This window comes from Ascaphus truei, chromosome 3, assembly GCF_040206685.1.
Source record: "Ascaphus truei isolate aAscTru1 chromosome 3, aAscTru1.hap1, whole genome shotgun sequence".
Taxonomy (NCBI): domain Eukaryota; kingdom Metazoa; phylum Chordata; class Amphibia; order Anura; family Ascaphidae; genus Ascaphus; species Ascaphus truei.
In genome coordinates this window covers 375,305,392-375,377,480 of record NC_134485.1, presented here as the reverse complement: position 1 = coordinate 375,377,480, position 72,089 = coordinate 375,305,392, and positions in this window count along the sequence as shown.

Below are 72,089 nucleotides of genomic sequence, written 5' to 3'. Positions count from 1 at the left end.
AAATCATCCAGGAAGTCACAAAGAACCCCTGAGAGGATTCGCCATCCTGATAGTTGAAACTCACCTCTTCAGTCTTCTACATCTGGCACTCAAGTATTGCGATTCCACTACACGAGGGTGACACACGATCAGTCTGCCCGTCCAGATCCGTTCCCAGTCTCCGTCCCCGATATGAAGACGGGCATGCGCGGTGTGTGAGTGGCGCACGATCGGATCGCCACCCCGACATCGGTGACGTGTGCAGGATGTAGCTCCACCCCTAGACCTAATCAGGCTGCACAATAGGGCACACCTGCGTGACCAAGCAGCCTATCAGCATGTCCTCTCTTGTTCCGCCCCACTTCCCATTGGAGGGAAGTTCCTTAAATACCTGCTCAGCCCAGACTCTCATTGCTGAGCATAACCTTGTGTGTGCCTTTCTGCATCCTGACCTTGTTCCTGCCTTGTGCCTTGCCTGCCTTGTTCCTGATCTCCCTGCTGCCTGACCTGCTTCGTTCATTGGACTCCGCACCTCTCCAACTCTGACCTGGCTACTTACGACCATCCTGATCTCTACAACCCTGATCTTGGCAAAGTACCCCAACGACACTAAATAAAGAACAAAAGGCCAAGGCTGCACTACAGAAGTATCTATCCACAGCAATTGCTAAATGTGGATGTAGCCAGGTCCCTTGTTGGTAGCGGGGCCATGTGCGAGCAGCGTGCGTCTCCCTCTTTCATGCGGCCGGTTGCCAGGGACGCGAGCGAGCCGGTTGCCGGGGACGCGAGCGGGCCAGTTGCCGGGGACGCGATCGGGCTGTTGCCAGGGCCGCGGTCGCGTCGCGAATATCCCGGCGGCTTGCGGAGCAGGGCGCCGCCATTACTAAGTGCGTTGCGCATGCGCAAGGGCACAGAAGCGCCGGGAGGAATGTAGGAAGGTCGCGCATATGCAGAGCAGGGCAGTCCACCCCCAGGGTGCACAGGGGCAGAGCCACATGACCCCAGGGAGCCAATAGGGCTGCAGCATCTCCCTGCAAGGAGATTGATACATTTTCGCGCGCTGAGCCACGCTAGTCAGTGCAGGACCGGGAGAGCTAGGGGAAGGAGGTGAGCGCAGGGGTCTGTGACCCACTGCAATAGGCCAGAAAACCCCTAGGCCCCAGATAGGTCCTGACCTCTCCCAGCTTGTGGTGCATAGGGACTGGCCCTAAGTTAGGGACTATCCCCTTATTGTCAGTGATAGATAAGGACACAGCGGACGGAGGCTTGGGCTCAGGCCTACACCCCAGAGACAGAGACTATCTCCAGGGTGGGATCGCCCCTGGGGACCCCGTGCAAGGAGACCCGGGATCAGAAAGCATCACCAAGCGACTGATCCTTTGCGAAGTTGGTTGCTGGCCCGAGTGCAGGAGCGCTCGGCAGGTACCTCATAAGTGCACCAACCTATACCATTCTAACATTATCTATTCACATAGTGGCAGCGCTGACCATGGGGAAACAAGGGGTAGGCTGTGGACACGGTGTGGGGATACACGGTTGTGGGCAGGTATACTCCTAGTGGAGTAAGAGACATTGAGAGGACTGAGTTACCTGGGGTGTTATTAGTGTATGTTATAAGAGTGTGTTATTGCCTGCATATATATTCTGCGTTACAGTAAACTGGTTATATATATATTCCTGAGTACGTGGTTATTGTATATGTGGGTCCTGTGTAGCCAAACTTCTATATATCTCTAGAACCCTACACAGGTGGAGGCGCTGAAACCAAGAACGATCCAGAGGATTCACCCCAGGCTCTCACTGGCGGAGGCTCAGACCTCCTGTGAGCCTGACAGGTATAACGCACCACACCTGGTAACATATAGGTTCCCCCTTACATTTATATATACAGTATATATACGATTGGGTGGGGTGGAACAACCGTTACATGTATTACAGGAGAAACAGAACCATCAGTTGAAGAGTGACCTGGTGATCATATTAAGTAAGCTGGAGAAGGCATACACTGATGCTGCCCAGAATCAGCACTTTCTTGCTAAAAGTAACGCAGCACTGGAATTCTCTTTGAAGGAAATTGACAGGCTTAATAGGATTAACAGGCTTGAAGCCTTTCAAAAGGAATTTCACAGGCTTAGTACAGAGCTGGAAGCCTCTCAGGAGAAGATTTGCTATAAACACAGAGATGTTCTGTGAGGGAGACCTTCGAACGGCTTAATAGTGGGTTTGAAACTGTAAACCAAGTGTGCAAGACCCTCTCTATCCGAGTCAGTGAAGGAGATAAGAGACTCCATGAATTAGAAGAGGAGAAGAGACTACTGGTTGAAGAAAAGACAAGGATGCAGTTGGCACTGGAAGAAGCAGAGGGCGCCTTGGAAAAGGAAAGAGGTAACTCCCTATGTTTCCAGTTAGAACTTTCTAAAATCAGTGCAGACTCTGATAGAAAGAATAGAAGCATCCTAACTTTTCATAGATACTACAGAGCCCTCATCCAAAGAAGACTAGAGAGACAGCGTTATCTGCGCAAATGCTCAGCAGCTGTCATCATACAGGCGCCTATAACGGGATGAAAATTCGTCAACTTTGTCGCCGGAATAAATCAGCCTGCATTCTTCAGTCTTTTTGGAAAATGCAACGACAAAGGAGGAAATGTGAATATCTGAAACAATGTGTGATTGTACTGCAGTCAAATGTTAGAAGGGTTCAGCAACAAAGACGCTACAGGAATATAAAGAAAGCTGCTTGTGAGATTCAGTCCAGATACAGTTCCTGCGTCCTAACCATGCAAGCTGTGAGTTCCTATAAGCGTATTCGCTATGCTTTCTCAGTGCTACAGTCTGCTTTCCACAAGATGCTTGAAAGAAAAAGCAGATTACGACAAAGAAGTGCAATTCTGATCCAGTCAGTCTACCGTGCCCACGTGGTCCTAACCAGATTTCTTGCTTTGAAATCCGCCGCCATCAAGATTCAGTCTGTGACTAGAATGAAGCAGAGATATAACCGCTATTGCACAATGAAAAAAGAATCACTGGTTATTCAGCGGTGTTTCCGTCTGAATAAATTACTGCAACGTAAAAGAAAGATATCACGGGATTCAGTGGCAGCTGGTGATAACTCCGCCATGGCTGAGCTGCTGGAGATCTTTAATGCTGAGCTAGTCACAAATGGTTACACCAGCAACAAAGAAGAGATAACCGCACGATGCCTAGAACAATTCGCTGTCAAACCAGTGGAAGATGCTTTTGAGCGAGAAGTCTTCTGCGGGGTTAAGGACAATAATTGCCCCACTGACTCATGTGAAGAGCCTGATGTATCCGTTCCTGATGCCCATGCTGTGACGTTAAGCGCACCCCTCATGAAGATCACTGCAACGCCTAATGCACCTGATTCTGACGCTTATGTTGATTCGTGTGAAAAGCCTGATGCACCCATTCCTGATGCCCATGCCCCTGCTAAGAAGTAAAACGCAACCCTCTTGAAGTTCCCTGCAATGTCTGATGTACTTGTTCCTGATGCCCATGTCCCTGCGATAACGTTAGACGGACCCCTCGTGAAGTTCCCTGCAATGCCTGAGGTACCTGATGCTGATGCCTACGCTACAGTGAAGAGGATAAATTCACCTTTTGCAGATTTCCCATCAGCACCTGACGTACACATTGAGTCAGCCTTCCATCAAGGTCTCCCTGGAGGGTTGCCCAACTTCCTGGCAGCACCTGATGAACCTGTTGCTGATGCCTACGTTCTTGTGAGGAGGATTTCAAATCAGCACCTGATGCACACATTAAGTTGGCCTTCTATCAAAGTTTCCCAGAAGAGCCTGGAAGGACGTCCGGAGGACCTCCCTGGAGAGGGGGGAGAAATGTCTGGAATAGTCCGGACAGTTTCCTTGATCTCTATCTCTCCAGTTCCTTTGTCTGTCCACTAGGTGTGCTGCTTCCTCTGCCTGCTCTGGGTTTTCCTCTGTTTGTCTCCTCATGGGTTCTTTCTGTCTCTGCCTGCTTTATAGTTTCCTGCACCTCCTTGCATTTGTTTTGCGATCCTGACTACTTCTGTTTCTTCTCTGGTCTGATCTGACCAGTTCCCTGTAGTCCTGATTACTTATTAAAAGCCCTTGCCTATGATCTGGCTTGTCCTCATTTGTCTCCTGCTTCCTGCTCCCTGGTCTCAGTTCCTGCTCCCTGGTTTCAGTTCCTGCTTTCCTGCTGTTGGCCCCTGCCTGGACCCCGACGATCCTTGCCTGCCTCCTGCCACCGAACCCGACCTGTGACCCTGACGATCCTTGCCTACCTCTGACCTCTGCCTGTGACCTTGACCACGCCATTTGTCACCTGACTTTGAGCTCTGCCTGTGACCCCTGACCACGCTATCTGCTGTCTGCCTGCGACCCTGACGAGTCTTGCCTGCTCCCCGCTGTTCCGGCCACCGAGATCCTGCCTGCTCCTGGAGTCTCCCCCATGACAATATGCTAGTTTGGAATAATAAAACAAAATAGCATATAAATAAACAAATTAAATAACCTACTCGAATGATAAAGAGCAAAGAATAAGCGAATGGAACACTCTATATACAATATAAGGATTTAATATTTCAAGTACATATTAATGGCAACAGGTGGATAAGGTTTCTGCGCTCGTGCTGTCAATCAATGTAGTAGATATATATAATCCATTTGCAGCTACACGTGAGGGGTCACTCCTATATAATCCATTTGCAGCTACACGTGAGGGGTCACTCCTCAAATCGCCCGTATTTGATGGGAACTCCCCCAAAGGGGAACTCCCAAAGAAACAAAAACAAAATGCACGCAAAGCACACCACAGATTAGTTATAAAATAATATTTAATACAATAAATACAGTCCATTAGACCACAGAACAGTGTCAAAAAATAATATATACAATCTTAATGAAAAGACCATAAATAAACAAAGTCAACAAAATAACAAAAAAACAAAATAAAATACAGTCCCACACACCTGGGGAAAAAAACCCACATAGATGGGGAAAACCCTCAGAAGGTTCTAATTAAAAACAAAACAAAGGGGCACACAACTGCCAGAAAGTACATCCAAAACAATCACAGTGAGAGTTCTAAAAGCACCCTGGTAAAGAAGCACAGTGAGGGGAATGAATACTAACCACAAGTGGTAGCGGATGGCAAGAGTGATCACGAACAAGTCTGGACAGGGTGACCGCACCGCAGGTCTCTCCTTCGCTCACACTTCCTGATAGTTCCCTTCCAGCCAGTGTGCACATGCGCAGAACAACCTCCCATGACCTCTACGCGTTTCGCACCACGTGCTTCGTCAGGAAGTCCTGCAATAACCTTCAGGGGCATTCAAATAGGCAGTGGTTCCGTGTGATACCCACTGGTGGTGTGTTGATGGGAAAAGGCATCGGCCCTCCCATGTTAACTACCTGGTCGGTATGAGATCATCCAACTAGTGTGTCTAATACTAAGGAACCTAGCTGACTTTAGGAAAGTCAAGTTTTTATGATCCATGATCATTTCAATGGGATGGCAACCAGGCATTGGCAAATACTGGAACTCCTTGATTGCCAAATTTTCTTTGTCATAGTTCCGGACCCGTTCATTTTTGTGAACGATATGCCACGGAATCAAGCATATTTTCTCTGTCGAATCGTGACAGAATAGCCCATAACGCAATCTTAGACACATCTGTTTCGAGAACAAACGTTTTACAGGTGTCAGGCTGTGACAACGCAAGTGCTCCACAAAACGTCACCTTAACTGTTTAAGCACAAACTCAATTTTGGAGGTCCATTTAAAGGGTATATCCTTGCAAGTGAGGCATGTTAGAGGTGTTCAACAGAAGACAGAGAAGCACAATGCTACATCCAACATGACAGAAATACACAGTAAAATACTAATATATTCTCTTGAAATAGAGTCATTTAGTTTAACCCTTTGGCCAAAGCGTTGTAAGCTTGCGATCCACGTCAAGGCAGACACATGTTCGCAAGGCCTAACACTACCAGATAAAATACTAATATACCTCTATTAGGATTAAAATTCTCATTTACCTCTATTAGGAGCGAGAGAGACCACAGTGGGTCTATATCCAGCAGAATGAGGCACTTGCAAACTAGGGAAGTGGGGAGGGGCGGGCTTAAAACCTGGGAAGGATTTCTCCACCAGCTGGAACAGCTGAGAATGGGTTAACAAAACACAGAACCCCAGCAAGCTCTTTTTGGGAACCGCTGAGCCCCCACAATATATATATATGTATATGTGTCAAAATGGAGTGCTATTGAGCGTGGCAAATGTATACAACAGACGACAGAGAAGCCCAATGCTACATCCAATATGACAGAAATACACAGTAAAATACTTATATATTCTCTTGAAATAGGGTCATTTAGTTTAACCCTTTGGCCAAAGCGTTGTAAGCTTGCGAGCCACGTCAAGGCAGACACCTGTTCGCAATGCCTAACACTACCAGATAAAATACTAATATAACTCTATTAGGATTTTTGTGAACGATATGCCACGGGATCAAGCATATTTTCTCTGTCGAATCGTGACAGAATAGCCCATAACGCAATCTTAGACACATCTGTTTCGAGAACAAACGTTTTACAGGTGTCCGGCTGTGACAACGCAAGTGCTCCACAAAACGTCACCTTAACTGTTTAAGCACAGACTCAATTTTGGAGGTCCATTTAAAGGGTATATCCTTGCAAGTGAGGCATGTTAGAGGTGTTACCAATAAAGAGTAGAGTATTCTGGTACAAAGCGACAATAAAAATGAGCAAAACCGAGGAATCGTTGTTCCTCTGTGATGTTGCCTGGCATAGGCCAGTCTTGCATGGTGTGAATCTTCTGTTTGTTCATGAACACGATGTTTGGGGTCAGACATACCCAAAGAATTCCACCTCTCTAACGTGAAAAAAACATTTGTCAAGTCTGACATACAATCGGTGTACGTGTAGTATTTTCAAAACCTTGCGTACATGTTTCATGTGTTCCATCTTCTGTCGTGAATAAATTAGAATGTCATCCAGGTCAACAGCAAGAAAAAACACCAAGTAGATCCCTAAAATGTAATTTACAAGTAACTGAAAGGCCGCAGGAGTGTTACAGAGTCCAAATGACATCACACAATGTTCAAAATGTCCATAGTTAGTCTTAAACGTAGTGTTCCACTCATCCCCTGTGCGGATCTTCACCAGATTGAATGTCCCTCTTAAGTCGAACTTTGAAAACCAGGATGGACCCTGCACTTGATCAATAAGATCCAAAATAAGAGGGAGAGGCTATCAGTTTTTCATGGTAATGTTGTTCAGTTCACGATAGCTGATACAGGGACTGAGATCCCTTGCTTTCTTCTGTACAAAAAACAGTGGTGCCCCTGTCAGGAATGTGGAATGTCCAATAAAGCCTTTCCTCAGGCTTTCATCAGTATATTCTCTGAGTACCTGATCCTCTTGATAGGACAAGGAATAGATCTTACCAGGAGGTATGTCTTTTTCAGAAATTAGGTTGATGGAACAATCATAGGACCGATGCAGGGTCAAAACTTCTGCATCCACTGAATTGAAAACATTCCTGAAGCCCTGATACTCTTCAGACAGCTTCTGCTTAGAATTTGCGACAAACTGTTCCAAAAGTGTACTTGAAGTATCCCTGTTTGACATCAAACTGAATGTCCTTGAGGGCATTGTTCTTGACAATAGCGTGACGGAAAGAATATCCTCAGTTTGCCAATCAATAACTGGATTATGTTTAGTTAGCCATGGCATGCCCAGGATCCCTTTGAAATGTGGTGCGTTAATAAAATCAAAGCGAATTTATACCAAATGATCCATAGTCTTCATATGTAACATGGTGGTTTCTTGGGTGATGGACAACAGGCTCCGGATTTTATCTTTAAAAACATGATTGATCTTGGCATACTGAAAATCCATAAAATATCGTGAGGTTTCTGAATTTACCATAACCTCCAAAACCAACTAATCGTGTGATCTCACAAAATCAGGAGTTCTGTTGATGGGGCTTTCAAAGAGTTGTCAAAGGTAACCGTAGTACTAAAAACATGTGGGTGGCGAGCATCCATTCTCCGATGTTCCCGTCATCGTTCACTCAGTCGCTGGTCCAGTTTAAATGTCAAACCGACCAGAGAGGCCAGTTTGGTGGGAGCGGGCAACACCTGAGCAAGACTTAAGTTCCTCACTTAACCATGTTGGAAAACTGCCACCAGTGATTCCTCCAACCAATCTACTTCATCCGTAAACTGCTTAAACTGGGTTACATACATGAGCAAATTCTGATTCCCTTCATGCAAGGTTAGCATTTCTATACCCTGGGTTTACACGGCGTCTTTCAAACATTTGTCTAAATTTGTGCATGAACTAAGCATAGTCTCAAATCGCTGGGTTATCTCTATCCAGTAGTGGAATCACCCAGCCCAATGCATTACCTCCCAGATTTGAAATAACAAAAATCACGTGAGCCTGATTCGTTGGGAAATTTGTTTGGCTTCATCAAAAAATTCAATCGAAAATTTCATGTGGAAGGCAGTGGATAGTTTGAAGTCTGGGAGAGGTAGGTTATACGCCACGTTCTGGCCTGGTAGAAAATTGTCAAGTGTGCCTCTTTTAGCATTACCCTTGGGTGGTGAGGGCTGGATAGTGGGTTGGGCCAGAGAAAAATCTAATTGGCCCTATAAGGTACTGATGTGGGCTAAAAGCACAATATTCTCTTGTCGAAGAGCCGCCACTTCAGCTTTTAAATCATTTACGGTTTAGAAATTGTCAAAAAATGTTTTCTAAATCCATTTGGTTGAGTGTGAAAAATGGCTGCTGCAAACTGTGACAACACAGAAAGCAGAGGACACAGGAGTAGATAGATGACCAACAAAGCTGCTGGAGCAGCCCTCCACCCCCTCCGATAACTCTCAAGGGGGTAGCGAGCTGCACACATGGACCACCATTGAAGCTTGCGGAGAGAACTGTACCATAAAGAGGTAATTCAGGAGCAAGGTCCAGTAGTGAAGAGCTGTCTGGAATAGAAGAGGCAGAGAGTTAGGGAAAGTTCCAGGCAGTCGACAGGCAAATGGAAAATCAGACAGGCATGGGTCATACATAGCAGATCCAGCAGACAGAGAAGGTTTAAAATATGTTACGACTCGCGGTCCCTTGCGCGCTCCCGCGCGGACTTCGCGCACCCGCACTTACCTCCGCTCTAGCACGACACCTGCTGGCAACCTTCCACGCTGTCCTCCTCCGTCACGCGCCTCTCCCCGCACGCGCAGTGCGCTCCCCTCAGGAGCGCCAGTCCCCGCTGATGCGTTGCGCAGGTGCAGATCCCGCACCGCAACACCCCCGAGTGACGAGTCAAGAGGAACTCATTAGTTCCAGTACTGCCAGCTGTCTCTTCCCTTCCAGCCTATCCTGGCTCCTCGTGAGGGTTACGCTCCCGCTCCCTGGTGTGATTGGTCCTTGTCTGCTACTTATGCTCAGCTGTGCCACTAGCACTTCGGCTGAGCATAGACTCTGTTACCTGGTGTTTGCCTCTGTCTCCCTTGTCTTGTTACTTTGTCTTAGTTCTGCTTACCCGTGTACCGACTCTGCCTGCCTTTGGACTTCTCGCTCTCTGGAACCCCGACCTTGGCTTGACTTCGACCATCCGTATCTCTCCTGCCCTGACCCTTGGCTCTGGACTCCGACCATCCGCTCTTCTCCAGTTCTGACCTTGGCAATAGTACCTCACTCGCTCTGGACATCTCCCGCATCGGACTTGGCAAGTATACGTTTACTCTCATTTCTCCTGCCCTCGGCCAGCAAGACTACTCTACATTCCGGACGGGGTCCCCGTGTCTGTGGCTGGTGGCTACTATCCCATCTCAGCACAGGGGTCTTGTCAAGTTTGTGGCGAACACAGCCCCACAAATATAGACCCCGCTGAGGTGGGTGATACGGTGGCATCTCATGCCGCTATGTTCTCCAAGCTGGAGAAGTACTTAGAACAATCCGACCTACGCATGGACACCTTTCAGAAGGACCTACAGACCCTCTCTGTCCAAGTACAACAGGCTAACCCTCCCACCCTTCCTCCACCTCCGCTGGCTTCCCCGGTTAACCCTTGCTCTTCTGACCCGGGACTTCCTGCTCCCCATCGGTATTCCGGAGATCCCTTACAATGTCGTGGGTTCCTCAATCAGTGTTTCATACAATTTGAACTGACTCCCTCTCAGTTTCCTTCTTCCAGAACCAAGGTAGCCTACATTGTCTCGCTGCTTACAGGTGACGCGTTGGCCTGGGCCTCTCCCATATGGGAGCAGAGAACCGATCTTACACAGGACATTGGGCATTTCACAAAGGAGTTCCGGCGCTTCTTCGATACCCCGGGCCGGAAAATCACTGCAGCTTCGTCTCTTCTCCACATTTCCCAAGGGGATCGTCCAGTGGCTAGGTATGCCTTGGAATTTTGGACAGTTGCTGCTGAGACGGCTTGAAACGACGAGGCCTTCTCTTCTGTTTTCTGGCAGGGCCTTTCTGAACAGCTGAAGGATGAACTCGCTGCACATGAACGCCAAAGTAACCTAGAGGGACTCATTGCGATCTGCATTCGAGTGGACCAACGACTACAATAGAGGAGGTCCGAGCGTTCCCATCACCGTCAGGTAAAGCCCAGGACTTCTCTTATCCATTCCTCCTTTCCAGAGGTTCCTGCGACTAACGCTCCGGAGCCTATGCAACTTGGGGGTAACAAGCTGTCCACTTCCGAGAAACAGCGTCGCCGATCTGCTGGCCTCTGCTTATACTGCGGTAATTCTGGTCATTTCATTCCTCAATGTCCCCACAAGCTGGTACACAAGGTGGGAAACGCCAGCTCCCATTGAGATCCAGAGGAGTCTCCATGGGAAAGCTAGCCATATCCTCTACCATCAAGGAACAACTACCTAGCAGAATTTTGATTCCTGTCTCTCTATCTGTCCCTGGCCTCTCGGTCACTGCATCCGCCTTCATCAATACCGGTTCCGGAGGGAACTTTATTGATCATGAGTTTGCTAGGAAGAATAATATTCCACTTGAAAGAAAGAGGATCCCGGTAGGACTCGAGGCCATTGACGGTCGCCCCCTGCAGCCGGCATTTGTCATCCTACAGACCATCGAACTGTCCCTTCTGGTCGAGCAAAACCACAGAGAGAAGATTTGTTTTGATGTCATCCACTTGCCGACGGCCGAGATCATTTTGGGCCTAACATGGCTCCAGCGCCATAATCCACACATCGACTGGATTAAAGCCAGACCCATATCCTGGAATCAACAGTGCTCCATGACCTGCAGCACCTCCCGGCAAACCATCTGCAGTGTGAAGAACTACGAGGAGGTACAGTGTTCCCTACCCGACTGTTATTCTTCCTTCGGAGATGTCTTTGACAAAGTCAAATCCGGAGTCCTTCCCCCACACCGACCTTTTTACTGTCCTATTGACCTCTTACCTGGGTCTGTTCTTCCTAGAGGGCGACCATATCCCCCCTCTCTCCCAGAGACTAAAGCCATGTCAGACTACATCTGAGAGAACCTCCAGAAGAGGTTCATCAGAAAGTATTCCTCCCCCGCGGGAGCGAGCTTCTTCGTCGTCAAGAAGAAGGATGGCACCCTTCGTCTTTGTATCGATTACCGTGGCTTAAACAAAAAAATTACCATCAAAATCCGGTATCCCCTGCCTTTGATTTCTGAATTGTTCGATCGTCTTCAGGGCGCAACCATCTTTTCCAAATTGGATCTACGTGGCGCATACAACCTGGTAAGGATTTGACAAGGCGACGAATGGAAAACGGCCTTTAATACCTGACGGTCATTACGAGTACCTTGTTATGCCGTTTGGATTATGCAATGCCCCGGCGGTCTTCCAAGATTTTGTAAATTAAATTTTCAGAGATCTTCTCAATGTTTTTCTCATAGTATATCTCGACGATAGCCTGTTTTTTTCTAAGAGTCTCACCGAACACATTGTACAGGTCAAACAGGTACTACTACGCCTTGGTCAGAACCACCTCTACGCCAAGCTGGAGAAGTGTAACTTTCACCAATCCTCTACCACCTTCCTGGGGTACATCATCTCGGATTCTGGGTTCACTATGGATCCTTCCAAGCTGCGATCCGTCTTGGACTGGCTACATCCCACCTCCCTCAAGGGCATTCAAAGGTTTCTCAGTTTTGCGAACTATTACAGAAGATTTATTCGGAATTTTTCTTCCATTGTCGCACCCATCTCCGCCCTCACCAGGAAAGGAGGCGATGTCTCCTCTTGGCCTCCCACAGCTGTTCAAGCCTTTGACTTTCTGAAAAAATCTTTTGTCTCAGCACCAGTCTTGATCCACCCCGATCCCAAACTCCTATTCACACTTGAAGTAGACGCATCGACGTCGGAGCCGGCGCCATCCTTTCTCAAAGAAAGTCACTGTAACAGGGGACTTACCTTATTCAGAAGAGTGCTGGTTAATTGACCAGCACCTGGCTGATTAGAGGTGTTAGAAAAAGCTGCCTCTGAGACAGGAAGTGAGACTCCTTAGCACACCTGTGAGCTGAACAAGGAGATAGACGTCTTGAGCCTGCCAGAAGAGACTGCACGCTGCCAGCAAGACACAGGGGAAAGTACTTCTAAACCTGGAGAACAAAGAAGCCTTCCCCTACAAGAGACAGATAAGACTTTCCTTTCTAAGACTTTTTGTATACAGTATCTGCACATATCAAGATATATGTTTGGGGCTGGGAGACATGCTAATCTAAAGGGAGTTGTGGACTGCATAGGTTTAACTAGAAATACTCCCAAGTGGAACAGAAGCTTTGTTTGACCCCTTATTTGCATACGTTTGGATGTTTTCTTGTGTTAAAGAAACAGGCACCATAAAAGCCGTATTTAATTTCACCTTAAAACAATCTCAATTGCATACCTCTGCACATGTCCTCTTACAGTCACCTTCTTCCAATTTACATCCCTGTGCATTTTTTTCCAAAAAAAATCTCCAGCACAACAGAATTACGATGTGGGCAACAGGGAGTTATTGGCCAATAAACTCGCATTGGAAGAGTGGAGGCATCTCTAGGAGGGCACGGAGAGTCCAATAACCATTCTAACGGACCACAAAAACCTCATGTACTTGGAGAGCGCTCGTCGGCTGGGAGCTCGTCAGGCCCGTTGGTCTCTCTTCTTCTCCCGTTTTAACTATATCATTTCATTCATTCCTGGGTCCAAAAATCTAAAGGCAGACGGACTCTCTCGTCAATTCCTAAGCGAGGACAAAACCGAGGCCAGAGCCGAGACCATACTTCCATCCAAGTACATTATATTTGCCAACTCCTTTGATATTTTGGATAAAATTCTTGTGGATCAGTCCAAGGTTCCGGAGGGTCTGGAGGTTCCGGACGGTTGTCTCTTCGCTTCTCCCAAATACAGAAGGAAGATTCTGGAATGGGGTCACTCGTCGAAGACGGCGGGTCATCCTGGCACCAAGAGAACTACGGACCTCATAGAACGGACCTTTTGGTGGCCCAACATGCGTAGAGACATCAGCGACTTCATCAAGGCTTGCACCATTTGCGCCCAGAACAAGGTTCCCCGCTGTAGACCTCAAGGACTCTTACACCCACTACCCATCCCTGACCGTCCCTGGAATCATTTATCGATGGACTTTATTGTAGAGCTCCCTGTCTCCAAGGGCATGAATACCATATTGGTCATTCTTGATCGCTTCTTCACACAGGCACATTTCTTCCACTCCGTGGCCTTTCCGATTCTCCAACCCTCGCGGACATCTTCACAAGAGAGGTCTTCCGTCTTCACGGACTCCCATTGACTATCATCTCTGACAGATGCTCCCAGTTCGTCTCCAGATTCTGGCGGGCCTTCTCAAAGAGACTGGGCATATCCTTGCATTTTTCTTCTGGATACCACCCCCAGACGAATGGGCAAACGGAGAGGACCAATCAGTCCCTAGAGCAGTACCTGCGCTGCTTCGTTTCTGAAACGCAAGACGATTGGGTGGATCTGCTTCCATGGGCTGAATTCGCCCACAATTCCCTGTGGAATGAATCTACTCAACTCTCTCCTTTCTTCGCAAACTACGGGTTCCATCCAGCACGTCTGCCCATCACATGCTCTTCTTCAGGGTTTCCGGCAGCAGATAGCCGGGTCCAGACCTTACAGTCCTCCTGGACCAAGATTCAGGACAATTTAAAGAGAGCAGCGTCCAGGCAGAAGGTCCAAGCAGATCGCCACCGCCGGGAGATTCCGGAGTTCAAACCAGGAGACAAGGTGTGTCTCTCTTCCAAAAACATTCGTTTGAAGACTCCCACTCTCAAGCTTGCACCAAGGTTTTTGGGTCCTTTTCAACTCCTGGAGAGAATAAACCCAGTGGCATATCGTCTAAAACTTCCAGCATCGATGAGAATACTGTCTGTTTTTCACGTTTTCTTGTTAAAACCTGCCTATCACAGCTCCCGGTTTCCGGATCGTGTTCCCACTCCACCTCCTCCTCGTCTTGTACAGGGACAACAAGAGTACGAGATCCAGGCCATCATCGACTCCTGAATTTCCAGAAGGACTACTCAGTACCTCATCCACTGGAAGGGATATGGCCCAGAGGAGCGTCAGTGGGTGTCGTACCACCAGATCCATGCTCCTGAACTCATCAGGAGATTCCATCAAAGATACCCTCTGAAACCCTACTGGAATCGCCCAGAGGTCTCTCTTGAAGAGGGGGGTACTGTCACAACTCGCGGTCCCTCGTGCGCTCCCGCGCGGACTCCACGCACCCGCACTTACCTCCGCTCTAGCCCGACACCTGCTGGCAACCTTCCACGCTGTCCTCCTCCGTCACGCGCCTCTCCCCGCATGCGCAGTGCGCTCCCCTCGGGAGCGCCAGTCCCCGCTGACGCGCAGCGCAGGCGCAGACCCCGCACCACAGGATTGGCTCCTCACAAGGGTTACGCCCCCGCTCCACCCCCTGGGGTGATTGGTCCTTGCCCGTCACAGGGGAAAGCTCAGGACCACGTGGTCAGTAGAAAGACTGTACTTGGGAAAAGTTCTCTTTGAGCGACTGAGGACTGCTGATCTCAAGCACCTTCTGGAGGAGACACTTCTAAACTGGAGGATTGCCTGCTACTATGCTCAGCTGTGCCACTAGCACTTCGGCTGAGCATAGACTCTGTTACCTGGTGTTTGCTTCTGCCTCCCTTGTCTTGTTACCTTGTCCTAGTTCTGCTTACCCATGTACCGGCTCTGCCTGCCTTTGGACTTCTCGCTCTCTGGAACCCCGACCTTGGCTTGACTTCGACCATCCGTATTTCTCCTGCCCTGACCCCTGGCTCTGGACTCCGACCATCCGATCTTCTCCAGTTTTGACCTTGGCACTAGTACCTCACTCGCTCTGGACCTCTCCCGCATCGGACTTGGCAAATATACGTTTACTCTCACTTCTCCTGCCCTAGACTCGGCCAGCAAGACTACTCTACATTCCGGATGGGGTCCCCGTGTCTGTGGCTGGTGGCTACTATCCCATCTCAGCCCAGGGGTCTCGTCTAGTTTGTGGCGAGCACAGCGTAACAAAATATGAGTGGGGGCAAGTCCAGCAAAGAATAACAGAGTCAGGCAAGCAGGCAACAATACAACTGGAAATAAGCTATTGCAGCAGCAAGGTAGCAAGGCAGTTGTAGGTTTTAAATAGCACTCACACCAGGAATTGATTACCTAGGCAGCAAGCAGCAAAACCCAGAAGCGTAGAGGTCCAGAAGCACTACAATAGAGAAACCCGACGAGGATCAGAATGTAGCCGGGTTATGACCTTTTCAGGTTGTACAGCCATGTTTCGGTTCAGGAAGTACGGTATATAATCAGCAGACCAAATCCCATAGTTGTTTTTGGTTCTACATTCTGATTCTGCATTGTGATGCTGGTACAAAGTTTAAATCAATAATAATGTGTGTAACTAAGTGACAAAACCTCTCTCTTCTACAGGAAACAAATAGTAAAAGAAGTACAGTGAGTATATAAAAGGTCACATGGACGAATGGGGGTTATCCTTGATAAAGCACTAGGGCACATACAAAATGTGTTGGAGGCTTTGTGGGGTACCCCTGCCATTTTTTGTATTAAGCTTTCAATACATTTAGTAAAAGAAAATACTTTGACCACCACACTAGGGGTACACAACACTTTGATACAGATACAAGTCAGAGCTACATATCAGGGGGAATCACCACCCTATGTCAGGAGGATGCACCATGGAGTTTAATTCTCTATCAAAGTGTTACTGTATGTATCCCTAGTGCGCCAGTCAAACTATTTACTTTATCTGAATTTACTGAGAGGTGACTTCAGTACAATCTAAACTGCCAGCAAGGGAAGTGAAAAAAGCCACTGTTTCTTTAAGCTACTATTAAACCCTGACCACAGACATCCTGTAAGTGAGCAAGGAGACAATCAAAGATTGTGTACTATGTACAGTAGTCTGGGTCTTTTTTGTTGCTGTTCACTGTTTAAAGTTTTCATTATGAATGGATGTATATCCAGCAAAGCGCTGATGTCATCATTTGCTGATGATATTGCAGATTGCAGAACGAACAGGGATATGGTTACAGTTCGTGGTTGTTGAAGATTCCTTGGAGATGAGAGGGGGAGAGAGGGGAAGAGAGGGAGAGAGGGGGAGAGAGAGGGGGGAGAGGGGGAAAGGGGGAGAGGGTGATCTGGGATCTCTACACTGATTTATTTGATCTTTCTTGGAGCACAAATTTATTTTTATTTTTTGAGTCCTTGATGGAGTTCTGCAGCAGCCATTTCTGAGGCCAGGAAGTAGCATTTGCTGAGGTGCAGAGAGCGAGAGAGAGAAAGTAGAGGAAAACGAGGGATTGGAGCAAGAGCGCAGGGAAAAAGCGATGTGAGCTAGGAGAGGTAGAAGATTAAACACATTTCCTGCTGTGCTGCACACAAAACTCTGAAGTGAGGAGTGCCCACTTGGAGAAACTCACAGCTCTTATCCAGAACTTTCATAATATACAAAAGAACCACAAAATAGTGATCCTCCTGGGAGAAGATGAAACCACAGCAGAACTAGCTGCACACTATATCAGCACCTGTCACAGGCTGAGAGATGCCCATTCACACCCAGATCCCTATGTACACCCAATGTACTGTGTAATCATTATACCCTACCCCCTGTAATTTATGTACTGTGTAACCATTATACCCTACCAACTGTTATGCATGTACTGTGTAATCATTGTACCCTACCCACTATTATTCATGCTTTGGCAATACTGAAATGTTATTTCGTCATTCCAATAAAGCTTATTTGATAAGACCCTGGGTATTTAGGCCTAGTCAGACCCTTCTGGGGCTGAGGAAGAGGTTTTAGAAAAAATTATTGTGCACAGCTTCCATGGTAGTCTTTATGAACAATTGACGGCTGATTTGGACCCTTTAAGAAACAGGAACAATGCCACTCCCTGACTTGTGAAAATGCTGTGCTCATTACATTATCTAGCCTCACTAGGAGGCGGAGCAGGATTTTCATAGCAGAATGACTATACTTCCCTCAATGAGAAGGTGGAGTGGGATGCATCTTTGAGAATACTTAATGTCGTTGCCACCTTCTTAGGCTCCTGCCATGATTCCAAAATAATGCAGAACTCATTAGTCCACGATTACATATGAAGGGAGATTCAGTACAGTGACAGTTTGGCTGTTGGGTTAGTGTAATTGTATTGGCTTTTATGTTCATGCTAGATATACAGTACATATAAAGTTCTTAATTGTATTGTTTTCCCCTCTCTAGGTAACACAGGACATGGGTGTTGGACTTGGCTAGTGCCCCCCTTAGCAAATCCTCTGACTCTATCAGCCCAGGTGCAATGAGGCACAAATATATACAATCTCTATTAACGAATGGACATTTGCAGTATTGCAAAGTCAATTAAGGTGTTTGGCTTGGTTAAGAAGTGTCCTGCAGCCCTGGAGAAGTACTAGATAGAATAATTGCCATGTCTGAATTGCCTGATTAGTGAAATATTTGCATGTACTGTAAGTATCTGTGTTCTTGTAGGTCTTCGAACAATATATAGGAAACCATGTTGCTGCTTCATAATAACTTTATTACCACACAGGTTACTGTACCTCTTCCTTCTGTGGCTAGATATTTTTTGTGCATGACAATTTTCAACAAAAAAACAACAATAATAACACTGGTGTTGCAGCATCATAAGCTATATGGTCCTTCCTCTTTTAGAAGATGGGGAGAGGGCTACTTTGGATTAAGCGCAGCAGCAAACACTCTGTGGGATTCACTAATACAGAACTGTTTTCACTAACTGAATTGATGTTGGGACTGATTAGTGGGTGTATTATACTTCTGTAGCCATGTGTAAAATTGGTGTACAGATCTCTCTCATGCTGGCAGTAATCCTGGTAAGAAGGCAGGGTTGCCAGTAACTATCATGGAGGTTTGCCCTCAAACCCTGGTGAAGTGTCATATGTAGCAAGGGAAGTGACAGCATGTTTTGTGTCCACTGTTAGTGACACAGAGGTGGGTCTTTCTGGAGTCTATATATTACACAGAAATGCCTAAAGTTAGTCAGTCTAAGTCTTGTCTTATGTTCCTGAGTGAAGTGTCTGCAGCAGTTCAAGTCTGTCTGTCAGAGAGTCAAGTGCAAGCGGATTACACATTGTGTCCAGGGACCTGGCACAGCTGGTGGTCTCCTTTACGGGAGAGGTGGAGAGCAACTCAATTAAGAGAGGAGGAACCTTCTGCATGGAGTACCTCAACGAAATGAGCGGCTAAGTGACGACCGCTATGATGGGCAGTCTGCCACGTAACATGCTATTAAAGATGCCATAGTTCAAGAGATCCTTCCTGAGTGAGTCTGGAGTTATTCCCCAGAAGATGCACCAAGGAGTTTCCTGTCAGATACTCCTCCCTGCTGCTGTAGGGATCCTGATGGGGTGGAGGCGCTGTACCAAATGTGAGTAGGACTCAGAACACTACCTCAGATGCCGGTCATGGTGATATTCCCCATTACAACCAGCGGGAGACTCAGGAGTCCTGTTGCCAGCAGGTGCACCACATTTCACACAGACATGTAATTGGGAGCAGATTACACCCACAGGGGCCAATATGAGATTGGGTGGGGGTCTGACCGCTACACTTCTTTACCCTTTTTATATTTAATCTTGTCAGTTACACCCTTATACATGGATGGATATATCTAAGTATCATTTTACAGTGCAAAGTGCTTTCCCTTTCTCTATTTACTGTGAGACACCTACGAACAAGGAGCTAAAGGAGAACCGAGAATAAACTTAACTTCTGACGTTAATATCATGGGCACTTGTCATTATCAAAAATTGACTTCAACAATACTTTTCACAACCGAAGCATCTTTATAAATGAACTATATTTTTTTTAAACCCTGAATTGCTAACCCGTTTTGCTCATCCCCGGACCATACACCGTGGCAGTATTAGTAGAGCCACTGCTTTCTCCTATGGCTCCAAATTCCACCGGGTGAATACGGGGTTTAAAAGCTTCTTTTATCAAGTGTAAGAGAACAAATGCTGGTTATAAAAGTCTGGATGGCTTCCACTGTTGCATATAAATTAGTCATTTAATTAGAAAAAAAAATCAAAGAGATGATTACAGCATTTTCTATTTGTAACACCTTTTGCCCCCCCTATCGCAGATGGGGACCATGTGGGGAAATACAATTGTGTTACCGGGTGTGGTGCTTTACCTGATAGGCTCACAGAAGGCCTGAACCTCCACCACTGGGAGCCTGGGGTTACATGATCATTCGTTGAACACAGCGCCTCCACCTGTAAGGGCTCCCACCTTAGTGGGATGGTCCTCTTACAGGAACCACAATAATAAAACACGCACACAGTGTGTGCTAATAACTGTTTACTATTGCTAATACTAATAACTTCGGTACCTGTACCACACAGAATAATGCATATAGTCATACACATAGAAGTGCACTGGGTGCACACATCACCATAAATATTCCCTCCTCCAAAGTACCTTGGGTGCTGGGCACCAATCCCCTGATGTCCCTTTATGTCCACACCCACTCAATGTGTTGGAGATAGCGCAATCCCTTTAAGTGTTAGTGCACTACTAAAGGTACCTGCCCGGGGCTCCAGGCCACGGGTGCCGCTATTCAACTGGGTTTGGATCCGCCGGATCCGACGTGATGTCCTCCTACGTGTGGGGTGAATTCCGGCATGGATAATATCACCGCGGCTCAGCAACGTCTTGACTTTGGAGGGGATTCGTCTGCAGCCGGCAGGCCGCAGTCGCTGCTTAACGTGGCCTCCGTGAAGATAGTCTATATCAGCGGTGCGCAAACTGTGGGGCGCGACCCCCAGGGGGGGCGCGAGACTGCCGACGGGGGGCGCGGGGTTTACAGAGGCCCCGCGCGCTTCCCGAAGGCACTTAAATTAAGTGCCGGGGGAGCTGCAGGGCCTCTGTAAACCCTACTTACCCGTGGCTCCGGCGGCTTCCTCCCAGCGTCGCCATGGCAACGCGGCGTCAAAATGTCATTACGCCGGAGCGAGGGTAAGTTGGGGTTGGGGGGGGGCACGGGAGTGAGGGGACAGCCGGCAGGGGGGCGCAGGGAAAAAAGTTTGCGCCCCCCTGGTCTATATATATATATATATATATATATATATATATATATATATATATATATATATATATATATATATATATATTAGTCTCTGGTAAGATAGTCTGTATAAATAGAAGTGTCTGAGCCCAGACCCAGAAATCAGGCTGCACGCCACAGAGTGTATCTTTACTTAACCAAATAGCTAAAGGGGCAGATCTCCTTCTCTAAGGCCTGTCCCTGAAGCAACCAACAAACTGATGAAATCACCCTAAGAGTGAAGAAATGCGTAGGGAGGATTCTATACTGGTATTTAGAACAGATTTTATTATAGTATTCATTCGCAGCCTTTTATACTTTGTCTGCTGTGCCTGGACACGGCCAGGACATTTGGAACGTGCCGGTCTCTGTAGCTAACAGCGGGGCTATACATTCGCTAAAACACATCTGGTTTGGCTAGAGGGCACGCCATCACTTCCGGGTTAGAGCCCCAATAGCGATCTCCACTAGATGGTTGCGGGAAGACCGGGGCCCTATTCTCTACGAGAGCGGCTAGCCAGCGAAGGTACAGGTACAGGATAATCTCCTGGTGTGGACTTTAAAAGGACTTAGTACCTCGCCCGTTATTACATTGCACGGGGACAAACATCCACGATCCTGGCATCCGGTTTACCAAAGAGACTGTTACACTTCCGGGTCACGGCTCCAGAGGCATGCACAGTTCCTGCACTCAGTAACTCAGTAAAGACGGCAGAAGCAGCTGACATCCTACTTGAGAGAGAGAGCATACACCAACGGCGCCATAGCAGCACACGGAGGCGAATGAGTATACTCATTACATGCTTTTATTGATTTTTTGTTTGTGAGTGCATTTATGTTGGACCTAATCTATTTTTATTAAAAGTGTATTTTTCATGTTGCACTAGGATCGGGCGCTTTCTTTTCTTGTTGTTCATATATATATATATATATATATATATATTAGTCTCTGGTAAGATAGTCTGTATAAATAGAAGTGTCTGAGCCCAGACCCAGAAATCAGGCTGCGCGCCACAGAGTGTATCTTTACTTAACCAAATAGCTAAAGGGGCAGATCTCCTTCTCTAAGGCCTGTCCCTGAAGCAACCAACAAACTGGGGCAAGGGTAAATGTTATCTGGGGCCTTTGGGGGTTATCTGGCCTAGTGCAAGGGGCTACTGCTCCCCTGCACCCTCACTCACTAGCTCCCTGCTCCAACTGCTAACTGCCAACTGTATCTAAAAGCAACTGCCGAGAATCCTTGAGCCATATTGGCTGTTCTGGGTCACCTGGGGCTTTCCTCCCTAGGCCTCATGGGAGTTGTAGTCCCGTGGAGGCTGCTGTAACATTGGGGCCGCGTGCGCAATTGCACTGCGCATGCGCGACTTTGGAATGGCCGCCGCAACTCCCGCACTTCACTTCTCATGCGCGATTACTGTGCCCGCGCGTGCAAACCATCATGGCGGCCCCCGCTAGCCGGGTGCGCCGCCGCGCCTCCCAAGACTCAAAACGCTCCCTGCTCTGGCCCCCACCTTTGGAAACAGCCGGCGGGTCCGTCGCTGGGTCCGGCGGCACCCGCGACCGCGCTGAGGCAAAGGAGGGGGTCTCTGGGAGCCAGAGGGGAACGGGGCTACATATTTAATTTGCTTTAAAAAAAAAAAAAGCATTAACGTAAATTCTGCGTGCACTCCTGCTTGGATGGCAGAGGTATTTACTGCTTGGACGGCAGAGGTATTTACTGGTTAATGTGAGGTGCTGGGGGGTTAATGCGAGGTGCTGGGGGCTTGATGTGAGGTGCTCAGGGGTTAATATGAAGTGCTGGGGGCTTGATGTGTGGTGCAGCGGGGGTTGATGTGTGGTGCAGGGGGGGTTGATGTGATGTGCTGGGGGTTAATGTGAGGTGCTGGGGGGTTAATGTGAGGTGCAGGGGGAGTTGATGGGAGGTGCAGGGGGAGAGTTATGGAAGGTGCAGGGGGAGAGTGATGTGAGGTGCAGGGGGAGTAGGCACCTGCGGCTTATAGACGTGTGCGGCTTATTTATGTTCAAAATAATTAAAAAAATTAAATTCAGTGGGTGCGGCTTATATTCAGGTGCGCTCAATAGTCCGGAAATTACGGTATATGCAAAGAAAGGGAGAATGTTCTTGAATTAAAGGTTGTGAGGTCATTAATTAAGAACCTCACTTATTGATACAACAGAATACTTGTATGAATAAGGGCAGGGTATTATTTGCAAACTAATTTTGAATCCTTTAGCAGCAGAATAATGTTATTGAAACAGTAAAACTGTATAGGAATGTACATCAGCTATAGGTTTGAGATGTACTATCCGAAACTTTACACTCTGGGTCATTTCAGAGCAACAGCCTGCTACCCCTCCTGAGGAACTAAAAGTGGCCGCGCTCACTATAACAGGGATGGCATATTCCCTCACCCAAGCAGAGAATATTATGATAAGGCATTCTTGGAAAAGGCAAGGCATGTACATCTAATGGCAAGGATACAGTAGGTAGAAAGATATTTTGCGGCAGATGTGTGCAAGTCGTGAAAGCAGTATGAATGAGTATGAGAGCTCCGTTAAGTTATTTAAAGTAACGTTACCCAAAATGATTGCAACGCGACTCTTAATGCCTATCCACTAAGGTGATAACTGTATGTTGACGTCAAGTAACCAGTAAAAGTTTGTATCGCTAACTTTAGACGGACTTTAGGCTTATTCATATGCAAATGAGATGGTAATAAGCCATTAGCCATTAGCCTAACACCGCATATCCTTAAACCTACATTAATATTAGCGCACGGAAATAACATAACGATAATTAGATCACACAAAAGGCAGCCATTACTCAGTCACACCATGATTACCATAGCCAGAGGAGGATCTAGGTCATTTAGTGCCTAGGGTTGGTGCCAGTAACTGCGCCGCACCCCCAATAAAAGAAAGGAATGAGGATTGTTGAGTTGTTCAGTAGCCCCGCGATTTGTTATCCCCAAAACAATCCAACTGCCCTCTCTCCCCCACATTCTTTCTCCCATCCTACTCCCTCCACATTCTCTCTCATCCCCTCTTCCCCCCAAATTCTCTCCTCCCCTGCTCCCTCCACATGCTCTCCACTCCTCCCCCCGTCTCTCTCAACCCCCCACCAACAGTTTCTCTCAACTACCCCCCCCCCCAACAGTCTCTCTCAACAGCCCTCAAGTTACCTGTGGAGCAATGGGGGGGATATGTCCTGGCTGCAGACACCGGAAGTAGTGAGTGACTTCCGGGTCAGACCACTGCACGCCCCCTCTGCTGTTGCATCATCCTCTCCTGCCCTTCTTTTCTGCTTGTCACCAATATAGCCATCACCATCACACTCCCACTCTCTTCTGCTCCCTCCTCCGCCAATCTAACCCTCTGTGCCCAGGATAGCTTTCCAGCTCGCCTTCTCTATTTCCACCTCTGATCATATTGTTACTTCTGGGAATTGCCTACAATGGCAAAGGCAAGTCTTATGTTTTACACAAATTATTTGTGTGGGTAATCCTTTCCTAATTTTTTTTTACAAGTGTCTTACAAAGATATGTATCAGGGATAATATAAAAGTCAGAAACACATCAGGAGATGCATCTGATAATGTGTCTGTTAAAAACTGTAGAATAGTTATGAGAGATTAAAGTAAATGTAGAATATGTAGCTCAATTGTGAAATGTTACACATTATTTACTGCATTACAGAGGTGGCCGCCCTTAGTCTACAGCGGCCGCCTCCGCGGGTATTTATAAAGTGCGTTCAGACGCGGGCTTTTTTTTTTCCAGCGCCGCAGGCGTTTCTATTGTTCAGCGCCATTAGGCGCTGATTGGAGAACCGGCCGCACGCGGCCGTGAGATGCGGCTGGCGCGCAGCCAATTTCGGCGCGAAAATGAAAAAGGCAGGGGAAATTGCGGTTAAGCTTTAGATTAAGCTTAGCCGCAACAGTATGTACACTAAGATTTCAACATTGTCAAATAATAATTGACAGAAATAGAGAACAAAACTTTTACTCACACAGTTACTTCACTGCATGTAAAGTAAATGGGAACAAAATTAATGGTAATTTCTGACCAAAAATAAAAAGTAATTTCTTCGTCTTCTTGCCCGAGGAAGGAACAAGCTCACTGGGCCTCCTTGAGCATGGTCTGCCAGGCCTCAGGTTTGCTTGGGCCACTGGTTCAGGAGGTGGAGTAGGGGATTCTACAGAGGGAGGAGGAGGAGTGGGCACCCCTGATGTTGGCAGGGAGTCTTTGGATGAAACCGGTGTTGTGAGCATTGAACATGCTCACAGGTTCTCCATGCCCTGCTGCACTGCCCATGTCAGGCCTTTCACTGCAGCTGTCAGTTTGCAATGCTGTTCATTATGGTCGAACTATTTTGCCAGATCAGGTGAGTTAGCACCTTCAACTGCTGGTGTGTGAGATAGTGGCCAATGGGAGTTTAGCTGGAGAAATCCAGCTCTCTGGATGCTCATAAATTCCTGCTGATTTGCAATAACTGCTATCATCCTACTGTAGGGCGCATCTGTGGCCACAGCTCTGTGCAGGAGCCTGACGTCTCGGTGCAGGAATAACACGTGCTGGAGCAGGAATAGGAGGAGCCGAAACAACTGCAATAAGCAGAACAGCTGGAGGCATTGGAGGAGCAGCACCAGGCAAAAAGCTGGATGAGCAACAACAGGCAGAACAGCTGGAGGAGCTGAAGCAGCAACAACAGACACAACAGCTGGAGGAAACAGAACAACCACAACAGACAGAACAGCTGGAGGAGCTGGAGCAGCTGGAACAGGTGGAACTTCAGGAGCTGCAGGAACACCATATTCCTCAGGAGGTACCACAGTGAGGGGCAGGGCTACTGTGTCCTCTGTTAGCTCTTCTGCCAAGAACATTCCAGTCTCTGCAGATGGCTATCTGCACGATGGTCCTTCAAAAAAATTACATTATATTAGCAAATACAGTAATACTGAATTTGGGTACATATAACCATATTTTGATATACTTAGTGTGCATAAATATCAATTTCTTTACATGTGTTGATACCTTTAATAAGTAGAACATTATGGCCTTCTTGTAAGTAAGTATTTGTCATACTTTTAGTCTATCTTACTGTTTATTAAACTGGTATCATTGTTACTTATGAAAATTTCTATATGGCCATTAAATAGGAAAAAAGATTAATACCAAGTGGAACATTACTGCAATGTTCAAGGCATGGCCTATAGTCCACTCAATTATTATGAGGTCATACATATAAGCATGGCACATATAGGTTATTTACCAAATCTCTAAACACTTGTACATGTGACTGACACTTGTACATGTGACTGCACTGCAAATAATACATTTATCTCAGGACCGGTTGTCTTCAAAATGCCATGTATACATGAGATTAGTATACATGGTATAATATATTCCCGTTCCAGGTTGATCCCTTTGAAGATCCTTGGTATCTACCAGTCCTGGTAGTCCCACAACCTGGGAAGGTGTAATGACCTTCATTAATCACTGCTCTGTGGGTGTGAGGTCCATCTGAGCAGGTGGTCCCCCTCCTATTTACCTGTTGTGGGCCTTGTGATTGGCTAATTTGTGCTTCAGCTTCCTCTTACTGTTAGTCCACATTATTTAAAAATGTTCATGGTGTGGATGGTGTTGCCCAGGCCATTTGTTTAGGCAACTATACCATTCCATATTCTCTGTTTTTCAGCAGTGCTTGTTTGTGAGCACAGTGCCACAAGCAATTTGGAGTGGTTATCAACAATCACTTTAATGTGGATATCAAACTCCTCCCCAGTTAATTTAAGGATTCTCAGCCTCACAGCTGTTTATTTTAAAACACAATGTTTTTAATTTCAACGGGGACTATTATCTACAGCGACGTGGCACAGCCATGGGGACCAGGTTTGCGCCCAGTTATGCAAATATCTTCATGGCGATTTGGGAACAGGATAACATATGGTCCACCCATGCTTTTGGCGCAAACCTGGTCCTCTGGTGTAGATATATAGACAACGTGTTTTATTTGGCATGTATCAATACCAACAACCTAATTCTGAGTTTCACATCCCAAAGAAGTAAACAATCATTGAATTTCTTAGATTTGACGATTTATATTGATGATAACAAATTAAAAACCTAGACCTTTTTTAAAACCGTCGACTGTAATAATGATCTTTTGAGGAATAGTTGCCACCAACCTAAATGGTTGGACAACATTCCAGCTGGGCAGTTCAGATGTCTCAGACGCAATTGCACAGATCAAACTGTTTTTAAAGAACAAGCAGAGCTATTAAAGGAACGCTTTTTAGAAAGAAAGTATGAGAGAGGGACATTAGAAACATCCATTGCTCAGATCAGTCAAATCGATAGATCATCATTATTGAAAACAAACACCAAAAAAGAATTCGGAGAGTATAAGGTCCCTTTTATTCCGAAATTCAATCGTGATTTTAATAAGATAAAAGGGATAATCCAACGCCTTTGGCATATACTTCACCAGGATCCAGATTTGAAAAACCCTCTACCAAAGAACCCAAGAATCATTTTTTTTTAAAGCAGATAATTTGAAAACAAAACTGGCCCCCGGTTTGTTCAAAGCACCAGTCAGCACGAAATTACAACACTGGCTTCCAAACCTACTGGGTTTTTTTAAAATGTAATAAATGTAATGCTTGTTCATATGGCAGCAACAAAAAAGTTCAATTTAATTCTACAGCAACAGGTGAAATTTTTAATACCAAACAGTTTATTAACTCTTTTGTTGTCTACCTACTTCAGTGCCCGTGCGGCCTGCAGTACGTTGGACGTACTACCAGGACTTTGAGGGTACGGGTACTCGAGCATTTGGGAAACATCAGCAGATGTCTCTAAACATTTTTCACTTAAGCACAACAGTGACCCTAAGGGTTTAGTTTATTGGGCGATTGAACATATTCCTATCAATTGGCACGGGGGTGATAGACACTCCAATTTGGCCCGAAAAGAAACCTTCTGGATCTATAGGCTCAAAACTATTTCTCCTTCTGATTTTAATGTGGACATTGACCTACAGTAGGAGCCTTCATTTAGTTCCCTTTTTGGCATTCAAAGTCCTTAAGATCTTATTTATACATTCTATCACACATTTTATCTGGACCTCTTTTCCAATTGTTTTCTAGATCCAGCATCTTCCAACAATCAACGGTTTATGTTTTATATATGTGTCGTTTTATATATGTGTCATTCTATTTATTCATATATCAGTTCATTGAATGTTACTGTAAGGATCCATGAGGTACCGCGAGGTCGGTGCACGCAAAACTTACCCTCCATACATCCAGATACCAGCATTGCTCCCAAACCTCACCCTGGAGCCTGTTATCATTATAGGAGTGCCCGCGCAGACCTAAATGCCAACTCTGTTGGTCCTGCCTCCCGGTTGCATCCACGTGATGATGTCATTAGCGCACGGCGCGCGTGCAGCACGCACCTGTATCACATTAAATATATCATCAGGAAGACTCTGCACACCTGCCTCCTGCAGGGGAGTTTCCTATCAGAACATGCTCAGTGACACGCCTCCTGCTGTGATTCGACACAACTTCCTCTAAATACTCAGCAGAGCCAGAGGCTCATCGACTGAGCATAATCTCTGTTTGTGCGTGTGCCTCTCCACAGTTTGTTCTGTTCCAGCCTTGTCTGCCTTGCCTTGTTACCTGATCCTGCTTGCCTTCGGACTCCGCTCTTCTCCTCTCCTGACCCGGCTTCATTTGACCATCCGCATCTCTCCATCCCTGACCTTGGCTTACTCTCGACGATCCGCACCTCTCCAATCCGGACCTTGACTAAAGCACCCACAACGATCCGTACCCCTCCACTACTGACCCCGGCAAGTATCACGACCATTCTCACCTCTACTACCCTGACCCGGCTATCTCGACTATTCTACACTCCAGACGCGCTCACGCGGCTGTGGGTTGGCGTTATATATATTACCCCACCTCAGCAGCGTGGTCCAATCTTGTTTGTGGTGAGCACCCCGTCACAGTTACGTTGTATGTGGATCCCCACTAGCCATTTCTCGCTCTACTTGACTATACTATTATCATTGAGTATTAATAAGTAATAATTATTTTACCATTCAGACCAAGTTCTACAACAACTACTTGTTTGATTTTATTCTACACAGATACAGATTTACTGCATCTGCAGTCTTTGCATTTGACAGTTAACCACAATATTTCATGTTTTTATTTTGGAGACTTTTGGTGGTCTTAACCATAGGATCTTAAATCATTTTGGTTTTTCAACCATTAACTGTATTGGTGTGACAATACTACTTAAAAACGCCTACAAGTGAGTTTTGCTATTTTATGCTCCATGCTGGTGTAATCTGCACATTGGTAGTCATAACCCCATTGATCATTGCCGTCTGGCTCACACAAATGAACCCATTTCAATCAGATTCGTTTTCTATTATGTTAAGTGTAGGCAATGCATAAGTATGCAGAATTGCCACATTTTAAAGAACACACGGCTGTTTTAATGCATTCATGCTTCTTAAAATACACACAGCTTTTTTAATGCGATCATGTTTTTTAATAAGAGTGTTTCATTCTCTTAAAATAGTTAACCAAGGAATATGAGCAGGTACTCGTTCGATTATTGACATCAAGGCTATTTAATTAGGGCTTTATTTTAGTAATTTGCTTATCATTTTCCTTTGGATTCAAGTATTATTGTTGTGCAGTTTGGGTTAGGGTAACAAGTATATGCCAAAACGAAGACAGTACCCGTTTCGTTTGACCGTCCACAATTTTTATTAATTTGAGAAGCGATGATTACCTAATTGGCATCAATAAACGAATGACCAAATGCTGTAAAAAGACCCCTACATCCAGCAACCCACAGGAACCTGACGAAGCACCATCTGTGTGCGGAACGCATTTTCTAGTGTGGGACGTAGAGGAAGTTTGTCCACTACCAGCCATCGTAGTTTTCCAGAGTGCCCCGTTCACAGTCCCACTCACCGGATGCGGGAGCGGGAACCAACTGCAGCACAGCATATAAGGACGCTGCGGATACCTGGAAAGAGTGTTTTAAGATGTAAGCCCATGATTATCCGTACCTTGTCCAATAAATTGCATTTACACCAACTTATGGCTGTCTGTCATCCCACTGTGGTATTGCGGGAGGATGAATTGACTGAGTGAATGAGAAGAGGGACTATTTAGCAAGTCACCATAAGAAACCGATGTGAGGATCACTCACACATGACTGTGTGAGTGTTATTGCATTTTATATCCTCAATACTTCTGAGCATCCCCATCCCTTACCCTCCCCCCCTTCCTTACCCCTTCCCCTTCGACTCACAGCACTATGTTTGTTAATCAACATTAGATTGGTATCAGAACAATATTGATTGTCTATATCGAGTAGAATAAGTAGTAATTTACATAAGGCAATCATAGCGTAGCAATGCCGTGCAGAACAAATACATTGTACAGACGGAGAGTCCAGATGGAACACTGACACTCCGAACGGATAAGGTGCCCCAATGTCTGTATAGGAGAGTGACCTTACATGTAGCTACCACATACATAATTAGCAGGTGAGGGTCAGCATTATTGGTCTAGAAAGTATTGCATTAGTGATCATTTTAAAATCAGAGATTTAATTGGCATTGGTAGGAATGCCATACAAAACAGATACATTTGTAGCAATGCTGTGCGGTGGCAGGATGAATAAAATGTAGCAATGTCATACACAGGGAGACTAACAAATAAAGTATGTACAAGTAAAGGCAGTCCTCGGTTATCCGACACAATGCGTTACTCAAAATGTATTTATTTATTTATAAAATATTTTACCAAGAAGTAATACATTGAGAGTTACCTCTCGTTTTCAAGTATGTCCTGGGCACAGAGTTAAGACAAATAATACATGGTTACAAATACAGTTACATAAATGAACAAGGTATACATTATATACAAGACATTGTATGCAAAGTTAAAGAAAATATATATTATGGGCGTATGAAACAGTTACAGACCAGATTAAAATGTGAGACAGCCTTAGATTTGAAAGAACTTAAACTGGTGGTGGATGTGAGAGTCTCCGGTAGGTTGTTCCAGTTTTGGGGTGCACGGTAAGAGAAGGAGGAATGGCCGGATACTTTGTTGAGCCTTGGGACCATGAACAGTCTTTTGGAGTCAGATCTCAGATAAGTGCTGCATGTGGTAGGGGTGAGGAGCTTGTTCAGATAGCTGGGTAGCTTGCCCATAAAGAATTTAAAGGCAAGACAGGAAAGGTGAACTTTGCTCCTAGACTCGAGTGATGACCAATCTAGTTCTTTGAGCATTTCGCAGTGATGTGTGTTGTAGTTGCATTGGAGAACAAAACTACAAATTGAGTTGTAGAGGGTGTCAAGTTTGCTATGGTACGTTTGAGGTGCCGAGCCATATACTATGTCTCCATAGTCAATAATTGGCATTAGCATCTGCTGTGCGATACGCTTTCTGACCAGGAGACTTAGGGAGGATTTGTTCCTGTAAAGTAACCCTAGTTTGGCATAGGTCTTGGTTGTCAGGGTATCAATGTCCATCCCAAATGTTAAGTGGGAATCAAACCATATGCCCAGGTATTTAAAACTAGTGACAGGGGTTAGGGTGGTGTTAGTATTGGTTCTAATCTGGAGCTCAGTTGCTGGAAGCTTTAAAAATTTAGTCTTGGTCCCAAATATCATTGTTACAGTCTTGTCAGTGTTTAAAACAGTTTGTTGTGGGAAATCCAGTTTTCGAGTCTCAAAAAGTCAGACTGAAGTATGTGTTGAAGGTCAGAGAGGCTATGGCTATGTGCATATAGGATTGTGTGATCTGCATACATGTGAATTCAGGCTTCCTTACAAGCTGTGGGAAGATCATTGATGAACACTGAGAAGAGTAGGGGCCCCAGAATAGAGCCTTGCGGGACACCACAGGTGATATCCAGGGGGTTGGAGTTGGAGCCTTAGATGGACATATGTTGGGATCTACCTGATAGGTAGGACTGAAACCAGTTTAACGGTTAGACCCCCACCCAATCTCATTTTGGCCCCTGTGGTCCAATGGCCCCATTACATGTCTGTGTGATATGTGGTGCACCTGCTGGCAACAGGACTCCTGAGTCTCCCGCTGGATTAGTATTGGGGAAGTATCACCAGGACAGGCGTCTGAGGTAGTGTGCTCTGAGTCCTACTCACATTTAGTTACAGCGCCTCCACACCATCAGGATCTCTGCAGCAGCAGGGGGAAGTATCTGATGGGGAACTCCTTCTTGGTGCATCCTTCTGTGGAATAACTTCACTCTCACACAAAAGGGATCTTTTGAACCGGGGCATCTTTAATGTCATCTCCATAGGCAGGCTGCCCCTCATAGCGGTCGTGCTTAGCCGCTCATCTTGTTGAGGTACCCCCCTTCAGAAGCTTCCTCCTCTCTTAATAGAGTTGGTTCACCTCTCCCCTAAGGGAGATCACCATCTGTGCCAGGTCCCTGGACACAGTGTGTAGTTAGCTTGCACTTGACTCTGACAGCCTTGAACTGCTGCAGACACTCTGGTAGACTAATCCAGAACTCCTTGTTAACAACTAACTTTAGGCAGTGCTCTGTCTTATATAACCTCCAGAAACAGACCCACCTCTGTGTCACTAACAGTGGACACAAAACATGTTGTCACTTCCTTTGTTACATATGACACCTCACCAGGGTTTGAGGGCAAACCTCCATGATTGTTGCTGGCAACATTGCATACTTACCAGGCTTACTGCCAGCATGAGAAAGAGATGTACACCATTTTTACACATGGCTACACTAGTTTAAAGCATGCTTCCCTATTCCAGAGCTCTGGAGTTTGTTAAGCAGGATAGCATGATCAACAGTATCGAAAGCCTTTGCAAAATCTAGGAATACTGCACCAGTGAGTTGTCCCCGTTCCTTTCCACACTGGATTTCATTGCAAACTTTTAGCAGGGTAGTTACGGTGGAGTGTTTGGGGCGAAAGCCAGATTGGAATTCGCTAGGGAAATGGCGTTGGATAGCGAAACGTTGTAAAGCGAAACACGTTTTCCCATAGGAACACTGTTTAAATAAAAGGTTCCGTTCCTGAAGGCATTTTTAATGCTAAAATACACAAAATATTTTAAGCAGACAATAAGATATGCAGCACACACATAAATTATATAGTGTATATACTGTATTATATATATAATATAACATAATATATAATATAATATAAAAATATAATATATTATATAGTATAATATATATATTATATACACAAACAACTTTGCAAAGCGTCATAAGAGTATTGGATAAGCAATTTTGGCGTTGTAAAAATGAACATAGGTATGCATTGCATAGCATTGGATAAGCCATTCGTTGTAAAACGAAGCGTTGTAAAATGAGGACTGCCTGTATTAGGAACCATGATAAAAGTATAACAGTAGCATAGGACACAATGTGAATATTCTACGGATAATGAACAACTGTGTTACCCTCAAGGTCCCCCCTTTTTGGACTTCTCATAGTGTACAAAATGGGGGCTACACTTAAAGGCCATCAACTACGAAAAATACTATTGAATTACTGCTATGATAGATATTTTGAATATGCATCTTTATGAGGCTCACAGTGCAGTTCTAGTGCAAACAAGAAGAACCATTTTTAACCCTAGTTAAGATAACCTTTAAATATAGATGGGAACGTTTGGGGTGGAGGGGTGTAAAATCCAAATTCCCCCTTAAGGCCTGACTCTTGCACTGCATGGCTAGATTTTTTTTCTAATAACTCGTTCCTGAGTAAAATATGTATAGATTATATTATTAATATTGTAATGGTTTACGATTGTATTGCACATGCTTTATCCACTAGATGGCGCCACAATATCACATCTCCTGCTTCTCTCCCTTTTTCAGTGATTTGAACCTTTCTTTGTGGAGCGGTCTAAAAAAACAGTGTTTTGTGCCTGATTTTAAGACATTTTAAAGTTATTAAACATTGTGCTAAAGCTCTTTAAACCTCATTGTAAATATGTTCTCACAACTTGCCACATTTAAGTTTTTATACAGCTAAACCCCCTTATAACGCTGTGCTTGGGGTCCAAAGAATCACATCGCGTTATAAGCGGATCGCGTTAGAAATAATGTACAATTGTATGCATTGTACAATAAAGTATTTAAGATACCAATAATCGTGTTGTAAAGTATTCATAATTACGAAAATTGAGAACCACGCTTGCATCGCGTTATAAGCGGATTCACGTAACGGATAGCGTTATAACAGGGTTGAGCTGTAATATGGGAACACCGAAATTCAGTATGAAAGTGTGATGTCATAATGAGGGATGAATGATTTGCAGATGCTTAGAGCTGAATGATATCTCCCGCTTGACCGCTATATTCATTGGTTTTTATCCTCTCTGCGCTTGGTGGGACGTGCACTGAACTAACAAGAAGCGATGGGAGAAAAAGTAACGTCTATAGGGGTGGGTGTCATGGTATTATGGGATGACCAGGCAGTGTCCTAACTTTAATATTTTAAGAACACACAAGATGAGAACCCGCTCTACCTACAATGAAAAGAGGTCATGCAAACAGACAGGTGCACTAGGGCAAGCGAATAGTGGACAAAGGAGGACAGTCCAGACAGAGCACAGACACTCCGAATGGATAAGGTCCCCCTATAGCATGCACTCAATGTCTGTATAGGAGAGTGGCCTTACATGTAGCTATCACATACATAATTAGCAGGTGAGGGTCAGCATTACTGGTCCAGAATGTATTGCATTAGTGATCATTTTAAAATCAGAGATTTAATTGGTATGTATTAAAATAGTAGGGATGCCACTTTTTTGCACTTGACAAAGACCTTAGGGTCGAAACGTTGTGTATGCTTTAATAAATCTCTTTATTTTGGAAATCCGTGTGCCACATCTTCATTCCTTTGTGTATGCCGTGGATTGGATGCAGCCGATCGTACATTGATGGGAGCACCGGTAATTGTATCACTCTTTATTATATTGTGGTGTGCAGCATTTACTCTTTGTTATATTAAAATAGTAGGGACCAGACTGTGAAAAATATTTGTGAAAACAATAAAATAATATTGAACAGTGTCAGCACAATGTGCTCTTGTTCTATAAAGGCATTTAAAGAAAAGCATAAATAGCTGATGGGTCAGTGTCCCTTTTCAGCTCAATCGCTGTATAGTAGGTGCCCCTATAGAATGGTCACACTAGCCATGATGGCTACGGGTACAATGACCCAGAATGAAAGACAGCAGCCGTGAAAATCATGTATGATGAACACAACGAGTCAGATAATAAAAAGACCAGGAACAGTGATGTGTCGGCGGACAAACACCTTAGAACATATATATAATGAAAGCTGAAGGCCCATCAGTTCTGGCTCCCAGGGTGTGTGCATGGTGCTGGTGTTCAGCAGAGTGTGCCTGCACATTGTCCTATAATGGTATAATAGGTACATAAACAGTGGGTTTAAGGTCTGCAAGCTAAATATATATGTAGCCCTTTTTCTGACGCTCCCCAAAGGAACTAATGGTCACTGTACAACACCTGCGGCTCCAGGAGATCTGAGCCTCCGCTAGCTGGGAGCCTGGGGTAACACTTATACACTTACTCAGCGCAGCGCCTCCACTTACCCAGGATCCCCATGATGTAAGATTCCCCTGGGCAAGAAACATACAACACCTTATAGTTGTAACTGGTTTTACTATAATAATGATAATGCATGGTAACCTTATCACTCTATAATGCAACGTAGCAATAACACATCTCAATACACACACTTATACTCTAACGGTATAACCTTAGTGGCTCGGCCACTCTCATCAGGAGAAACGTCTCTGTCCACTCACCGCGTGCCCCACACACCGTGCCCATGTATAGTAATATTGGTATAGGCCCAGTTCTTTAGCCACTCGCTCAGTGTCCCTAAAGAGTTACGTCTAAGGCGGGATCAGCGCCTGTTGACCGGTGTTGGTGCACTTGATGTAATAATACCTTCCGGTCACGGCGGTTACCGGCAACAACTTCACAAAGGGTCAGACGCCTCCAACACATAGTCTCCAGATATCACGGTGTCCAGCCGTCTGGTCCCAGATGACGCAACCGCGCAACTCTGTGCTATGTCCCTAACTGGTACTCAGTAAGGGTGATGCTCGCTACCACTATAGGCCGTCCCTGCAGCACAGCAACCTATGGTGACTTCAGGGAATACTCCTAGGGCCTGCGGGGTAGAACTGTCCTATGCAGGCAGGTCACTGACCCCCTGCACCCACACTACCTCTCCCTTCACCTTCCATATCCCCTCTCACTAACTTCTCCCTAACCTGCAGCAACCCACTGCACTCACACCGTACCTGCAGCAACCCACTGCACTCACTCGGTACCTGCAGCAACCCACTGCACTCACACCGTACCTGCAGCAACCCACTGCACTCACACCGTACCTGCAGCAACCCACTGCACTCACACCGTACCTGCAGCAACCGCACTGCACACTCACACTGTGCCTTTTTGTCAGCGCTCACAGCACTGACAGCTGTGCCACTGACAAGACTACACACTTCACACACTGCTAAGGGCAGGGTCCCTAACCTAGGGGCCGTCCCTCAGTACTTACCCCCTACCCTGGTGGGGATTGGGGCCTGCCTGGGATCTGGGGAAATACCTTACCTGGTGTAGGAGCCACTCGCTCCCTACACCCTTCCTTCCCCTTCCTGCTCCCAGCTCCAACTGCCAAACGTGGTCCCCGCAACATTGTATCCTTCCTCCACAGGAGAAGCTGCAAGACCCTATTTGCTGGCTGGCTGCATGTGATGTGGGTGAAAGGGCAATCCCCAGAGGCTGCTGGGAATTGTAGTCCACTCAGGACCTCTTTAGCATTGGGACCGCGTGCGCTACCCTTACTGCGCCAGCGCGACCAATGCGCACGCTCGCGCAGCCTGCCATGGCGGCCCCCGCTAGCCTGGTACGCCGCAGAGACTCCGGGGACTCGGAGCGCTCCCTGCTCCGGCCCCCACCTTTGCGTTGTGCCGGCGGGTCCGTCGCTGCCTCCGGCGGCACCCGCGATTGCTCGGCACGCTACAGAGGGGGTCTCTGGAGGCAAAATAAGACTGGGGCTATATATATATATGCACCGTGTCCTGTAACAATGTGGTGGGCACATCAGACTAATGGTTGCAAAATGAACCTTCCGCATATGCTCTCCCTCAATAACATACCCCTACACACAGGGGGGAAGGATAAAGACAGAGGTCCCTGTAGACTTATCTGTGCTGAACCTGCGGGATAAATTAATGATGAGAGGAGCCTACAGTGTGCAGTAAAATCTCCTGCATGCTCTATCCCTCAATAACATACCCCTACGCCCAGAGGGGGAAAGGGGTAAGGAGCACAGTGGGAGTGGGGACCCTGTAGACTTATCTGTGCTGTCCCTGCGGGAGAGAAAACCTTTGGTCAGTGTAGATGCTGTCCTGCAGCTCCGTCATTGGTTCCGTCGGTCTAACTCTGCATGCTGTTACCTAATGGGTGACATCATGGCGCTTCCATCTGACGCACATTTTGCTTCAGCTTCTTCCAGAGAGGATAAGATCCTCTCCCCCTGCAGAAGCTTATATTTGTAGCGGTCCGCTGAGGGGAGGGACAATAGAAAGGGGGAGGAGCCTAGGCTCATGAAAATGCTTTAACCGATTCAGCCTCAAACACAACTAATAAAGTGGCAGGTTAAAGGTAATCAGACAAGGGCAAGTGTGAAAGGGCTACTGAATACTTCATGCTCATAAAGCAAAGTGTCAACAGATTGGTGCTAAAGTGGAGGATAATGTGTAGGTGGGTTGGGCTTTGCACAAAGGTGGACAGACCGCAAGACGTTCCTCCCTCATAGAGTGGTACTGAGTATCTATAGGAAAGATGTAAATAAAAAACCTTCATTGAGGCCTTTTTGGGTCAGAGTGTGGAGATCATAAATCCAGCGACCCTCCCTTTGTAGGAGCAGTCTGTTCCAGTCTCCTTTTCTGGGCCCGGTGTTAACACGGTCAATGCGACAGAAAAGGAGACCGCTTCATTGACATTGCTAGGGGCGTCTCGAGATGGTTCCGTATGTAGCCAACGTGCTCCAAAATACGTTGCCTAAACTCCCGGTGGGTATTCTGTACATACTTCCTGACACATCCACAAGTGGCCAAGTAGATCACTTCCGTACTTTTGCAGTTTGTAAAATGTTTTATACAGAATTCACGGGAGCCATCCCAGTTAGAAAATGATTTAGACGAGACAATATATTGGCACACTTTAAAGGTCCCGCACTTGTATGAGCCTGTAGGGCGTTGTGGGATCCATGTTTTGTTAACCGTGCTAGCGAGATGACTGTGCACCAAACGGTCTTCAATGTTTGGTGCTCTACGGCTGACCAGTGTGGGATTAGTTTTTAATACCTGCCGGAGGTCGTTCAGCTTTTAGGGACCAAGTTCTCAGAAACGAACGTAGCGGCCGCGGTTGGGAAAATAAGCCGATTTTCGTTGCAGGACGTTTGGAGCTAAGTCCCGGTCAAGGAAAAACTCTATTTTAGAGTGCACAGCAGCTAGGAAAGTCTAGTTTTTTTTTTACCCCAGTTCCCCAGTGAGTGTGTCTTTTTTTATGTAGTTTGTGTATCATTGTGTGTATGCCTTTTCATGCGAATAAATCACAATTGATTTCACTTTACATGTTTTGCTCAATGTATTATCCTGTTAAAAAGGTGTAAATGCCTGGTCTCCTGTGACAGTTACAGACCAGATTAAAATGTGAGACAGCTTTAGTTTTGATTGTGAAATATATATATATATATATTTATAAAAAGTATATTTTATCAGGTCAAGACATACATGTTGGGGAAAATGCTTTGGAAGTCAAAGCAACAGGGGGAGGAGCGACCAAAAATATAGATTCTAATACTACTAATAAACATATTGTATTTACAGTATATATAGGACTAAAAGGTCAAGCAGCTCTGTACATTTTATTTACAGGCATATTGAACTGCCACAGATAGCAATACGATTTTAAGTAGCAGAAAAACAGTGTGACTTTACCCAAGGTTAGAGGGTCTGAGTCTGCGTCTTACACCAGAATCTTCCACTTGAAAATCAAAAGTGAAAGATTACCAACATGGATCCTTCTAGATCTCCAACTTCTACTTAATGCTGCTTACAAACCTGCAATACAAATATAATGGAAGTGGCAATTAGCCATAGGGCGATATGGGACTCGGAATGACCCCTGATTCGCCTCCGTCAAAGAGCCTGACAGATGATTGGTTAATACAGTAGGAAGCTGGTGAATTAGGCGGGAAAGGTGTAGATTGGTTGAAGGTGTGTTGCTCATTGGCTGAGGAGTGGGAGAGAGGGAGGAGTCAAGTTTGGGCTGTAATTTGGAGATAGAAATAAGGGACAGAGGCAATGTAATCACTCACCTGTGCAGAAGACTGGATCAAGATTCCCATCCACCCTCCTTATAGGTGTATGTCATAATTTAAAAAAAATATATATATATCTGAGCATGGTCTCAGGATAAAGTATTGGTTTGGTTGTGATGTTAATTTAGGCTCCTGGCTGGGAGGCTGAGACTTTGTTTTTTATTAAATATGTTTATCTGGCTGTGAATGGAGATGCTGCACAAAGCCAGCAGTCCAATATCAATTCATGATAGTCCCACTTTAAAAGCATTTCCATTATAACAAAGTCCCACCTCCCGCATATTCATCTTGAATATGCTTTATTAAAAAAAAATGAGGAACAATGGTGTAAAAATCAAATGTGTTACCCGAAACAACAAACCAAAATATATTCATATACAGGCAGTCCCCGGTTATCCGACACAATGCGTTACTCAAAATGGCGTTGGATAGCGAAACGTTGTAAAGCGAAACACGTTTTCCCATAGGAACACTGTTTAAATGAAAGGTTCCGTTCCTGAAGGCATTTTTAACACTAAAATACACCAAATATTGTACGCAGGCAATAAGATATGCAGTACACACATAAATTATATAGTGTATATACTTTATTATACATGTAATATAACATAATAAATAATATATTATATAGTATAATATAATATTATATAGTATAATATAATATTATAAAGTATAATATTATTTTATATATATGCTCTTACGACGCTTTGCAACGTTGTTTATGTGTGTATATCACATACACATAAACAACGTTGCAAAGCGTCGTAAGAGCGTTGGATAAGCCGTTTTGGCGTTGTAAAAATGAGCATAGGTAGGCATTGCATAGCGTTGGATAAGCCATTCGTTGTAAAACGAAGCGTTGTAAAACGAGGACTGCCTGTACAGTACTTTTCAGAAGTAGAACTTCAACTTAGATCTGTGAAATTGACCAAATTAATTCGCCATTTTTTCACCACATTTTTTTAAAAGTTCAAAATACGCTAAAAAGTTGATAGACATTTTAATCCCCCAAAGATTGGGCATAATTGTTACATTTCCTGTCAAACTTTGTGGCTTAAGAGTGAGAGAATGTATTTTTGAAAATTCACTCCCAATAAAGGACTAGAAATATGGCTTTTGCTCTCTCTCCCTTTCCACATCTCCAGCAAATGCTATATTCCTGGATGGCAGTGAATCTGGTCCAATAACTTGGTGAATGTTTTGCAAATCTGGACGATTTTTGCAAATATTTTCATTTAACAAAAAAGTGTATGTTTTGCTCGGTTTGCGAAAAAATCTATAGTACATGGACAATGCCTCAGTTACTCTTTTAATGATAATGGCGCAGTGAGTATAGACACTGGCACTGAGAGGAACCTGGTTCAATTCCCGGTGTCAGGAATTCACTTGGGCAAGTTACTTTATCTCCCTGTGCCTCAGGCACCAAAACATAGATTGTAAGCTCTATGGGGCAGGGACCTGTGCATGCAAAATGTCTTTGTAAAGGGCTACATAAAACTAGCAGCGCTATACAAGTGTAACGGTGTTTCCCCCACCCTCTGGGAGATTCCCCTGTTACCAGGTGTCTGGTGGTGCCTGCTACCTGTTGTCTCACAGAATGCTGAGTTGTCCGCCGATGGATGTGGGGACTGCAGGACAGGCTTCTTGGGTATATACCCGACATTTACTCCATGGTACACATCGCCTCCATCTGCTGTAAACTCCAGATGTATGGAGGCGATCTCCTACGGTAGAAACGGTTACCTCTCCCCCCAGTAAGATCACACACCAGGCCGGAAGTATATTCAACTGGAACCGGTTTTATTCTTCTGTACACACACAGTATCAATGCAGGCCCTGCCCAATACAGTCACTGTTCTGGTCTCCAAACTTAGGGCCGTCCCTGGATTTTCACTACGGGTCAAGGGCCCCTGCAGCAGTCCCTGCTGTTCCTTAGCCCTCTAGCAGGACCAGGGAAACAGGTAATCACTCACTCTCCCCCTTAGGGAAGAGGACCAGGCCCTGTCAGTGCTCAGCAGCCCAGTGTGATACCTTGTCTCTCTCACGGTAGAGATAACTAAAGAATTTGGGCTCCCTTAAGTGCAGTAGGCTGAAGGTACTAGGTCTTAACCCAGGATTGGGCAGAACACAGACCTAGTCCCACCTCCTCCCGTGTCACTCAAGGGATGCTGTCTGTGTGGGGAAAACCCATAATTGGTACTGGCACTGCCTGTTCTTACCAGGACTTGCATGCCAGCGAGGGCAGACTAGTAGCCACACCAGCCATGGCTACACAAGAACAAACTATTATTATTAGTAGTAGTAGTAATAGCTTTTCAAATGTAACAGCCTGACTGAAACAGTACTATAACAAATACCATGCAATATGCAATACCTGATGGTTTTTATTATGGGGCCAGTGTAAAGATAAAGTAACAGTGGCTATTTACATCATATATATCAAAAGAGAAAAGCATAATGCTCAACTTTAATTACAATGTTGGTTTATTCAACAACACAAATGTAGCTTAATGTATATAGCTGTTCACAGTCTGCCTTCAATATAATACAGTATTTAGCAAAATGAGGTCAATATCCTATATCCTATATCCTATAATATCCAATATCCTATAAATCCGTCTGAAGACAAGCCATTTCATGCTTACATAGATCACTTGTGAGTTAGTTTGGGAAGTGCCGCTGTTTAGTTGCTTCCTCATTAATTTTTTTTATGTTTTTCTAGAGAAAAAGGAGAATGCAAACTGAATACTTAATTAATTATATGTCCCAAAAATAAGTAATACCATAAATGGGTTTATATGGAAGTTTTTAGAAAATAACAAAAGGCAAATGTTATAGTCCCAGCAAAGAAAAAAATTGCACTTCAATATGACCTTAAAGCAAAAACAAAACAATCATTTCACAATGAGTTATGTAATTAGAATGAAATAAAAACTATACAAAAAATAATTGTAAAACCAAGTTGCCCAAACAGCTCTGCGCCTTGTTCTAGGTGGTGAGAACAGATTGCTAAAGTGTTTAAAAGACCATGTTTTTAATGTGTTACCTCTAAACAATTTACCCTTGATCTCTGTAGACGATATACATGTCTAATACTGCTTGTGTGAGGTAGGAATGCACATCTTGTCAGATGATTGAGTTATAAAGATTGAAATGACCTCAGAGTGGTCTAACTGTTTCTGTAGATTTGCAGGTGGCTAATTTCTGTGGCCAGAAGATGGGGCCTAAACCTCAGAGATACTTTAATGAAGCAGCAGTTGATGTTTGAAGGGAAACTGTTATGTAACACACTTCCCCCCCTCCCTCTCCCCCCCCCCCCCCGGCCTACAGAAGAGAGCCACTCCACCGTAATTCAATGTGTATTCAGGTGTTGCTTATGGGCAGGTGCTGCTCAGGGTCTCTTATTTACCTTGTTTCTCAGGGTGCTGTATTCATGCAGGGCTGGTATGGAATGAATTAGAAGAAAAGATAGAGGGTGCCAGGCAGTGGCGTAACTACATTTTTTGGGCCCCCCCTGCAAAAATGTTGAAAGGGCCCCCGAAACAAAAAACATAAAATACATTTTGTTTCCACCAGGGTCCGCATATAATTTTGTGGAGTGACGATTGTAGCGCTGAGACAGCATTGCAGGTGCACTTGCGGTGTGCAACGCACAGCTTGCTTGGTTTTGACATACGACTAGGGTGACCAGCTGTCCCGGTTTAGACGGGACAGCCTCGGTTTTATAATGTCTGTCCCGGCTGCCCGACATTCTTTAAAATGTCCAATTTTTTTGTGGCTGTCCCGGTTTTGACCATCAGAGCTGGGGGGGGGGATGGCAGGAAGCAGAGAGCAAGAATGCAGGGAGGAGAGGAGGGGAGCAGAAGCCGGGTCTGAGCTGCAGAGGGTGTTGGCGGGGTTAGTGTCAGCAGAGCCCTAGCAGTGAGAACTTCTAGTGTCTGCTGCCAGGGCTCAAGATGGCCTCTCCCCCAACCCTCCACGTTCCACAGTGACAGGAAGGGACAAACACACACTCACTCACTATAGGGAGACAGAAACACAGAATGGGGAGAGAAACACACAGCATGAGGAGAGAGAGAGAGAGACACAGCATGGGGAGAGAGAGACACACAGCATGGGGAGAGAGACACACACACAACATGGGGAAAGAGAGACACACAGCATGGGGAGAGAGAGACATACATAGCATATGGGGAGAGAGAGACACAGCATATGGGGATAGAAGACACATACAGCATGGGGAGAGAGACAGCATGGAGAGAGACAGCATGGGGAGAGAGAGACATACAGCAGGGGGAGAGAGAGCGACACACACAGCATGGGGAGAGAGAGACACACAGCATGGGGAGAGAGACACACAGCATGGGGAGTGAGGGAGACACACACACAATGGGGGGTGAGAGAGAGACACACAGCATGGGGAGAGAGACACACAGCATGGGGAGAGAGAGACAGTGTGGGGAGAGAGAGACACACAGAGCATGGGAGAGAGAGACACGCACACCGAGAATGGGGGAGAGAGAGACACACAGAGAATGGGGGAGAGAGAGACAGGCAATGGAGGGCAGAGAGAGAGACACACACCATGGGGAGTGAGAGAGAGACACACAGCATGGGGAGAGAGACACACACAAAATGGGGAGAGACAGCGTGGGGAGAGAGAGACAGACACAGAGAATGGGAGAGAGAGACACGCACGCAGAGAATGGGGGAGAGAGAGACACAAAGAGAATGGGGGAGAGAGAGACACAGAGACTGAGGGAGAGAGACACACAGATAATGGGGGAGAGAGACACAGAGAATGGGGGAGAGATACACACAGAGAATGGAGGAGAGAGAGAGACAGACACAAAGAATGGGGGAGAGAAAGACACACACAGAGAATGGGAGGGAGAGAGAGAGAGACAGAGAATGGGGAGAAAGACAGAATGGGAAGTGTAGAATGAGAATGGAGGGATTGGAGGGGGAATGGGTATGGGGGGGAACGGGGCCGGGGATGGGAGGGGAAAGAGAATGGAGGGATGGGAGGTGGAACAGGGATGGGAGTGGAATGAGAATGGAGGGATGGGGGGGGGAGAATAGGCTGTGTGTGTGATAAGAGCGGAGAGGCATAAAGGAGACATAAAGCGCAGTTGATGATGTCATTTGTTTTATAAATTATTTTTTTAATGTGTCCCGGTTTTTACTTTTGTAAATCTGGTCACCCTACATACGACCTATATATGGACTGAATCATACAAGCAGCTTCCTTCATTTTCTTGTAGCATCTTTGCTGCAGACACTCTGTGTTGCTGGTGTAAAGTTAAAGTACCGATGTCCCACTTTAGAAACGGACGGGCTCCTGGTGGAGCTGGGGCAGTCTCAGACACACTTATATGATTGTCTGTCATTAGTCTCTATACTCTCTTTACCTTGCAGCAGTGTTAAAGCAGAGGCTGTCAGTAGTCACCAGTGCCCCAGAGGGCTTCACAACCCCCCTCATGGGTGTAAGGAAGTGTTAGGTGACTTTCCCATCTTCAGGTATACCTAACTGATTATCTGACACTTAGCCTGTATACCGGTGTTACTTTTATATTAGTGTAAATTAAGTGTTCGATTAAACAGTTGGGCACACTATATATTTACTGGTGTTTCGTTTTTAGTGTTAAGTGGGTCAGATTCATCCATAGACCCAGCTAGCTAGACAGATTAGTCTAGAACTCCCAAATTCTTATCCACCTACAGGCCTGATTCATAGGTGGGAAATGTATAGACAACCCTTTTCTATAGTCCCATGTAGGGTGTCCTATCTTTACCTAGACAATATTCCGACGTGTCTGCCTATGACTGCCAGAATCTACCCTGTCACTTTATGGTGGTTTTTATCACTATTAGTATACTGAGTCTGTGTCTGTCCCTATTGTTTTTACTTGTTTATATAATTAAAGTTTAAGTTTTTATCCAATTCACAATACTATCCTTTTATTTTCAGGGGATAACACTTATATTTGATCATTAGTAGCATCTGGTGGGGATATCTCACTAATTAGTCTCTCTCCACACCGATACTATTGTATAGTTTTCCCACTATTCAGCCAACTCAGAGAGTGCATGTAATTGGGTATTCCTGTCTCTCTCCGTCTGTGGAGAGAAACGCTCGTCTCTTTGTTGCTGGTAAAGCTGACAAGCTTTTGTTCCTCTATAGGCAGCCTGTATGACGACCGCTACGGAGCGTTTGCACAGATACCTTTCTTTCTTCAACCTTGTGTTGTGTTGTGTAGCCATGCCATCTGTAGCTACTAGTTTGCTTCCCTCCTGGCAGTAAGTCCTGGTACAATCAGGTTGCCAGTAGTTGGTATGGGGTTTTCCCCCTCCCATTTGGTACTGCACTTGAGTGACAGTGGGGTGTTGTACATCATATTGTAGCAGGGACAACAGGGTTCCCGCCTCCTGGCTGTACGTAAAGGCAGGATTGCCCTAAGGTTAGTGGTTGTTCCTTCCCCCTCCAAAGAAGGCAGGTCACACAACTGGGAGTCTGAGATTGGGGCCTTCGCATGTGCTCTTCCCTCCGGGGGAGAGTGAGTGTGGACCATACCTCTGCCTTTGCTAGGGAGGTGGTGAAGAGCTAGGATGGCTGCGGGTGCCCTTAGCCTGTAGTGACGGTCCAGGGACCATCATTCAGTGAGAGCTGAGAGACTGTATTGGGAAGATCCTGCCTTGTTCCTGTTGCCAGCAGGTATATGCACCATACACCCTGTAATGGCCCCTACCTGCAATTGGGTGGGGGAAACACCGTTACAGTAGGAGGTGCAGCTGAGATCTGTAACAGTACAGGCTTTCAGCGAAACAAAGCTGGAAATAACAAGGTACGCTTCCAGAACAAGTGCTAATGACAGAGGGTGGCTAGGTATAGTGTCCAGGGGACCTCGGCATACCATAACCAGGGACCAGATTTCCCTGCCATAGAACTATGACCTAGATGGCCCTATTGGGTGAATGGTCTGCATACACAAAGGCTATTGCTGTTCTAAGTCACCCTAAGGTGGGTAGTCGAGATGCCTAAATGGGCAGCCGAGTGGGGCGGCTTAAGGGTACTAATAGGAAGAAGCCCAGAGTACCACTAGCCAGTAGCCAGACTATGGAACCACAGAGTGCTTGTAATGGACTGCAATCGTGTGCAGCGTATCGAGATGGAGCATTGCTAGCCTGGGGTATAACCTACTCTTGGTAGACTGACAATCTAAATGCCGCAGAGACCACAGTAAATGGATTCCCGTAAGAATCGCAAATCCTGTGGGATCAGAGAATGGATTGTGCTCAAAATGGAGGTTCCCTTGACCAGGAATGCGCCACATGAGTTACATGTACTAAGGGGGTGTCTCCCGCCAATGCTGGAGAGCGCACGTGCTACTTGCAAACAGGTGACACGTGAACTTTTTGCAAAGTTCTACAAGGGTCTGGCGCAAAAGCCAGGACCCCACCCAAGCGATGTGATTGGCTCATTCTGGAGTCAGAGTCACCCCTGTCCATGTCACTGGTTGCCCCTCCTCTAGTTTCCACCAGAGGGAGGGTCGCGCTGATGACCAATGCCTAAAGACTTTGACGAACAAGGGAGGTACCGGATGTGTTGAACCACACCCTCAATTCTTTGGAGTCTGGCGAGCGAATGTAGTGAATGTACCATTTCTCTTGTGCCCGTGCTTACAGAAAGACTTGAATATGTCTGGTGGGATGGACTTTGACCCTTATCAGCGACCAAGAGGTCAGCTGGTGGTGAAGGTGGAGGGAAAAAGGTACATCAGATGCCTCTGCCCCAAGTATGATTTCCCAGGTGGCGAATTGACCTGGGGATCCAAGTGTGCCGGCAGCAGAGCACTGTTCCTGAAACCCACGACGCTGCGGCCTATGGAATTCGCAGAGAAAGATGCGACTGACCCCTCTACCTGGGCAGTTGATGCTGCTTCTATTCAATCTACCTCAACTATGGAGGCTTCGGAGGGTCCCTGCGCCCTAACTGAGGCCCAAGGGGATTTGAGTTTCCCGATGACCACAGAGCAAGCTGAGACAGTTCCAGACCCGGTACCCGCAGAGGAACCAGAGACGGTTGGTGAACCGGAACCAGCCCATGAGCACCCGGGTAAGGTGACTGCCTGGGGTGATGAGACACCATTGTTCTCAGAGGCGCATGAGTTGGGACCGGCTCTGCTGATTGCCGCTGATGACTCAGAAATGATCCGGTGTCTCTCCCCTGCGGAGGTGTCCCTGCCCTCTTCCTCCTGTACCAGTAGCAGAAGAACAGGTCTTTGTGGTGTTTCGACCGCTGTCGAATACGCCGACCGATGCAAAGGAGGAACAGAACAGTTCTAATGGCTCCGAGAGACGGAGGAGTCCTGCAACAGTAACTGTGACCGTGAGACATGAAAGGCGGATGAGCCTACCCCTCGTGGAGGTGTCCAGAAGCCAATCCAGGATTCTCCGGTACAGATTGGGGTACCTTCCGGTGCTGAAGTCCATGCGGCGGAAGCTGACAAAGACAGCACCCCTATGCAACGACTGGATGTCGACGCCCTTCGGGTGCATGTCCTGAACTTGCAACAGGATCCCGCGATATCTTCTGGCGATGAAGCCACTACTACAGTGATCGCTGGTGCTGATGAGAAGCCTTTGATTCCCACTCCGGTGAGTACCGCTATAGCTCAGGTGAAAGGAACTGTTGCCTTTATCCCATCCATGAATGAACATTTGGCCCTTGAGACAGATAGTTCTTCGGTGTGCCCGGGTGTTCTGACTTATGCTTTTCTGGCCCGGTATCAGAAATATGTAACGGCCCATAGACCTATGCCCAAACCGCCCTGGGACAAAGAGATATGTGGGTTCCAAGTATGTTACCAGGAATATCGTTCTGCTCTCACTTTAGAGAGAGTGGATCATGGCTTGAAACGACCCCCCTAAGAAGAAGGTTCTCCATGTTGGAGGAACCTATGTTAATATTACAGCCATTTTGTATGTGTTTATTCAAATACCCTGACATGTGCTCTTTTTAACAGAGAACTCTACCTGTATATCTGTAACGCGTAGCTCATCACAAACAAAGCACGGCCGCGGTGCTGAGTTAGGGAATTGAGTAACGCCAACCCACAGCCACGCGGGCGCGCCTAGGATGTAGATTGGTCGTGCAAGCCAGGTCAGAGGTGAGAATAGTAGATAGTACTTGGCAAGTCAGGAGAGGAGAGTTGCGGATCATCAGGGTGCGTAGCCAAGTTCAGGATTGGAGAGAAGCGGATCGTCGGGGTACGTAGCCAGGTTCAGGATTGGAGAATAGCGGATCGTTGGAGTACTTAGCCAAGATCAGGACTGGAGACTTGTCGTTTGTAGCCGGATCAGGAGAAGAGAGGTGCGGAGACCAAGAGGTAAGCAGGGTCAGGCAACAAGAGGTTAACAGGCAAGGTCACAGGAACTGAATGCTGCAAGGCACGGCCTCACACTAGACTATGCTCAGCAATGACAGTCAGAAACAGGAAGGCATATAAAGGGAGATCCTCCAATAGAAAGCCAGAGTAGTACTAGGAAGCGGAATCCTATAGGCTGCTGGTGCACACAGTTGTGCCCTATGATGCAGCCTGATTAGGAACGGGGGCAGGACCGATCGCGCGCCGACCCGCGTGCATCACAGAGGTCAGGGGTGGAGCCCGGAACGCACGTCACTCCCACGCTGGTCCTGTCCGTCACCAGAGCGGGGTGGAGCTTGAGACGCGCGTCACCAGGGAGGCTGGACAAATGCACCCTACACGCGCCGGACCGGGGGGCAGAGTCAGAGTCCGCGGGCAGAGAGTCAGACCGCGCAAAATCCGTGTGCGCACGTAACAGGACCAAGAGACTGCGCATCCTGGATGTCCATTGCGGAAGGACCTTTAAGGTGAGGAGACGGTCTACGGCCTCCAGGATGGCAATTCCTCACGGTACCTCCCCACCCCTCCCCCCCCCCGACCCCCTCTAGGAGCGACCTTGGGCAACTCCACGATGGCTTGTCAGGAAATTTAGTATGAAAGATACGGACTAGTCTGGCTGCGTGAACACGATGACTCGGAATCCAAGATCTCTCCTCCGGACAAAAAACCTCTCCAATGTACCAGATAATTCAGCGATCCTCTGGAGATCTTGGAATCTAGAATAGATTGTATCTCATACTCTGGTTGATAATATCCGCTGCGTCCCTGTTTGATGGACATTCACATCGTGACGTCACGCTCGCGATCCCACGAGACTGAGGGTTAGCAGGGAGAAACCTGATGGCAGCTGTGGACAGATCTGTATCAACGCGCGGAGACTCAGCGTTCCACGTGGAGCCAGGGCAGACCGCCAAACAGAGCAGCTGGAAGGAGAGGATTTTATGTATCCTACATGCCTGAATTATCTGCTACTTTAGACTTCATTCATGGTCATTTACATTGTCCCTAGTTATTTATTGTATGTCTTTATTTATATAGCACCATTAATGTACATAGCGCTTCACAGTAGTAATACACGTGGTAATCAAATAAATAACAGATAATATAAACATGTCATGGGAATAAGTGCATCAGACATAAAAGTAACAATAAGGAAAAGGAGACCCTGCTCCGAGGAGCTTACAGTCTAATTGTTAGGTAGGGAGAACGTACAAAGACAGTAGGAGGGAATTTTGGTAAGTGCGTCTGCAGGGGGCCAAGCTATATGTATCATGTGTCCAGTATAATCCACAGTGCTATTCATATGCTTCTTTAAGCAAGTGTGTCTTAAGGTGGGTCTTAAAGGTGGATAGAGATAGTGCTCATCAGGTATTGAGGGGAAGGGCATTCCAGAGGTGCGGGGCAGTAAGTGAGAAAGGTTTAAGGCGGGAGAGGGCTTTAGATACAAAGGGGGTAGAAAGAAGACATCCTTGAGAGGAACACAAGAGTCGGGATGGTGCATAACGAGAAATTAGGGCTGAGATGTAAGGAGGAGCAGAAGAGTGTAAAGCTTTAAAAGTGAGGAGGAGAATTGAGTGTGTGATACGGGATTTGATCGGAAGCCAGGAGAGGGATTTCAGGAGGGGAGACGCGGAGACAGATTTAGGAAAGAGTAGAGTGATTCTGGCAGCAGCGTGTAGGATAGATTGTAGGGGAGACAGGTGAGAGGCAGGAAGGTCGGACAGCAGGAGGTTACAGTAATCAAGACGGGAGAGAATGAGGGCCTGAGTCAGAGTTTTAGCAGTCGAACAACAAAGAAACGGGCGTATCTTAGTGATATTGGGGAGGAAAAAGAGGCAGGTTTTAGAAACGTTCTGAATGCGAGAGGAGAATGTGGGAGATGCGTCGAGTGTGACCCCTAAGCAGCGTGCTTGGGCTACTGGGTGAATGATTGTACTTCCAACAGTAATGTGGAAGGAGGGAATAGGGCCAGGTTTGGGAGGAAGTATGAGGAGCTCTATTTTTGCCATGTTGAGTTTAAGGCGGCAGAGGGCCATCCAGGATGATATAGCAGAGAGACATTCAGACACTTTGGTTTGTACAGCAGGTGTAAGGTCGGGTGTTGAAAAGTAAATTTGTGTGTCGTCAGCATAGAGGTGATATTTAAACCCAAGAGATGTTATTAGGTCCCCTAGAGTGAGTGTGTACAGAGAAAAGAGAAGAGGTCCCAGGATAGAGCCCTGGGGTACCCCCACAGAGAGATCAATAGAGGAGGAGGTGTTAGCAGAAGAGACACTGAAAGTACGATGGGAGAGGTAAGAGGAGATCCAGGATAGAGCTTTGTTCTAAATACCAAGAGTATGGAGAATGTGAAGGAGAAGAGTGTGGTCCATGGTGTCAAATGCGGCAGAGAGGTCGAGAAATATAAGCAGAGTGTAAAGACCTCTGTCTTTGGCAGCATGGTGGTCATCCGTTATTTTAGTGAGGGCTGTTTCCGTGGAGTGAGCAGTGCGAAATCCAGATTGTAGAGGGTCTAGGAGAGAATAGGTGTTGAGAAAATGGAGCAAGCGAGAGAATACAAGACGTTCAAGGAGTTTGGAGGCAAAAGGCAGGAGGGAGACATGTCGATAGTTAGAAAGACAGGTAGGGTCAAGCTTGCTATTTTTGAGTAATGGTATAACTGTTGCATGTTTGAAGGAGGATGGGAAGGTACCAGAGTAGAGGAAGGAGTTAAAAATGTGTGTGAGGGTAGGGATTATAGTAGGACCAAGAAGTTTTAAGAGATGGGAGGGAATGGGGTCAAGAGAGCAAGTGGTAGAGGGGGAAGAGGAGATCAACAGTGACACATCCTCCTCTGAGACAGTGGAAAAAGAGTCAAGGAAGGCAGGAGGAGAGTTAGGAAGAGGTGTAGGATGGCAGGAAGAAACAGAGGGAATGTTCAGACGTATGGATTCTACCTTTTCTTTAAAATAGTCAGCAAAGTCCTGGGCAGAGATGGAGGAAGGAGAGGCAGCTGAGGGTGGTTTGAGTAGAGCATCAAAGACAGAGAAGAGTTGGCGTGGGTTAGACTTGTGTTTGTTGATTAGAGAAGAAAAGTAGGCTTGTTTAGCTTGCAAGAGGGCAGAGTTGAAACAGGATAGAATAAATTTGTAGAGAAGAAAGTCTGCGAGAGTATGAGATTTCCTCCAGAGGCGTTCAGAGGAACGAGTGGAGGAACGCAGCATGCGCGTGTGGGAATTTAGCCAGGGTCTGGGGTTAGAAGGGCGAGGACGGCAGAGAGAAAGCGGGGCATGTAGGTCAAGAGAGGAGGATAAGGGAGAGTTGTAGTTCCTGACCAGGTTGTCAGGGTCTGTAGCAGAGCTGAGAGATTAGAGGAAGGAGTGTAAAGTGGAATCAAAGTCTGGTAGGGGAATAGAGAGCAGGTTTCTGCAGAACCGGGGGGTAGATGGAGGTGGAGAAGGAGAGAAGCGAGATAGAGAGAATGAGATGAGGTGATGGTCAGAGAGAGGAAAAGGGGAAATGGAGAAATCAGAGAGAGAGAGAAGTTTTTAGTGAAAACTAGGTCTAGGTAGTGGCCATCCTTGTGGGTGCTGGCTGCAGTCCATTGTTGAAGACCAAAAGAAGAGGTTACAGAGAGAAAGCAGGAAGCCCAAGTGAGAGAGGGGTCATCAATGTGGCAATTGAAGTCCCCAAGGAGAAGAACAGGAGAGTCTGAGGAGAGAAAGAAAGAGAGCCAGGATTCAAAGTGAGAGAGAAAGGCAGAAGGGGGATTAGTAGAGGTAGGTGGGCGATAGATGACTGCCACGTGGACAGGGAGAGGTGAGAAGACCTGGACAGTGTGAGCCTCAAAGGAGGGAAAAACAAATGAGGGAGGAATAGGAAGGATCCGGTAATGGCAGAGAGAGGAGAGAAGGAGCCCCACACCTCCACCCCTGCCATCAAGGCGTGGAGTGTGGGAGAAAGAAAGGCCACCATAAGAGAGGGCAGCTTCCAGAGCAGAGTCAGACTGAGTGAGCCAGGTCTCAGTTATAGCAAATAGGAGCAGAGAGTGAGAGAGAAAGAAGTCATGTACAGAGAGGAACTTGTTAGAAAGGGAGCGAGCATTCCAAAGGGCACAGGAGAAAGGGAGAGAGGAGGGAGGGTAACAGGGGGTGGGTATGAGGTTAGAGGGGTTAACACCTGAAGGAGTAGAGGTTGCATTTGGCAGGCGAGGACGAGAGCATACAGAAATAAGGCAGGGACCAGGATTGGGAGAGATATCCCAAGAAGCAAGGAGGAGAAGCATGGATAGAAAGAGAATGTGTGAGGAGGATTTGTAGGGGTGTGATTTAGTGCAGGGGGTATAGCTGTGTTGTTTCAGAGGGCGCTGGTAAGAAAGGAGTTCATGTGAACTGAGAAGTGGCGAAGGAAGGAGAGATGGAGATATATGAATAGAGTTAGAGACATAAGGAGGCTTGTAGAAAGAAGTGCATAATTTGAGAAGAAGTGAGATTACTGCAAATATAAATGGTAAAGGCAGCATCAAAGTCGTAGTAAAGTGCTGAGATGTGCAGTCTGGTATAGATGATATCCTCCTTTCCAGCGTAGTTCAAATGCAGGAATGGGCCATTAGGGGTTGTCCACTTCTTCGCTTCTTTTGAACTTCCTTTTAAACTTAAGCTACTTACAATGGGCTACTTGGAGATAGTCGAATTTGTGTATTAGTTGTATACCATTGTTTTGCGCCTGTGTTTTTCTTTTTGTTCCCTATCAACACAAAAAGAATTGTGCTTAAAAGCGCTGATCCCTATATAAAACTATAAACAATATGTAGTGTAACGGTGTTTCCCCTGGGCCCTGCAAGATCCTGACCCATATGTAAGGAAAGACCCCAATTACATGGATGTGTATGTGTGGTGCACCTGCTGGCTTACAGGACTCCTGAGTCTCCCGCTTGGTTGGTCTGGGGAATATCACCATGACAGATGTCTGAGGTAGTGTCTCTGAGTCCTACTCACATACGATGCAGCGCCTCCACCCCATCAGGATCTCTGCGGCCGCAGGAGGATGTATCTGATGGGGAACTCCTCTGTGGTACCTCCTTCTGCTGAATGACTCCACACTCACACAGAAGGGATGTAGTGAACAAGGGCATCTTTATTGTCATCTTATTAGGCAGATTGCCCCTCATCGCGGTCAAGCTCAGCCGCTCATCCTGTTGGAGTACATCCCTCTCAGAACGTTCCTCCTCTCTCAATAGAGTTGGTTCAACTCTACCCTAAGGGAGATCACCATCTGTGTGAGGTCCCTGAACACAGTGTGTAGTCAGCTAGCACTTGAACCTGACAGCCTTGAACTGCTGCAGATACTCCTTGTCACTCCTGGTTAACACACTAACTTTTGGCAGTTCTGTGTCTTATATAGACTCAGAAACAGACCCACCTCTGTGTCACTAACAGTGGACACAGAGCATGTGGTCACTTCCCTTGTTACATATGACACCTCACCAGGGTGTGAGGGCAAACCTCCATGATTGTTGCTGGCAACCCTGCATACTTACCAGGTTTACTGCCAGCATGAGAAAAGAGCTGTACCCATTTTTACATACGGCTACAGTAGCAATATGCAAGAAGTAAATAAAAATGTGACGGGGCAGCCAGGAAAACTGGTGTGAACAACACCAGATGGAACACAGAAAAACAAATACAAACCAGCGCCCACAACAAATGATATTGTCCAATGAGTCCAAAGGGGGAAAAGTCCAGTGGGTCCAAATCAATGTGGAAATTCCATTCAGTGGGTCCGTGACATGTGGACAGATACAAAAGAAAATATCATAGTGTATACTGTATATCATACACAAACTACATATAACCAAAATGACAAACGACATAAAACAAAATGTAACACAGAAGCTGAAAATATAAACTACAGTATTTATTAAAACAAAGGAGCCTGTTGCAGCGGATCATAAAGGGGTTAAAACCCAAAACCCTACTTACAACAGGGCCGGAAACAATGGGCGTGGAAGACCAAACAGGGACAGAGGACAAGTGCAAAGCGAGTTTATATTTAATATAAAGTATATAAGTAAATAGTTTATATTTTCAGCTTCTGTGTTACATTTTGTTTTATGTCGTTTGTCTTTTTGGTTATATGTAGTTTGTGTATGATATACAGTATCTATAACTATTTACTTATATACTTTATATTAAATATAAACTCGCTTTGCACTTGTCCTCTGTCCCTGTTTGGTCTTCCACGCCCATTGTTTCCGGCCCTGTTGTAAGTAGGGTTTTGGGTTTTAACCCCTTTATGATCCGCTGCAACAGGCTCCTTTGTTTTAATAAATAGTTTATATTTTCAGCTTCTGTGTTACATGTTGTTTTATGTCGTTTGTCTTTTTTGTTATATGTAGTTTGTGTATGATATACAGTATACACTATGATATTTTCTTTTGTATTTGTCCACATGTCACGGACCCACTGAATGGAGTTTCCACATTGATTTGGACCCAGTGGACTTTTCCCCCTTTGGACTCATTCGACAATATCATTTGTTGTGGGCGCTGGTTTTTATTTGTTTTTTTGTTCCATATAGTACTATTGTGAATAGTTCCAACACTGTTGCAGCATTCAATGGTACATTTTCTTTTTTTATTATGTTAGATTGCGCACGTTTTTTATAGGTTATATATATATGACACATCTCTTGATACACTGGCGACACACTTTATTCGAGCTCGGCTAGTCCCACGAATTCGGGTATACCCGGGTGTATTGAGGTTTGTGACTGTTTTCTGGCCGAGTGCATTGGGTTATTTTCCAGGCAGGGATTGAAGCATTTTATTCCCGCTGGCTGCAATACTGCACAGTATATATATATATATATATATATATATATATATATATATATATATATATATATATACTGCATTACAATTCATGAATTTATGCCATCTGGTAGACACGCGAAGCATTGCAGCCTATTAAATCCTAATCTTTAACATTTAACAGATCAGCCGCCCGTCAGCCAGGCATGAACCCAGGCTGGGAAGGCAAACGCAACGGGGCTTGTCAGAGGTGAGGAGCGGCACATTCCAGGTATCTGCCAGGTACATACTGGGTATTTGCTCGAATAAAGTGTGTCGGTGCAGTATAGAGAAATAATGACACAATTCACAGGATAAGAAATGTAGGTACAGTATATGGCTAATACCAGGTGATATTTGTTCCACAAGTGAGAGAGGAACACACATATGTACTGCACCGACACACTTTATTCGAGCAAATACCCGGTATGTACCTGGCAGATACCTGGAATGCGCCACTCCTCACCTCTGACAAGCCCCGTTGCGTTTGCCTTCCCAGCCTGGGTTCATGCCTGGCTGATGGGCGGCTGATCTGTTAAATGATAATGATTAGGATTTAATAGGCTGCAATGCTTCGCGTGTCTACCAGATGGCATAAATTCATGAATTGTAATGCAGTATATATAAATATACTGTGCAGTATTGTAGCCAGCGGGAATAAAATGCTTCAATCCCTGCTTGGAAAATAACTCAATGCACTCGGGCAGAAAACAGTCACAAACCTCAATACACCCGGGTATACCCGAATTCGTGGGACTAGCCAAGCTCGAATAAAGTGTGTCGCCAGTGTATGGCACCCTGAGGGGATGCCTGCGTCCTCCGTGAGATAAGGAGTATCCAGACCTCCTTACTGGCCTAGTGTATCTCAGCTCCAGGAGCTAGACTTGTACAAAGGTAAAAGCATTAAAAGTCCAGAAACAATGAAGTGCTGACGTCTAGATGAGTGCAGCCCAAGATTTTTGCGTGCTCACCGTCCAGAAACTTATCACGGAGGTAGCATCAAAAGGGGGGAAAGAATAGGCCGTGCACTGCGTGTCAAAAGTTGGAAAATGATGGAGGCTGGATCACATCAGCATGTAGAAAAAATCTTTATTGGATCATCTGTAGCTAAAAACATATAGACTGATTGAAGAGCCACTGACGCATTTCACGCATGCGTGCACTTTGTCCCTTTATCCCTTTAATAATACATTTTATTTGTTCATGATCTATGTGACTGTACCATAAACTAATATTTACCTTTATTAGACACAGGCTGAAAATTAAGTGCCAGCCACCCATTGTTGATGCAAGGGGTATGCTGTACATAGTTGTTTGAGTCGATCATGTAGTTGGGATATAGGTTCATCTAATTTTCAGAGTTGGTTGGTCCATACTGGTAATGGTATTGGGGCAGGTACCCGGCCGCGTTGGAGCAGGTACTCGGGTGGATGCAAGTACTCAAGTTGGAGCAGGTACTCGGGTGGAGGCTGTTACTCGGGTGAGGGCAGATTGGGGTGATAGGTTCAGCAAGGTCTATTATTCAGTCTTTTTCTCCTTCAAAAGTTGCCATCATCGAATATACCCAGCCTTGATGCACCCAGTGCCCAGCACCCACCCCTCTTGTCAGGACTCAGTGTTCTAATAAAGCAATCATTAATGCTTAAGTTGTGTTGAATACAAATTCTAAAGGCTTTTTGGTTTGGTGTTTTTGCATATAATGGGTACTTGTTATCGATATACTGATAGATTGCAGACACAGACGCTCTCTTATCTGTCCTAACTTGAATTGCACAATATATCATATTGGCATAACTGGAAGCCGGTCTTGTGTGGCATGGAGAAAGCGCCACGTCCCACGCCATGTGCCTTACAGTACAAACGTTATGAGGCAGATTTGGTGAATGCCGTGGTTTTCAACTTTTTTTGGCTAGGAAATCCCAGAATTCGATTGTGACATTTTGGGGAACCCCAAACCTCGCCCCGTCTCTCTCCCCCCTCGTCTCTCGACCCTCCCGTTCACGCCTCGTCCCTCGTGTCTCTCCCCCCTTACGTTCTCTCTCCCCCACACTTTGTCCCTTACACTCACTCTCCCCCTCTCTCTCCCTCTCTTCTATACACACACACTCACACACACTCCCCCTCTCACTTACACACAAACAAACACACACTCCCCATCTCACTTACACACACACTCCCCCTCTCTCACACACACACTCGCCCTCACACACACACACACTCCCCCTCTCTCTCCCTCTCTTCTATACACACACTCACACACATTCCCCCTCTCACTTACACACACACTCCCCCTCTCTCACACACACACTCACCCTCACAAACACACACACTCCCCCTCACACACACAGACACACACTCTCTCCCCCTCTCCCCCACAGAGACACACACAGACAAACACACACACAGACACAGAGACACACACAGACAAACACACAACCAGACACAGACACACACACACACTCTCCCCCACACAGACACACACACACACTCTCCCCATCCCCCACACATACAGGCTCTCTCTCTCACATAAACACAGACACACACAGCCTCTCTTTAACAGAGCTGGCTCTCGCACTGATGCTTCCTCCATCCTGTTAGCCGGAAGTTGACAACAGAAGCAAGGAGATCAACGAGCAGTGACCGGCCCCGCTGCTGCTGCTGCCGGGTCACTGCTATGCGGGGGTGCCGCCGCACCGCTGGACCTGGGACAGCTGGGAGAATTGTTACAGCTCTCCGCCCCTGGCAGCCGCGGAACCCCTGAGGGGTGCACGTGGAACCCTGTTTGAAAATCACTGGGTTAATGCATAGTGGTTTTCCATAAAGTGTGAAACTGCAACAGTAGAATTGTACATGGTCATTAGACAAAGAGACATGTACATTTTATCTTGTATTCAAACACCTGTGAAGCTACCAGTGAACTGTACTCTAGCATTCAGAGTATCATAGGCGAAGATATTCAGAGCACCTCCTGCCAGACATGCACTGAACTGCAACAACATAAATAACGCCACAAATAATTCCAGCTGACCGCAACCGAGGCGCGTGTGGCTCAGCACAGCTTGGCTGCGGATGAGCTGCGAACAACAAAGTGCTCATGCCACGCCTCACAGCGCCCCTGCCAAAAATAAATGATGCTACATTTGTGAATACCTGTGATGACCAGTCTGAGAGAGCTCTTCCTCCAACAGAAAGGTAAAAAGAACATGTGCAGGCAGCGTAGGTCCTGTAGTGAAGGGTTAACCATGATGTGGTTACAGGCTTGAAATGCTTTGGCCAAAGGATTGACTAATTACCCTTACTTATGAGAAGAATAACAGACATTTAACGTAATAATTTGTCGTGTTCGATGTAGTATTGGGTCTTTTTTTTGTCTTTTGTTGTATAATTCGTGAACATTTTGAAAATCTCTAGCAATAAATATTCATCCATAGTGTAACGCCTGAGATCTCTGTTCCCTTCCATACAACACTATACCATTTACGCATACTTATTCTAATATGCATTATTAACCAGTTTACATATATGTTTATAATCCTATTTGGAAAGCCTACAAGATTTTTTTTTAAATATCCAAGTATTCAAATCTCATACAGTACATTTCATTTCCTGAATATCACAATTGTCTTGTAGCTTTTGGGTGCACTGTAGCCTTTATTTGGGCAAATGTGCTGAATTAGGTCTTCTTATTCAAGTTTCATTGGAATGTATGCTTCTTTATGTACAACCAACCAAGGGAAAAGACATAATATGTTATCCATTTAATTAAATACTTTGAGAGCTGTAGTCAGTTTTGCGGTAGATTAAATTGATGCCTTAAGAATGTTTAAATAATCCATGATTAAACAAAATAAGTATTTGGTCTTTTTTGTAAAGATTTATGTATCACAAACTTGATACATTTCTGACTTAACTTTCAACAAAACCCAATTTCCCTTCTTAATTTCTTTTTTTTCCTATCCCAATGTTTTTGTAACTCAATTAGATTTTTTCTTAGCACAGTGATCAAACACAGCCTGTGAAACTGGTGAAGCAAAGATGAACCCTTTGTTGATCTCAACAGATTTACACTTTGGAAATAGGAACTAATGAGCCGAGGGCATATGGAACAGTTCTCAGAGTGTTTGTTTTGTCATGGATACAGTCTGTAATTTACATTATATTGCCTCTCATTTAATGATCATTACCTATGTTGCCCTCTTTTATAGGTAAAGAGAATTGTATGCTTTTTATTACGTGGATGACAATAATCATCATGCCTTATACTGTACAAACAACAAGTTTGTACAGTAAATGTCAAAACTCCCCGAGGCCAAAATGCACTCATTGAGGGGGTTATTTATTAAACTGTGATAGTGCTGATTGGGGCACTATCACAGGAAACCTACTCCACAGTCACTAACCAAATAAGTACATGTAAATTACAGTTTCCCTGTATTAGTTTTGCACACAATATTGTTTTTAATCTCATGTCATTTAAATTCATGAAAATGCATCCAAATGAACAGATCAGAAGTAAGTGGCAGTGGACAATAGACCAGCTCAACCTTTTCGCACCGTGGAGAGGCTCTGCAAACCAGCATGTCTGCAGTCTGGTGAAGCCTTTTCACAGTCCCGTTGGGATGATTTTACTCTCTTCTTTTCTGATAAAGTAACCTCCATCCGGGCTGGTGACCCAACTGTTCTATCTAATACGTTGCAGGGTTCCAGGCATGAAAATGCAGTTTCTCTGGATTTATGGACTCGCTTTGACTACCTGGATGTAGAAGACCTTGTGCAAACAATCCAGGGGTTGCTTCTGAATGCCTGTGATGTGGACCCAGTCCCAACACACCTTCTTTTAGTCTGTGTTGATGTAATCAGCCCAGTGTTTGCCAAAATAGTCCTGTGCTCTTTGCAGACGGGGATCTTCCCCAAACCACTGAAGGAAACGGTCATGAGATCTCTTCGTAAAAAAAGCCTTAATTAGACACAGATTGCATGAATAATTACAGGCGTGTATCAAATCTTCCTTTCCTAGGGAAGGTTATTGAGAAAGTGGTGGAAACCCAACTGAAAAGTAGTCTATCAAGCCATGAAATGTATTACCCATTCCAGTCAGGGTTCAGAAGATAGCATAGTACTGAAACAGTTCTAGTCCGTGTGCTAAATGATCTCCTAATAGCGAGAGACAGAGGGGACTGTTAAATCTTAGTACTCCTTGACCTCTCTGCAGCATTTGAAACTGTGGACCATGTGATCTTAATGAAACACCTGAAGGATTTCTGTCGACTGGGTGGCACAGCTCAACTAATTCAGATCCTTTCTCACTGGGAGGTCACAGAGAGTATCTTCAGGAGTATACTCCTCTGCCCCAATGCCCCTGTAATGTGGAGTGCCACAGAGCTATATCCTATCTCCTATGTTGTTCGCAGTATACAGATGCAGCAACCAGTATCCGATCACTTGCCTGGATAAAAACTAAGGTATCTCAAAGTAAATGCTTCAACATGCCTCAACATTTCTGTGTGGAAAAATAGAACCATGGCGCAGCACTGCTTGGAAAAGGGCTAGCGTGCTTCGAAGATAAAAACTATTTTATTAGCACATAATGAACCTTAGATAGAGAAAGAGTAGTACTCTAACATGTGTCTCACCTCTCTTGGCTCTTTGATAAAAGTTTAGCCGGTTTTCAAGCAGTGCACTGCCATGGTTCTATTGTTCTCTGCTATCTTCCACTGCTGCTATACTCCGTTGCTTATACTTAAGGTATCAAAATCAACGACTAAAATTTTCTGTATCAAAAATGTGGGTCTGACCTGTAACTGACCTTTATTAATTTCTTGCAACACAGAGGCTTACCAAGTAACATTTGTATAAGTAAATACCAGAAGCCACAGCCACACAACATCACAAATTGTCAGCAAAACATTGCAGATTCTACACAACATTGCAATATTACACTGTACAATAGTGGGCGACTTTAAGAAGACCTGAAAAGAAATCACTACATGCTGTTGATCCATATTTCCACTACATCGTAAACCTATGGATGATTTCGTATCACCCAAATTGGCCAGGGCAAAAAATAGACTAAATAGCCAATGTAATTAGAAAATGATTTTCTCTACTTGAACTTACCGGAACAATTTGTGGGGCATGCAACTGACATTTAATTTTCATTCAGCTCAATGTCCCTTTATAATATCAGTAAGATTACAAATATGTATTAAAAAAATATGTTTCCAAGTAGCTAGAATTTGGCATGTGCCAGGGTGGTTTGACAAGGTATCCCAGGCAGAAGTGGTAGTGTACTGTAGCTTAACAACAAAGCCGAGTAATATAGAACTGCATCAGCCTCTGGCATAAACAGCATCAAACAGCTAGTGCCCCAAAGCCATCACATTCTGCCTTGTGAGCAGGAGCAAGATGTTAAATGAAGAAGTCCTTAGGTGGAATGGCTACAATAGTAGTACTTAGAGTGCTATGAACACCTGGGCTGTAAACCATTCTTTCTGTGGGGCGTTACAACATGCCTTTAGTTGTGATGCATGCTTCATACACACTAAAACATTTATAATATTTAAAATCTTGGATCTTTCTATCCAGATTATAGGTTATTAATGAAAGCATGAATGCAATTGTGGTTAGGACACCTCTCTTTGAACTGGAAAACAAACAGTCTGTGATTTAATGCAAAATTTACTAAACAGTGCTAAGCCATAAATTACTTTACTGTACCATAAGACACCTTACAGCCCAATCAAGTAATATGATTTAGCAAAACATAGTAAATATGTTTTTCAGGACAAGGATTTGGATTAGGGGGCTCAGGGCAGATTTAGTTCAATGCTAGAGCTGTTGCCCTGAATAGTAAAGGTTGTCGGTACTGAGCCCATTGGGTCTGACATCAGTACCTCCTTTGAATATTTTAGGAGTTGTAACTAATTTAAATATACTTTGTATATCCATTAGCATATCTCCCATGGTACCTCACATATTCAGCCCAGGCATTTCTCCCTAATTTATTTGGAGGTAGGTTTGAGGGGACATATACAACTGGAGATACCACTAAATTGCAACTCCTCCACCCTCACCTGGAGTACAATCCAGGCGATTTGCATGTGAAACTGTTTGTCACTTTTTGTAGAAGCGGTTTAGAAGATGCGATTTGCAATAGAGAATAGTGTTTTTTCTCACATTTCATTCCGCGACTTCTGAACATGCCAAACCGGACGGTTTGTCAATGACAACTTTGGAGCTGTTAGAATATGCCTCAATGTTTCAATATGTTCTACATTTAGCACACATTTCCAAATAGCCATATTCTGTACAGTATTCAAAGATAACACTCATTTATTAAAGTCTTCCAGCTAAAATAGTAGTACAAAAAACTGCACTCAATTTATCAAGGAAATTCTTTCCCATTGAAACATACTTCTGAAACTCCATTTCCGTCATTGTCGAACAAGCTCCCTCACTCCCTATATTCAGAACCCACCTGAAAACTCACAGAAAAGTTACATGGGAGCATTTTCCATAGTGTTATTAAATGACCACATGACCCACTGCATATGCACTTACCTTCTTAGCTTGGAACTATCAAATGTTCACTTTGTCTCTGTATGTCTGCCAATATACCAGGTAGATTAGGAGATGTTGGGACAAGGGCTCTTTTTTTCCAATATATAGTTCTATGTATGATGCACATATTCCTAATTGTATTATTGTTCCCTGTATTATTTCTAGTATAAAATCTCTATAAAGCACTGCGTACATTGGCAGGTGCTATGCAAATAAAAATACTATACAAAAAAAGATCTGTTGAAAGAGAGTTTATGCTAAAATGTTTATTTATTTTATTTATTTATTTATTTATAAAATATTTTACCAGGAAGTAATACATTGAGAGTTACCTCTCGTTTTCAAGTATGTCCTGGGCACAGAGTAAAACAAATAATACATGGTTACAAGTACAGTTACATAAATGAACAGGGTATACATTATATACAAGACATTGTATGCAAAGTTAAAGAAAATATATATTATGGGCGTATGAAACAGTTACAGACCAGATTAAAATGTGAGACAGCCTTAGATTTGAAAGAACTTAAACTGGTGGTGGATGTGAGAGTCTCTGGTAGGTTGTTCCAGTTTTGGGGTGCACGGAAGGAGAAGGAGGAACGTCCGGATACTTTGTTGAGCCTTGGGAACATGAAAATGTTGATGCTCATCGTGAGATTTGAGACCATCCCCACTGTTGAATTAATCAAATATGCTCTGCTCAGTAAAACCCAAAACCTGGGAGCTCTTTGGGCAGTATTTTGACAAGAGATCTAATCATCTGTTTCAATTTGCATGAGTGCAACAAAATTTTACAAAGTCACTCAACTCCTTTTAATACATTTTTGAAAATGCTTCTCTGTTACACAGAATTCAATGTTTGGAAAATATTCTATTCGTTGATGGAAGGAATAATATGACATTCATGGTATTGTACAAAAAAAAAGATAAGAACCCTGTTTAAAAATAATAATATAAGCATAGATAAATAAGTGTTATACAATGTTACTTAACACTTAGTAGTAAAATATCACTTAAAATAAGGCAATCGGGTATTGCACCAAGGGAAAGGCTCACAAATTATTCTGAGAGAAGTGATGTTATACATTATAATCAACACAAAAACAAGAGCAGAAACAACATGAAATAACTTTATGGGTGGCCACTTTGTACACTTATTTAATTGTGGGTGTTGTATGTTTAGATACAAAACTACAGTATGTATTGGTACTTGTACTATGTTCTTGAAATTAAAGTCTCACTGCATGTTTTCATATAGATATGAACATGTCTTTTTCTGCTGCTAACTTAAGCATGTATCCACAGCATCTAATTTACCAATGAAAACAGTGAGTGGGGAATTTGCATCCTGTCTGTAAATGAAACTACATTTTTTTGTACGCATAGCTTGCAGAGTGTAATGTTGCACATGAAATCTAAGTTTAATACAGACTGGCATCTGCTATTCCCTGTTCTTTGCACTATAAAACAGTGTGCTATAAAAATGTCAAGAAAAATACAACCTCTTAAAATTAGCATACACATGGGTTGGTGGAGGCAGTGTTGTTTTTCAGAGGCAGGGCCTTTACTCACTGAGCCGCTCCTATATATATATAGATATGGACATCACCCCTACTAAATGAGATGGGCTGAAGGAGAAACTCAGTGAGTAAAGGCCCTGCCTCTGAAAAACAACACTGCCTCCACCAACCCATGTGTATGCTAATTTTAAGAGGTTGTATTTTTCTTGACATTTTTATAGCACACTGTTTTATAGTATATATATATATATATATATATATATATATATATACATATATATATATATATATATATATGTACTGTATATCATCCTTTCACTGTCAGGATGAGAGAGAACAAAGTGTTGCTAATGACCATAGGGATATAATCATTTAAAAGTAAAAAAAATGCTTTTATTCTTCATCATTGAAGCCATCACCAACTGGTTTCAGCATACTATAACGGCAGCATGGCCCCTAGTGTCTGAGTCCCTGGCATAAATCTAGCTAGTCAAATGGAAGATTCCCGGAGTGTTCATGCTGTCTTTTCCTCTATGTATTTAAACTTTGCCTAGTGGGATATAACCCAGAACGTCATGCTCCAATCCAGAACCATGGTCTGCTCTCTGGTTGCCCTACACTATTACTGTATCTCTTGAGGATACCCTATTTATAGTTGCACATGCAGTAAAAATAGCATAATTTAGATTGTGATTGCTCTAGCTTACTACAGACTCCATGTCAATCAAGGAGGTTCAATATTCTTTCAAAACTATTTAGCCAATGCAATTATACTTTTATAGGTATATTTTCTAAATTGTATTTGTAGCATATACCATTTGAGACACTTCAACAATAATGATTAAAATGAGCACTGGCGATTACAAAACAAACTAAGGGATACTTCTATCAGAACCAAAACACGAGGCCGAAGTAAAAATTCTGTACTTTCCAGATTAACGCAAATTGTTGGTTACTTTGTCACATTCATATCAATTATTTGGGACATCTGCATCTAGACGCTGTGAAGTTCAATAACCTACGAGAAACCACACAATATGGACAACAACAATTGCTAGTGGGGCCCGGGGTAGGTGGTTGCAAACCAGAGACCAAGACTCCTGAAATGGCTGTTGTAAAATTGTTCCCACCAAGGGAGCTAGCTGTGGTGAAGAGCTTCTTATATATCATTAGCTAATTTCTGATGTAGGGCTGTAAGAATAAAATTTTGTGAGTCATATGCACTTACACATGTTGGTCTTTAATAGGCTTTTAATCAATAACCCACATGCAGAATGTGATTTATACCATTATAATATTTGTGCTGCTTAATTACTCTCTGCTCACTCCTATTAGAAAACTGATTCAATTACACTAAAAAAACTCCTCTCATCCTCTCGACAATCATTATTGTCATCTCTCTCATGCTACATTTTCATATTTTTAATCACATAATGGCTAGGAGTCCCCAAACCGTGATCCACGCTAGGGAGGCCGAATCGCCGATAGCTGCCATTGACTTTAATGACAGGTATCGACGATTCGGCTGAGATCGTGCGGATCACGCTTTGATGACTTCCAGCCAACATGTTTCCCTACGTGTGTTGAATTCATGCATAATTCTCTGATTTTATTTAGGCTTCTGTGCATCATTTCTTATTCTCTCTCTGCTGTGCTCACTAAAATATTCTTCTAATTTCTCTCTTTTATACTTGTTTTTTCTAGGCATTATAATTCTTTTTATAACAACTACCCCTGAATTCTGATAACAGAAGGTGTCACAGTCACTCTACATTAGAAAAGCTGAAGAAATAACTGGAGTCAGTCCGAGTCCAAGTGAGGTTGAGATTACAATATTTTGATTAAGTCCTCTAGCAGCATCTACTTTTTGAGTCTTCCAGAAAGAGCCACCTCTGTGCTTTGGCCTGAATGTATAAAGTTTCTGCAGCATCACCTGCCTCCCCAACACTGGATTATTTTTTTAGCTGGATGACTTGGAGGCTAACATGACTCAATTAAATTATCGGTAGAGGAGACAGCTTAATGTCTTCACAAGAATGAACAACACCATTCAGTTTATTAAACTCCTTGAGGCCAAGAATTTCATGACTTGATTCCATTTGTTATCTTGAGTGGCCATGACAGAAACCACTAGGATGGAGCACATCCTATTCAGTAGTGTTTAAACTGCAGTTTTAGCTTAGAAATAATTAGTGTACAGTATGTAACAATTCTTTCCCAGGTTAATAAAAGAGTGCAATATCAAAGTGTATTAATTTGGTTCAAGTGTCTCTTATTTACCTTTGTCTCAGGGTACTGGTATCAGTGCAGGGCTGGTATGGTAAGCAGTGGAAAAAATGATAGAGGGCGCAGGGAAATTTTCTTTACCTTTATTCACATAGACAGTCAAACAACTTCTTTTTTGGATGCCCACGCAACATCTCCAAAGAGGCCCTTAGCTTATCACCTCGTTGTCACTATATACATGGCAATCCATTGTCTAGTTGATGGCCTTATCTTTATCCACTGGGATCCATTTGGTGGGGTGGCCTCATGCTGTAGGATCCACACCGTGTCTACCTAACAGAGCCCTATAGATTCTCACCCACTTAGTGCAGTGGTATCTGAGAACTTCGCATTCCAGCAGCTCCAGGATGACACTCCAAGACCCCACTGGGCTGCCTCCTATGGAGTACCATGTATGTCCCCTATTATGGATAGGACACATCTCAAGACCATATAGAGGGACCATATTTTCTTAGAGTAACACAACACTGACTGGAAAATAACAAAAGTGATCCTACTGTTACATACATAGTTTCACAGTAAGAGAACTCATGCTATATACATTGAGATCCCCATCTCTGTCTCCTAAAAACTTTCCGAAAACTCTCCGAAAACTTTGATATGTGGAATCCATGTTGGACAGTTCCTCAGGATACGGAGGAACTGCTTCACGTTGGAGAGAACTCATGAAGACTAGGTTTAAAGAAAGGGGTTACAGCAACAGTAGTATGCAAAATTCCAAACGAAGGAAGAAATGCTGGTGAACTGCATGCATGCGGGGTTACAGCAACAGAATGATAAAATGGGCATATAAGAGGGCTACATATACATCACGTCATGAACTATTGACTGACAAAGGAATACCCCAACAACAAAATCTAATAAGGTTCATTGGCATCTAAAAGATGTCTTACAACCTTTTGCGGCAATAACCAACAGGAGACCCAAGAATATAAGAGATCATCTGGTTCACAATCATTTTGATAAACCGCTAAGACCGATATGGCTACCTCAGAAACCAATAGGTTTCTTTAGATGCCAACAGTGATTTCATGAAGATAACTAAAACATTGTGCGACTGGAATGACATATAAGTTTATTATATAAGAGAGTTCATTACTTGTCAGACATCAGGGGTCATATACATAGCAGAATGTATCTGCCACAAAAAATACATAGGGAAGGCAAGACGCCAGTTGAGGCGCAGAGTCTTTGAGCTCATCGGCAGCATAAAAAATAAATTGGATACACCAATAGCAAGACACATTACGGACTGCCATCAAGGTGACATAAAATTACTCCACTTTTCTGGAGTTCATCAACTATCCCTTGGAATCACAAGGGGGACTGGGATCAAGAGCTGTTGAAGAAAGAATCTAGATGGATTCACAATTTGGAAACCTTGACCCCTAAAGGGCTTAATATAGGCTTTGTATTCACACCATTTAGATAAAGGAATAACTTACTATAGCTGAATGAAATATTACTGTACCTATTTATTTCTATGTAATCAAGTTAAGAAACAGCGATATGACACTTAAAAGTTCTAATTATTCTGATAATATAAATTAACCGAGTGTTATCCTATCTTTTGAAAATATTCATATTTGATTCTCCTGAAGGGAGAATATCAACGGAAGAATTATAATCCGTTATTTCAAACCAGAACTTGGTTTACCAAGTTAGAAGAATCACCATACATATTGATACAAACCTATAAGAATCCTTCATCTACAATATTGGCAGTCACAACAAGAAGCAGTACCAATCATTTGAGCCCCAAACAGATTAAAAAGACAGAACTCACCTAATTGACATTGCTACAAATAGGAGAACTTCATTGATTGATGCCGTGAGAAAGCATAACGGTCTACGTGAATCGTGCATCGACGAGTTCAGACGCCTTCTGATGACGTAGTTAGGGAGAGCTTCCTCTAACATGTGACCCGCTATTTACAAACGTCTTCTTCATTTATCGGAGACTGAGGGCCTCATGCAGTAAGCGGCGCAAAGTCACTTTTCGCCCGTTTTGCGCCAAAAATGCATACCACAATTCAGTAAGCCCCGAAAACTTGGCGAAAAGCGAATAAACCGTCAAGTTTATTTTTCTGCCATCGGCGCGGCAAAAAAAGCACTTTGCGCCGCAACTAGCCATGTTTTCAAACCCGCTCAATTCTAGTAGCGCCGAGTAGCTTTGCGCCGCTACTCACCGCTGTAGAATTGAGATTTTGACGCAAATCCGTCTCGCCCCAAAACGTTGGCAAGTTGCTGGGAAGAGGCGGCGTATGAGCGGCGAAACGGCACTTAGAAAAAAATCAGGCCTTTTTCCTGCCTGGGATTAATGCCGGTGGTCTCCGGAGCTGATACCATTAATACCAGCACCGGAGGCCCCCGGCATGCATCCTAGGCAGGAAAAATGCATTTAAAGCCCCCTTCATTACCTTTGCGGCTAACCGCTAAGGCAATAAAGGGGTTAACCAGCCGTGCCAGGTTTATTGTGGGTAGCGGGTGTGGGTGAAGAGGGTATTTGGCCCTTGGTGGCTGTTTAGGACTTGCAGGGGGTTGCGGGTGGACTTAACCCCTTCATTACCTTAGCGGTTAATACCGTTACGGTCATGAAGGGTTAAGCCCTCCCGATACCCACCCGCAAGCCCTAAACAGCCACCAAGGGCCAAATACCCCCTTCACCCACACCCGCAAACCACAATAAAAAAAATACACACACAACAGCCCCACAATAAATAAATAAATAAATACATACATACATACATACACACACATATATATATATATATATATATAAATATATATATATATATATATATATATGCTCATTTGCATGTCATTTCCCAGAATCCCATGCTGCAGTGGAAGTGCTGTGTGCTGGGTGATAATGGTGGAAGGCGGGGTTGCAGACCTGCCTAAGATGTGCAAATGAGCATACAGTTATATTTCCATTTGCTATACATATATATATATATATATATGTACAGTGGTCGACAAATCACCCAAAAATCTACTCGCCGAACAAAAAATCTACTCGCCACCTAGTCCCGCCCCCAACCCCGCCCCTGGTCCCGCCCCGCTTTAAAAAAAATGAAATAAATTGAAAAAATTCCTAGTTAGAACAACATTCGTTTTTGACATAAGTTTATTTATTGTATTACATTATACTACAATTAGTACTTGTTATGTGTGTGTGTAAATGTTGGATCTAGAAAAAAAGCCAGATGTGAATGACTAGTTTCCTGAACCCATTAACCAGTGTCTGGATGCCCCCACTTCCCAATATCTAAAGCAGGAATCCCACCTGCGATCTTACCTGATTCGCAGTCCCTCAATGTCCAGGTACCCTTATTCCCGCAATGTTATACATTGGAGGGGAGGTGTTCCCTACCTGTCTTCTGGGTTAGGGGGGATTCCGATGTCTTCCGTGTGAAGCTTGAGCCAGATCTGGAAGAAAACAGTATAGGTTATTTCGGTGTAGTATAGGGCAGTTAAGATATATAGGGTAAATAAGATATCCAGATCCAGAGTGTAAGAGAGAGTGGGTGAGAGAGCGAGAGAGAGGGTGAGAGAGCGAGAGAGAGGGTGAGAGAGAGAGAGAGAGAGAGAGAGGGAGAGGGAGAGAGAGAGGATGAGAGAGAGAGGGTGAGAGAGAGAGAGAGAGAGAGAGAGGGTGAGAGAGAGAGAGAGGGTGAGAGAGAGAGAGTGGGTGAGAGAGAGAGAGAGTGGGTGAGAGAGAGAGAGAGAGTGGGAGAGTGAGTGAGAGAGATACACACACACAGAGACAGAGAAAGAGGTAGACAGAGAGAGAGGTAGACAGAGACAGAGAGGCAGGGAGACAGAGGCAGGGAGACAGAGACAGGGAGACAGAGACAGGGAGACAGAGACAGAGACAGGGAGACAGAGACAGGGAGACAGAGACAGGGAGACAGAGACAGGGAGACAGAGACAGGGAGACAGAGAGGGGGAGACAGAGACAGGGAGACAGAGAGAGGGAGACAGAGAGAGGGAGACAGAGAGAGGGAGACAGAGAGAGGGAGACAGAGAGAGGGAGACAAAGAGAGGGAGACAGAGACAGGGAGACAGAGACAGGGAGAGGGAGAGTGAGAGGGAGACAGGGAGACAGGGAGAGGGAGACAGGGAGAGGGAGACAGGGAGAGGGAGACAAAGACATGGAGAGGGAGACAGTTAGATGGAGACAAAGACAGGGAGACAAAGACAGGGAGACAGGGAGACAGAGACAAGGAGAGTAAGAAAGGGAGAGTGAGACAGAGAGAGGGAGACATGGAGAAGGAGACAAGGAGAGGGAGACAGGGAGAGGGAGAGGGAGACACGGAGAGGGTGACGGAGACAGGGAGAGGGCGACAGAGACAGACACACACACTCACACACAGACACACACACAGACACACACACACACAGACACACAAACACAGAGACACACAGACACACACACACACAGAGACACACTCACACACAGGCACACTCACAGAGACACACACACTCAAACACAGACACACACTCACACACAGACACAGACACACACACACACACACACACACAGACACACTCACAGACACACACACTCACAGACACACACACTCACAGACACACACACACTCACAGACAGACACACTCACAGACAGACACACTCACAGACAGACACACTGACAGACAGACACACTGACAGACAGACACACTCACAGACAGACACATTCACAGACAGGCACACTCACAGACAGAGACACACACACAGAGACACACTCACACACAGAGACACACTCACACACAGAGACACACTCACAGACACTCTCACACACAGAGACACACTCACACAGACACACTCACACACTGACACACAGACACACTCACACACTCACAGACAGACACACTCACAGACAGACACACTCACAGACAGACACACTCAAAGACAGGGTATTCATTGAAAGGAGGGGCCCACCTGTGCAGCAGTTCATCCAGCCAGGCGGGAGCTGCTGTTGGTCGGGCAGCCGATGCGGTAGGTCGGGCAGGAGGTGCATGAGGTGCATGAGGCCGGGCAGCCAAAAATCTACTCGCCGAACCGAAAAATCAACTCGCCACCTAGTCCCGCCCCAAACCCCGCTCCTAGTCCCGCCCCCAACCCTAGTCCCCGCCCCCAACCCCGCTTTAAAATAAAATATATAAATAAAATACATTTAATAAATTCCTAGTCAGAACAACATTCGTTTTTGACATAAATGTATTTAGTGTATTACATTATACTACAATTAGTCCTTGTTACGTGTGTGTGTGTGTGTGTGTGTGTGTGTGTGTGTGTGTGTTGTGTGTGTGTGTGTGTGTGTGTGTGTGTGTGTGTGTGTGTGTG